This window comes from Pteronotus mesoamericanus, unplaced genomic scaffold (genome assembly GCF_021234165.1).
Source record: "Pteronotus mesoamericanus isolate MK-2021 breed Mesoamerican mustached bat unplaced genomic scaffold, CSHL_Meso_final contig_100, whole genome shotgun sequence".
Lineage (NCBI taxonomy): Eukaryota > Metazoa > Chordata > Mammalia > Chiroptera > Mormoopidae > Pteronotus > Pteronotus mesoamericanus.
The window spans coordinates 3,904,483-3,976,571 of record NW_026554999.1 but is presented as its reverse complement, the minus strand read 5'-3'; the positions used below and the strand labels follow the sequence as shown (position 1 = coordinate 3,976,571).

The 72,089-nt window shown below is 37.4% G+C and overlaps 1 protein-coding gene, 1 non-coding gene and 1 pseudogene across 2 annotated transcripts; 2 read left to right on the top strand and 1 right to left on the bottom strand.

Annotated features, from left to right (window-relative positions):
* Positions 1–28,476: 28,476 nt before the first annotated feature.
* Positions 28,477–28,583, bottom strand: LOC129064344 (U6 spliceosomal RNA). The gene has a single exon (XR_008528443.1). It is a non-coding gene; the product is annotated as a U6 spliceosomal RNA (small nuclear RNA).
* Positions 28,584–29,047: 464 nt separating this feature from the next.
* LOC129072577 (signal recognition particle 9 kDa protein-like) lies at positions 29,048–29,372 on the top strand (annotated as a pseudogene).
* A 14,557-nt stretch (positions 29,373–43,929) lies between these two features.
* On the top strand, positions 43,930–46,178 carry LOC129076927 (heat shock protein HSP 90-beta-like). Its single transcript, XM_054581152.1, is given in 3 exon segments — positions 43,930–44,347; positions 44,350–44,369; positions 44,400–46,178. Coding segments are annotated over 3 exon segments (2,130 nt in total). The 5' UTR covers positions 43,930–44,016.
* Positions 46,179–72,089: the final 25,911 nt, after the last annotated feature.

The window sequence follows — 72,089 nt, the reverse complement described above, 5'->3', positions numbered from 1 at the left end:
GTTGGGTGCATATATTTTTACAAGGGTTATATCCTCTTGTTGGACTACTCCCTGAAATATTATGTAGTGGCCTTGTTGTCTCTTATTATGGCCTTTGTTTTGAAGTCTATTTTCTCTGATACAAGTAAAAATCTGTTACCCCAGATTTTTAATGTCTATTTGCTTGGAATATTTTTCCATCCCTTCACTTTCAGCTTGTGTAAATCTTTTGTTCTTAGATGTGTCTCTATAGACAGCATATATGTGGGTCATATTTTCTCAGCTACCCTATGTCTTTGGATTGGAGCATTTAGGCCATTTGCATTTAAGTTTTTATTGATAGGCACTTATTCATTGCCATTTCTTTTGTACCTATGTTCCTCTCTCTCTCTCTCTCTTCTTCTTTCTTCTTCTTTCTTCTTCTTACAACAGTCACTTAGCCTATCTTTCAGTGCTGGCTTGGTGATGTGCTCTTTTAACTTTTTTTTTTTTTTGTCTCGGAAGCTCTATTTCTCCTTTCATTTTAAATGAGAGCCTTGCTGGATAGAGTATTCTTAGTTGCAGGTCCTTGCTTTTCATTACTTGGAATATTTTGTGCCAATCCCTTTTGGCTTTCAGTGTATCTGTTGGGAAATCAGCTGAGAACCTTATTGGAGCTCCCTTGTATGTTACTAGCTGTTTCTCATTTGCTGCATTTAAGATTCTCTCTTCATCTTTAAATTTTGTCATTTTAATTATGATGCATTTTGGAGTGGGCCTCTTTAGGTTCATCTTGATTGGGACCCTCTTTGCTTCCTGGGCTTACATGAGTTTTTCCCTCATCAAGTTAGGGAAGTTTTCTGTCATTTTTTCAAACAAGATTTCTATCCCTTGCTTCTTTTCTTCTCCTTTTGATATTTTTATGATACAAATATTGTTATGGTTCAGGTTTTCCTGAAGCTCCCTCAGACTATGCTCATTCTTTTTGCCTTTTTTTTCTTTTGTTGCTACGATTCAGTATTTTTTCTACTTTGTCTTCCAGCTCACTGATTCAGTCATCTGCTTCATTTAGTCTGCTTTTGATTCCTTCTAGTGTGTTTTTTTCTTTCAGATATTGTTTTCTTCATTTATTCCTGGTTCTTATTCATAGTTTCTACATCTTTTTTTATACTGCTATCATTCCCAGTAAGTTTCTTGTAGCTTCCATAATGTTCTTTGTAGTTATCACTGAGTTCCTTGAGCATCCATTCTTTTGAATAGCCATTATTTTGAATTCTATGTCTGATAGATTGCTTGCCTCGATATCATTTAGCTCTTTTTCTGGTAATTCATCCTTTCAGTTGGGGGTTATTTCTTTGTCTCCCCATTTAGGTGACTCTTTTGGTTGGTTTTTGCATCTCAGATTGGTCTGCTCTGACTGCCTCTCTTCATAGAGTGGCTTCTGTGGCAGGAGTTCTGTGGAACTCAGTGGTACAGTCTGTTTGATCTCCTGATCTGGATGCTCTAGGAATGGACTTTATTCAGTTTATGTGAGCTCTTATGTTGTAGTTGGCCTTTGATTATTGATAAGTAATTTGTTGGTGTGTTCTCCCCTCCAGCTGGCTGAATGGGAGTCACAACCTCTGCCATGTCTTGTATATGCCTATTGTGAAGTGTTTTCTGTACTTCTTGGCTCAAAACTTCATATCAGCTAAGATTCTTTTGATTGTTCAGGTTATTCATCAGAATATCAACCAAGAATCTGAGTTGGCGGCTAGGGCAAGTAGACTCAGCTTCCACCTACTTGGCCACTATCTTCTTCCCCCTGACACTGGGACACCAGCGTGTTTCTCACTGAGCAGAAGAAATGGAGGTCAGTTGAGAAAAGTTGAAATTTCTGAGGGAGGATCATTTCTCATTTCTCTCAGCTAGGTTTTGAGATGATTGCTTGTGGTGTAGCTGCAAGACCAGTCCAAGTCTGGGAGCATGTGGATGGAGCTTCCAGCTACTCTGCAGCCATTTTGGATCTCCAAAGGTAGTTTCTGAGAGACGGACATTAAAGTGAGAACAGATGCTTGGGATGGGCAGATATAATACATCTTATTTATTATGCCTTTACCTCTTATAACTTGTGGTTTCAAGCAACTTAGAGTAAAAAGAAAATATTCCACATAATAATAGAATGTGGAAGTGTTCTTGAAAAATACACTGGTCAATCTCTTCACCTTACTTTGCTTAAGAATGTTATTATTAAAAGTTACATTTATTGCCCTGGCCGGGAGGCTTAGTTGGTTGGAGCATTGCCTCATATACGAAAAGATAGTGGGTTTGACCCCTGGTGAGGGTACAAACCTAGATTGCAGGTTTCAGCCCCAGTAGGGCAGTGTATGGGAGGCAACCAATCTATATTTCTCTCATATATTAATATTTCTCTCTCTCTCCCCCTTCTTCTCTCTCTAAAATCAATAAACATATCCTCAGGTGAGAATTAAAGATTATATATATATATATATATATATATATATATATATATATATAGTCAAAATTAAACATAGCAATATATGATGTAAAACAGAACTGTCTCCCATTGCCAATAGCAGCCCCCCACATCATCACCCCAATGCTATTTACTAGGTTAAATATTCAGTTATTAGATTGACTTTGTATATCTTCCTTTATATATAACTATCTCTATTTATAAGACAACTATAGCCTATACATTGTGCTAATCAGGATGTTTTTAGCTACAAGTGAGGGAAACCATAATTCAAGCTAGCTTAATTCATGAGGATATTTGTTACCTTAGTAGCAGGAAATCTGAAGGTAGGGTATCTCCAGGCAGAATATGATCAAGGCTCTGGATCAGATTCATTTGATGTGTGTGTGTGTGTGTGTGTGTGTGTGTGTGTGTGTGTTTGTGTGTGTGTGTTTTAAGTTCTGCCTCCTACGTGTGTTGGCTAGCATTCAGATGGCTTCCCTTATGGTGGTCAGATGGATCTCAACAGCATCAACATGTTTCCTCGTTCATGGTCAGAGAGGGAGAAAACTACTTCAATCATAGAAAAAATTAGATCAATTTAAATCTTGTGTTCACCTCTGGATTCATAGCAGTTATGGGGCACTGCCATGTGCTTATTGGTTTGAGCCCAGATTCCTGACCAATCACGGATGAGGGTGTTAGGTTACTATGACCAGTTTAGACTAATCTGCATCTAATCCTGGAGCTGGAATAAAGTCGATTTCTGCTGAGTCACATCATCTATATGGAAGACATGAATATATTGGATTGGCCAAAAAGTTTGTTTGTTTTTTTCCATAAGATGGCTCTAGCAGGGCTTAGTTATCTTTATTTTATTCGAAACAATTTTGTTAGATTGTACTGTGACAGTGTGCATTAAAAAAACATCAAAATTAGTGAGTTTTTTTGTGTAGCTGTTTTAATATTGAAGATGGAAGAAAATACACAACATTTTCAGCATATTATGCTTTGTTATTTCAAGATACATAGAAATGCAACTGAAACACAAAAAATATTTGTGCAGTGTATGGAGAAGGTGCTATCACTGATAGAATGTGTGAAAAGCGGTTTGTGAAGTTTTGTGCTGGAGATTTCTCACTGGACAATGCTCCACATTCAGGTAGACCAGTTGAAGTTGATAGCGATCAAATTGAAGCATTGATTGAGAAGAACAAATGTATAGCACGTGAGAGATAGCTGACATTGAAAATATCAAAATCAATGAAGTTATTGGTGAAAATGAAAAATATGTCTTTTATTTTACAGAAAAAACTACATGACCTTTTTGGCCAACCCAATATATTGAGACTGTGAGAAAGGAGGGACAACTGTGTGTAGGAAACCACCAATGTCATTTATTGTATGCTACTCTCTACTCCCACCATAAGACCATCCTTTATATCTAATTTGATTCATTTCAAGTTGGGAATTATTTTGAAATCTTTGTTTTAAGAATTGAAGATTAGAACTTGTAGATTTATGAGGAATATGGTCATTAGGATGAGTATGAAAAGCAGAGATAAACATTTTCCAGAAACAGTGGCTAGAGGAAGATATTTTAGATTATTAGCAATCAGTAATATCTCATAGGCAGAGTGTTCAAAATGGAGAATATGTGAGGGGAAGAGAGGTTGCTATAGTTGTGCTGCTGCCTAGTTACTTTCAGCCAGTAATTCTCTTATAATCCCTGCTTAGCTACCTCACTGAGTCTTGAAATGGCAACATTTCAGATGGTGGATTATAGTTTGAATCTAGTCATATCATTTTATATTAAGGTTACTGATAATACTGAAAAACTTATCTTCTGTAAATATTGCTGAATATTAGAAACTTGAGTTTCTATAACTTATGTTAGTGAAGTATAATTGATTCCAGATACTTTAGTATATTGTGCAGCTTAGTCATAAGCAAATTGGTACATGTGTCAAAGCTTATAGCACTCCAAATCTGAGGTGGTGATAACTGAACAAGAGCCACAGACAAAATGAAAATGGCAAAGTAGAAGCTAGTTTGGCTCCCACCCACTTTCTCTCCTGCATCATTTCTCCAGCAGTTAGAGTGGAATTTAGTGATCGTCATTCCAAATTCTTCTTTGATGGGTTTGACTTGGAGGTAGATAGATGACAGAGTCATGGGAAACCAGGGAGATTGTACTAGGTCCCATGTGCCTCATGGAGGCAGTGGATTTTCTGTAAGGGTGGAAGAGTATTGGTCTAGAAGAGGTGTATGGAGTGAGAGGTCTCCAGCCCCATTCCCCCAACTCTGAGGGAAGTGGAGTCCTTAGTGGGGAGCAGAAGAAGGTAGTGTTCAGAGAGGCTGTTTCTACATGACTCCTCAAGGAAGGAAGTCTTAGCTGGGTCTCAGCACACTGGGTATTAGGGTGAAGGAAGAGGGTTCTCAAGGCAATCACAGGTATCTGGGCTATTACAGTCTCTGGGCATGAGTGGAGGTGAAAACGAGTAACCACCAAGGCCAGTCCTTGTGAGGATCAACTACAGTTGTCCTCCTTGGACATACCCATTTTAAAATCGCTGTTTGCCAGCTGTGCATCATAATGGAAGTGTTCATTCTCTAAGTGAAGCTGATCCCATCTTTGGGGAAAAAAATGATTCTTGGCTTCTGTCTTTCCCCTTTATTGTCACTCTCCTTCTCTACCATTAACTGTTTGCTTAAAGAAGGGGTCAGCAATTTTGCCATCCCATTCCTGAACTGTTGCCAACCCTTGGTATAGCCACAGCATTGTGGAGAACTCTCAAGGCCCTAATTGCTTTATAAAACCCCAAAATCACTTAGTGATGCTTATAAACAGCTAATATTAATAGATGATGACAAAAACCACAGATATCTTTCTGGAAGCTGACAGCATAAAATCAGTCTGGTCTGGACCACTTTCTTCTTAGTGGATGTTAAAAAATTGTGGACATAAAACAGCATATTTTCCAGCTTTCATTTTGTAAAAGTTTTTCTATATTTTTCAGTACTAAATTACCAGGCCTACCTGTTTAATAATAATAATAACAACTAATGCAATTTGTTGAAATCTATCTGAGGAAAAGAAAACATTAGAAAAATTTCAAAAACTTTTAACAAATTTTCAAACTTAAAACTTCATTTAAAAATGTATTTTATAAGGTGGCCATATGTTGCTAAATGGGCTGCAGAGAATATGAGAGATTATTTGGTTTGTATGGGCACCATCACACCTACATCTTTGAGTCTGAGGACCAACAGTACAGACCCACCAGACCATGCACAGGGCTCCTGATCACTACCCTAGAGGGAACTGAGAGGAGGCATTGCATTATATGTTCATTGCGAACATCATAAGTACTCATAGCCACTTTGGTTTTGGATTTAATTTGAAGTTATGAAGTTTTGGTCAAACAGCGTTTGGTTGTTAAGAATCAAACTCCACAGATATATAGGAGTAAATATTGTATTCTTAGAAGTTTTATGTTTAAATTAAAAATTTACTGACCAGTTATTACAGGCAAAGTTCTTCATTATGGGTTAAATATGGATAGAATATAGATCTAGGCATCAAGGAGCTTAGCATTTAGTAAGATATATGAGATCTGTCCAGAAAAAGTCCAACAATTGTTAATATAATGCGAACAGTTCTTGCAACATCGATGTAACCTGGCAGCCAAGAGGAGTGGACTGGAATGTGCATGTGTAAATAATGATGACTTCACTGTACTAGTGAGTGGGAGTTGTAGACACTATTGAGTGAGCATATGTGGCTGTTGCATTCAAAATGATTGAGCAAGGAGAGCAATGACTCTGGATCAAATTTTGTGTTAAGCTTGAACATTCCTCCATGGAAACTATTCAAATGACTCAGAAGGTCTTAGCTATGGGCAACTAACTGGTGGTTGGTAACTTCATCACAACATTGTGCCCACTCACATATCATGTCTTGTGTAGAGGTTTTTGGTGAAACATCAGATCACCCAGGTGGCTCAACCCTCCTACAACCCAGATTTGGTGCCCTGTGACTTTTGAGTTTTCCCAAAATTAAAATCACCTTTGAAAGGGAAGAGATTTCAGACCATTGATAAGATTCAGGAAAGTACAACAGGGCAGCTAAAGGCTACTGGAAGAACTGTGTGAGGTCCCAAGGTGCCTACTTTGAAGGGGACTGAGGCGTCACTGTCCTATGGACAATGTTTCTTGTATCTTCTTTAATAAATGTCTCTATTTTTCTTATTACATGCTGGGTAATTTCTGGACAGATCTCATATATTTGGAGATATGTATTTATATAAAGTTTTCAAATTTGATTTTTGTTGCATCTGATATACATATATAAACATACATGAACATGAATGTGTGTATAGACTAGCAAAAATATTATCATTTTAAATACCAGAATTATCTTAAGAGGCTGATTACTTTCCCCAAAGAGGAACATACCAGTCTTCTTCTGGGGCGATATAAGCCTGTATTCTCTGAGCTGAGTAAGAGAAAAAGATGAGGTGTCCTACTGTTCAGTATGCAGGTCTCCACTTTATTCCTCTGTTTTATTCACACCTGGGTGCTACCTTTTGTCTGGAGCACAGAGCTCCTCCAGTTCAGCTTCTCCAGGAGTAAACTGGTCTTCCAGGAGTAAACACTCTTCCTGACATCTGTCTTCCTGACATCTCCAGGAGTAAACTGGTCTTCCAGGAGTAAACTGGTCTCCAGGAGTAAACACTCTTCCTGACATCTTTGTGGCATTGCTCCCAGGCTGCTGTATTCCTGGGTCAGACAGGATATTCACATACCTCAGAAGCTTATTATTAAATAGCACCTGCCATATTCCAAGTATATAGTCCATTATGTTGCTCTATGGGGGATCTCTGTGGCATTACATTCCATAGCATCCTTGGTACATTTGCTAAATACTCCAATAGGCAAATTAGTTTCCTAAGTGGAATATCAAGTTTGAATTAGAAAAGCAATTGGCCTTTAAGGAGGCTAGACCCCAGGTACTCTACCGGAGGGAGCTAAGAATGTGCATAAAAATGCTAGGTGCTCTATAGTAGACCCTGAGAAAGTACCTCAGAATTTGGCAGTGGGGGGTGATTAATTGTGACATAAAAGAGAGCAAAATCAGAGATCAGATCAGAGAGAGATATGTCCTGGAAGAGAAAGATAAATAAGAAAGGCATTCCAGGTAAAGGGAAAAGGGTAAAAAAAAAAAAAAAGATTGGAAACATGAACACTTGAGTATTACATTTACTAAATTTCATTGATTTTAAGATGCCTTATGATGAAAAATACTCAACTCTTTTATGTATTATTAGGAAAGAAAACCCCCACTCCCAAGTGATCCATGATACACTATTTTTTCTTCATGAATTTTATTTCATGCTTATTGAGAGAGCTCTTTTTGATTTATGTAGACATGAATTTTATCATATTTTATTCTTGTGCATTTGTTAAAAGGAAAATATAACACAATAAGTTGAGTAAGATACTCTTAATAGGATTGGAAATGTAGGATCTGAATCACTATTCCATGTAGAGGTGATGTTGTCCATGTTCTTCTACACTGTGTTATTCTTGTACCTTCAAGTGCAACAGTGATGTAGCAGCAGTTCTTAACAGAGTGCTCCACTTTTGTCTTTAGAATTTTATTCCAAGCCACCGATGTCTAATCTGCCAGTTTTAATTCTTGTGTCCTCTTGACTTTACTATGAGCCATCAACAGAAAGTGCTTTCTTGATCTTACCAAAAGGTGTTAGCTGAATATTTTCTGATAATGGCCAGGACTCATATTCTTTCTTAAAATGGTCCTTATATAATCTGTTGGCTGAAATGTCAAGGGATTTCACGTTGCCTGGTCAGCCATGAGGAATAATTACTGAGCTCTTGTATGTGTAGGGGATGAGAATTTGCCATGACTGGACTGGCTGGTGGTGGTTATAGATGCCATTGATGAAAGCAAATGTGTTGTTTTTAAGAATGTTAATATTTGAAAAACTGAACATCTTAGAATTGATAAGATGTAGTACTCTGATTTGGAATTAAGAATTTACTTGTGTAATTGAGTAGTTGTCTCTTTCAGCATTCATAAGAGCACAAGTATCTTGTGCACCATTATATGCCCAAAGCCTAGCAAAGCACCTGGCTCAGAGAAGGTGGGCAAAAAATATTTATGGAGTAAGTGAGTAAAGAATGGGAAAGGACAAGCAGGTCTCTTTGTCTAGCACTACTCTGTCCCACATGGTGACCTCTAGCCACATGTTGCTGTTTAAATTTCAATTAATTACATAAAACTCAAAATTTAGATCCTCAGTTTAACCAGCAACATTTCAAGTAATCAGTAGGCACAAGTGGCTAAAGACTACTGTATTGTGTGGTGTAGATACAATACATTTGCTTCATCACTGAAAATTATTTGGACAGGGTTGGTCTAGGACATAGAGAACATGAAGAAGTGTATTGGAAAGGGGTAGAAAGGAATTGTGGGTATTATGGTGATTTTGGGAATCTAGATGACATCATGCTCAAACAATCAATTGGAACATGAAAATACATGCCTGGGATATCCTTAAAATAATGTGACTATTTGTTTTTTCAGCTGAATTTATCAAATGCTGGAGTACTAACAATTTTCCCAGGCTTTTCTTAGATTCTTCTATCTAGCAATAAACAAAACAAGAACAACAGCAAAACACTACTATAACTGCTATGTGGCCAGACAGAATTGTTTGTAAATTACAGCTGCCAACATTTGCTTTTTCCTGTGATTTACTCAAAAGCTTTCAAAACTGCTTGAAGCAGGGATGTATGTATGGTAGAATATTTAGAATCTTATTGCCAAGTTAGAGCAAAGAAGGACAGAGTGGAGATTAGAGGATCTGGAAAATTCAGGAACCAAATATATACTTGTATTAGGAAAGGCACTCAATCTTTCCCTCTTGAGTGGGGAAAAACCCAGTTCACTACCTCCTGTCCTGTGTGTCTCCTTTACTCTAACACTGCTATCACACTCACAGCTCTTCTGACACCAGATGTGTGGGCTTTTCCCACATCAAGCAATTCTGTGACAGAAGCTGGGTGTCCTACAATTTAACTCAATCCTGACACTATCTACCTGTAGACAGTGTCAAATTCCACAAGTTAAGGACTCATTTTCACAAAACTGCCCCCATTTCAGACACCAGTCACAAGTCCTGGTTGTTACCTGTGATTCTGACTGATTGGCTATAAATTGGAGGTTGCCCTGACACCCTCCTTGAGTTTGATTAATTTGCTGGTGTGGCTCATGGAACTCAGGGAAACACGTTTACTAGTTTATTACAGGTTATGATAAAGGATACAAGTGAACAGCCAGATGGAGAGGTACACAGAGTGTGGTCTTAGAGGAGCTTTTGTGGAGTTGGGGTGTATCACCCTCCTAGTGTGGATGTGTTCATTAACTGGCAAGCACACCAAAACACGTGCTGTTGGGATTTTTATGGAGGGTTCTTCACATAGGCATGACCAGTTTTTAACTTCATTTCTAATCCCTCTCCCTTTTCTGGAGAAGTGAGTGTGGGGAGCTAAAAATCCCGTTTTTAATCATGGCTCAGTCTTTCTGGTGACCAGCTCCCATCCAAGAGCAACCCAAGAACCCACCCAGAATCACCTCACGAGAACAAAAGATGCTCCTAGTGCTCTTACCACTTAATAGTTCACAAGGGTTTTAGGTGTCAGGGGCAGGGTCAAAGACAAATATTACAAAGAAGGGATGCTTCTAGTGTTCTTACCACTTAGGAAATTTTAAGGGTTTTAAAACTCTGTGCCAGGAACTGGGGCAGAAAGCAATACACATGCACACACACACACTAAATTGTTCACTGTAAATATATATTCCTATTATCTCACAATATTTCTCTGTGTAGAATTCGGATCTACTTTAAAACTGAACGCTTCTGTGAGTCATTTTTTTGGTGAGTGCTGAGAAAATTTATTATTCAGTGGTTTTTGTTTATGGGTGAAAAATATACTTTTTCTTAATTATTTATAAAATTAGAACCTATCCATAGCTCAGCTAACTCCCTACACTGTGTACTTTGGAAGACTATATCTATTGCATTTAATGAAAATGTTCCTTGTGATAATTTTCATATAGTTCAAGTTATCAGATAAAATGGGACTCTCTCTTTTTTAAAATTCTGTAGGATACAATCGATTATGCTGTTAGTAGTTCATCACTAAATAGAAGTCCTCTGTAAGAGTCTTTAGTGGGGCAGAACATTAGAATGGCCTTGAGGTTAACAGCATAGACCTCAGAGTCAAGTGGCCTGGACCAGCTCCTGGCTGTAGGAGCTGTGTGATGTTGGATAAGTTATATAACCTCTCTGTATTTCAGTTTTATTCTCTGTAAAGAGGGTATGATAACAATAGCGATTCTCTTGAATGATTGTTGTGAAAATTAAATGAACATATTTATGCTCATTAAATTAATGAAGTATACAATAAACAAATAAATAATGTTTAGAGAAGTACCAGGAGCAAAGTAAGCATTATTTAAGCACTTGGGATTATTTTCTGGTATCCTTTCAAATACCTTCCACTAGGCTGTGCTCTGACCCATAGAGCATATGCTCCTGCTTAACAATTAAATATCTTTTAGGCATGTATGACAGTATGATCTGTTCATGGGGATGGCAACAAAGCAAAGTTTTATGTTATAACTACTATCTCTTATATCCTTTGGGGAGAATTCAGCCTAGAAGATAGCAGCTTTTATTTTAAAAGTTTACATACAAGACTATTATGGTTAACAATTTAGCTTCCAGTAGTCCTAGTGGATGGTTTGACATTTGTAAAGTGAAGTACAGGAATACTATTTAAGAGCCCACAAAGTGTTCTTGTTAGAATCTGCCAAACAAAATTCTGGACCACTGGTATCACCATCGAAGGACAGAAACTCATCTTTGTACTTTTATGACATGAATAGCCTTTCCACCTTTCTCACTGAGCATGAGTAGTTACTTACGTCCAGAATATATTGCACTCTGGGTTTATTTTGTGAGTAAAAATGCTAAAAGAAAAAAAGTTGCACCTAATTGTACCATCTCCCTGATTTAGTAAGTCTGTCCATTTTATTTAGTGATTATATAAAAAGAATTGTGAAAATACTTAGAATATCTGGGTAAACTTATAAAACAATTCATTAGTTCTTTATTGAAATAGAAAGCAGTGTTCTAACAAGAACACTTTGTGGGCTCTTAAATAATATTCCTGTACTTCACTTAACAAATGTCAAACCATCCACTAGGACTGCTTCTAGGAGTTCTTTATTGAAATAGAAAGCAGGCAAAGGCCGGGGGTGGGAGAAGAAGGGAGCATGCATTGAGGCGTAACTGCTGAATAGGTACAGGGTTTTATTTTGGGTTATGAAGATGTTTTGTTTGTTGTTTTTTTATCCTCACATGAGGACATTTGTTTTCGTTGTTGGTTTTTTGTTTTTTGTTTTGTGATTTGTTTTAGGGAGAGAGGAAAGAAGTGAGGGGTGGGGGAGAGAGAAACAATGATATGAGAGAAAAACATCCATTGGTTGCGTCCTGTACGTGCCCTGACCAGGCACAGAACCTGAAACCTATTGGTTTATGGGACAATGCTCCAACCAGCTGAGTCACAGCAGCCAGGGCTGAAGATGTTTTGAAACTAGGTGGAAGGTGGTTGCACACATTGTAAATGTACTTAATGCCACTGAATTGTTCACTGTAAAGTAACCAATTTTATGACATGTAAATTTCATCTCAATAGGTTAAATTGGGCAAAAAGCCAAAATAAAACAAACACAAGAAAAACCTTCAAGTCCTGGTTTGCCCAAGCCATGACTTCACAGAAACGTAGGCCATCTACTTATAAACAAAACAAAACAAAAATAGAAGAATAACCTTGTTCTTTAACATTTAAAATTATTAGGCATGTTTATTACTTTTCAAAAATAACATGACATTGAGACTTCATGTTACATTTTTTGCTGACTTAAGAGAGTACCAATAATCTTATTCTCTTATGTTGCCTGTATGGTGTTCATGCACCAGTATGTTATTTGAACTCAATAAAGAATATTTTTTATCTTTATGAGGATAGATTTGATTGTATTACTATGTTCTCTTAACTTTGGTTTGTGGTGACATGGCTTTAGTAACGTTCACTGTGTGTATTCTTTGGTTTACTATTCCTTCCTCTATTTGTCATGTTATGGGTATGATTATGGGTATGAATTTGTTTAAAATGGAAAATGAAATTTAGTATCAATGGCATTCATTCTTTTGTCGTGGTGATCAAAGAGGGACTTCTATAGCAGTAGAGACATTGTGAAGTGACTGCAATATGTAAGCTAACTCGATGGTGGTGATTTATATTGGCTTATATTAAATCTATGGGGAGATATGATAATTCATTAGAAAAGCTTTAGTGACTAACATTTAAAAAAATCTTTTAAAGCCCTGTGGCTCAGGATCCCTGGGCCCATAGTAAGGTGCTATACGGACTAATGGTTTCTGTCATCTAAAAGTCTGTGTTGAATTTGCAATTTATTGCCTGTTTCCTTCCAGTTCAGCTTTAAGTATTCTCAGCTTCTGAAAGAGAAACAGATGTTTTCCTAAAGCCTTTGGCCTATAGCCATAGTCCATCTGAGAAAGGGACTATAAACATTTGAGTCTCAACTTCCTACTCAACTCACAAAACCGAGGTGTAAATCCAGCTCTGTCTCCCTCTGGTTGTGTGATTTTTTTGCATTATTATTATTATTATAAATTTTAAATTTTTAAAATGTATTGGGGTGACATCGGCTAATAAGATTATATGTTTTAAGTGTACAATTCTATACTACATCATCTGTTTTTGCATTGTTTACTTCCCAAAGTATTTGACAAGTTACTTAAACCTAATCCTTAGGTACTCCAGGTCTAAAGTGGGGCTACAGAAGTACCTGAAACATAGTGATATTGCTTAGATTTCATGCTGCAAGTATAAAGTCTTAATGCAAGATTTGATATGCTATTATTATTAGTCCACCTGGAAAGCAGGCCAGTATTCCAGGCCCACCCTGTTAGGCTTTTCCTCATTGGTAAGAATTGTGAGTGTTTTACTCTTGGCTGTGAGCCTTTGGCTCTTACCTAGAGGTCTGTCCCCATTTCCAAATTAAAGAATCTTGAAAGGTGAGGCATTGATAACGAGCTCCTAAATTTCTTATTTATAATGTCATTGCTAATCCAAAGGGAACATTTATTCTAGATTTGCAAATGAAACTACTATAGGCAATAATCATACGCATCAGAATTTAGTCTTACTCTTGTCTGGGAAGAATGGGAGAAAGACCTTTAAAAATTTTTTTTTAAAAAATTTATTTTTAGAGAAAGGGGAAGTGAAGGAGGCAAACATCAATGCACAAGAGGAACATCGCTCAGTTTTTTCTCACACGCAACCCAGTTTGACTGGGAATCAAATCAGCAACGTTTTGGTTCACAGATCAGCATACAATCCATCAATCCATACCAGCTGAGGTGAGACGGACCTTTTAAAAGTTTGGTTTTTGGAGTTACAAGGCTTTTTGTTGTTGTTTTTTTAGCCTTTTATCACTTGATATAACTTGTAGTGGCCATCCTGTGAACTTGAGGAGGAAAGTCAAATGCTAAGGAAGCCTAAGCAAAAATATAGAAGGGTCTGAGTCCTCAATTACACGTTAGCTCCTACCTCCAAGGCTTGTGGCAAGAAATAAGTAAATTCCTCTCAGGTGAGTTAGGTATGTGGTACTTGCAGCTAAAAGCAACCTTAACTGATCAATGCCTCAGCTGACTGCCAGTTGCATTTAACAAAGGCATTTTACAGGTATAATCACTTAATTCTATGGAGCAACTCTAATGGTGGACATATTGAAGAGAAAGTTTAGGGAGGCTTAGTGTTCTTCAGCCTTCACTGTATGGCTGACTGCCAAAGGTTAAAGCAGATTCTCTGTCCAAAATGACCCTGTGATTGCCTCTTAATGTAGTTAGTTACATGTCTATGCTAAAGCTATCTAATGAAACAGATAATCAGTTAAATTATACATTGTCCGGCAGAAGTAACACCTGCTTCAGTGTGGTTGATAGGGTAATAATATGGGTGTAATAATTTATAGTTTTAATTTGAATATTTCACCTAAAATGTAATTTGGTGTGCTTGAGTGTGATATTGTTATGTTATAGAATTACATGCTTATGATTTTGTAATAAAAGATTTTGTAATAAGAAAGGGGCATTCTTTGTGCTGGACCCTGTGTAACAAAAAATACAATATATTTTCCACACAAAAATAATGCTCTTCTGTATTTAAACAAAGTTTTTTTTTTTATTAGTGTAGTTTATTTAAATGTTGAATGAACAAAGAATATCAATAGGCATTAGGAAAACACATTTTAGTTACCAATTACCACACTTCACACCTAAGGAGTGATATTCTTTGTTCATTAAACAAAGTTTTTTTATTGAGATATTTAACTTGGTCTGTAAAAAGTTCACCCCTTTCTAGTTAAAGAAATTACACTTGAGTGTTCTCTTTGTGGCATTCATTTTGTGCCAGTGGATCTGTTTTATCAGCTTTTTCTTTATATTGCCCAGTATCAGGCCACCGTTTTGCTCCAGAGACACTGTTTTCTATGTGACTTCTGTCCCTGGACTGAACCATAACATTGCTGCTTTTGGGGGATATGATAATGTTGCCTTGAAAACATGTATTACCAAAGCATTTCTCTTCTGTGTTTATAAGGCAACAAAATTTTGCTCAGTCCAGCCTCTGTTGGTTTCTGGCAAGGACGCACACTGATCTTAGGCAAGTGAAGCTTTTAGTATCTGGGCATGTTTACGGTAACTCTTTAATCATTTAGTCAAATGATTGGCGAGAGTATTGATTGCACTTCTAGCCTGGAGAAAATTAGAAATCCATTCTCTCAGCATTGTCTACTTTTCTGCATTTTCAGTGTTTTCATTGTTTGCTATTATATTGCTCATTCTTAAAGTGGAGAGTTTTGCTATATATTTTATTAGAATAAAATGAGACTCAACTCTGAATTTCTAATTATTATTATTAAATATTTTTTACTATCTCATGAGATTTTCTTTTTTTCCTAGAGTAATTGCCCTAACTTGTCAAAACTATTGATTCTGTATTAGTGTTTCTTGTTTCTTATTTAAACTTAATGTCTATTCTTTCCTAGTCTCTGACAGCAAATTGGTCCCCTTTTACAAGTTTTGTTGAGCTTACATTTAGATCTTCTCTTTTTTGTTTCTACTTTCTGTTCATCAGTTTAGTGTAGAACTATTGGAAAAAACATAATGAGCTATACTGGGATTCAATTAGAGTCTGTATTTTAATATGACTCCTTATTTTGATGAGTTTCTTAGGTGTGCAACATGGAATTATCATGACACAAATGTACAATATGCAATTTTCATATATTTGAAAAGTTAATTTTTATGCCATAAAAAGTCTCAAGGAAGCTGCATTTAGTAAATATTAAGGCTAATATTGAATGGGTCTCTTTCACATGATAACAAAGTTATAATGTTGTATATTTTAAAACTGTCTCAGAAACAAACAAATTGATGGCTTTTCTTGTGTGTTGTCCATTCAGGACATTTCAGGGTTGCTGTTAAAATCTGCATCCTTTCAACTTGTGTTAATTCTATAGTTTTAATCTTCTTCCTTGGACATCACAGTGGATGAGTCTCTAAGTCCTAGGAGAGAATTAACAATTTAGAGTTTTTTAACCCATTCTGAACATTGGTACTTTTTTTGTGCTGTGTTTATGTAATTTTTGAATTCTATTTTCATACAATTAACTAATATTTGTCATTAATAATAGACCCTTTAAATAACTATTTTAAATATATAAGCAGCATACAATTAAACATACAGACAAGCAAAATGAGGAAAAATAAAATTCATCATAAATCCTGCTACTCAGAGGTAATGATGCATTTATTGTGTATTCTTATATGTAATATAATATTAACTATTCAGATTTTTACAAAGATGTGATCACATTATCCTGTTTTGAACTCTTCTTATTTAAGAGATAATATATATCTAATTAGTCATTATTTTTTAAACTATCATTCCATAAAGGAATTAAAACTTTTATTATTTCCTTAATAAAAATACCTATTGAGTAGAAAAGTAAAAAGATACAGGTGATTCTAATGATAAAATAACTGTTGATATAATCATAGAGAGATGTTTTGATATCATTTTAGTCTATATCATTTTGAACTTTTAAAAATGAATGTATGTATGTAAAAGTATGTGCATATATTTATAAGTAATATATTCTAGATTCTGTTTTGTAATGAATATGCATTTTCATTAAATGGTATCTACACTTTTTATGTCAACAGACATCTAAATCATAATTCATAATGACTGTACAATAATCTTACTATATAATGTACCATCATTTATATACCAAATCCCTTATGTTGAACAGTAGGTAATTTTTATTTTTCACTATTATGCACCTTGCCTCAGTTGACCTTGCTGAGCATGCATGCTTCCGCACTTGTTGATAGAGAGTGCCAAATTTCTCTAGGAAAGCTCGTACCAGCTGGCACTTCTGTCAGCCATCGTTGCCGTCTGTGTTCACACATTTCCTATGCTTCCTATCAACAGATTTTTCACCGAGGGTGCCTTTGATTAGAATTAATGAAAACAAGGAGGTGGTAGCAGTGTGGGTTTAAGATAGCTTGGCTCAAATTTTAATTCTGTCACTCACTAGCTGTGTGACACAGGGCACATTTTCATGTTTCTGGGCTTCCATTTCTTCACCTAAAAATTGCAGATAATATTACTCATCCCTTAGGGTTATTCCAATAATTAAATGAGATGATAGATATAAATCCATTTAAAATAGTCTCTGGCACATAAGAAGCAGTAAATAAACATTAGCTGTTTATTTTTTATATAGTTAAAATGATGTGGTGAGACGTTGGCCAGAGACTGTCATCTTGCTAGTTCCTATATTGTTGCCTCCTAACTCAGTTATAGACAAAGCTTTTTGTATTTGATTCTTGTCATCTTTCCTCCCCAAATCATACAATATATCTATTTTATTTTCTAAATCTTGTAACAGCCCCAAACAATAAAATTCTGACCTAATGTATGAGATGTAACAACACTGTAGAGACTAATCCTGCATACTTCAGAGAATGAACTCCTGAGATTAAACATCCATAGCAAAGCTAATTAATTCAGGCACAGAGGAGCAGCTGGAGAGCATTTCCTTTGTGAAAGTTTAAAAAGCCACAGCACTACTTTATTTGCAGAGCATAAATACAAAATCTATGATCTAACCTATCACTTTAAATATACTGCAGTGCATCTTTGAGCAACAGGAGGTAGCTGCAAACTGCTGAGAGATAGCCACTGGCAGACTCATCAGGCACAGAACTTTAAGTGGGTGGGATGACAATTCTCATAGCGAATGCAGAACTACATCTCCAGCTAAAAATTTCAAAAAGAAGCAAAGAATAACATCATCCTTGGATGTAATACTGGCAGTATAATGTCTGGTTTTGAGATGTCAGACCTCTAGGCACTAGTGCTCTGTCATTAGGAGTGTTGTCTGAGGTGCGGACAAAAAGGAATGCTTCAGAGAAAAGAAGACAAGAGAACTAAGTTCTATCAGTCAAGGAAGAGTAGAAAGAACCTGGGTTGTTCATCTACAAGAACAGACTTATGGGAGTAACAATAATTGACTTAGAAGAGCTGAAGCAAGAGACTTGCCCTATCTCTTTGGGTAAAAGCCAGGCAAATAGAAGTGACAAAGGGGCAGATTTTGGTTATTTAGGTTAATGTAAAGAAAGCTAAATTAGCACTAAACATGTAAATGACTTTAAATATTCTTTAAACAAATCCACACAAATTGTGATGTATGTGTGCATATTTAATACTTATTCTTCTAAAAGGTAATATACTCTGGTTCTAAGGAATTTGTGGGTCAGTAAATTATGGGCCTTTTTATTCATAATTTGAAAGGTAGTCAATTTTCTCATTTGAATGCAGCCTCTTATTTTCCCGAACACACATTAAATCAGATCTTTTCCCTCCCTCCCTCCTTCCTTTCCTCTCTTCCTCCTGATCATAGCTTTGGTGGAGAGATTGGGAGATTCTTTCCTTCCTTCCTTCCTTCCTTCCTTCCTTCCTTCCTTCCTTCCTTCCTTCCTTCCTTCCTTCCTTCCTTCCTTCCTTCCTTGCCTCCCTCCCTCCCCACGCCCTCCCTCTCTTTATTGTTTTTTAAAATCTTCACTTGAGGACATACTCATTGATATTAGAAAGAGGGGAAGAGAGGGAGAGACCACTGATGTGAGAGAGTAACATCGATTGACTGCCTCTCACACATGCCCTGACTGGGACTGAACTTGCGATTCAGGCATGTGCCCTGACTGGGAATGAAACCTGTGACCTTTTGGCTTCTGAGTTGATGTTCCAATCAATTGAGTCACACTGGTCAGGGCTTGGGAGAGATCAATTTAGTCGGGACTCTAGTGACCCTGAAACTAATGCAACTGGCACAAATGTTGCTTGACTCCTGAAACTAATGCAGAAATGTTACCTGACCCAATAGAAAGGTGTATCCCTCCTGGAGTTGGATGGGGAAATCTACTGTCAGCACTGCTTGAGCACACAAGGCTTTAAAATAAAAAAGACTATTCACCAACATTTTTCATTAAAAGTATGTCCTAAGGGAACTAAAGAAACACTTTCGTCTCAGACTGCACCTATGGGCTTAGGCAAGCCCACCATCTAGCACAATGCCCTATAGACAATAAACACTAAAAAATATTTAATGATGAAAGAGAGGGGGCAGAAAGAGAATGATGATTATGATGGCCATGAAAACAATGGGTGGAGGTGGTGATTATATGATAGGGATGATAATAATACTCTTATTTTTGAAAAGTTAAGGAATCACTTTTTATATTTTATGGTAGAATTAGGAACTTTGCTGGATAGCATATTTCTGGAACAGGTTTTTAGTTTTCTTTCAAGCAGTAAATTATTTCTGATAAAGCTCAATTGTAGGTGTTATCTGGTAGAGGTTAGTTTCACCCTCTTTTCTGTAGCTACTGTACCCTTGTCAAAAGGGCTTGGGCATCCAAACTTGGGTGGGACTCAAAAGTTCTGCAGGTGCCCTGACTTTGAAGTTCAAAATTGAAGGATGCAGAGAGGAAATGGAACCAGAATTCTGATAAATGACACATCTCAGCCATCAAAGCAAACAGCATCTAAAGCTCCACCCATTTTCAACATCCAGGGAGTTCATTTGTCCTCACACTCCAAGAGGAACTCAAGGCTAGTTAATTACACTCCTGATATTTTGGTCCCTGCCCAGAATGTAAGCACATTATGTCACCTCTCTGCTTTTTATTCAGGTTTGCTCTTTCTTCCAACACTTTTCACTATGCTCAGAACATTAAATGCTAGTGGGAGCATTAAATATCCTAACCATAATAGAATTTTATATCCAGAAACGGAGTGTGCTATAAAAACATCTAAAATTAAGTAGGTATGTTAGTTTAAGATTAATCAGTGAGAAGTGAGAACTGAGACTGGAGGCTGTAAAATACAGACCTATCTGATATACTTGGTAAAATACTTGGTAAGATAGGTGCCTGCACTAACTTAAAAGACAGATGTATCCAGTGAGCTTACTCACTGGTGGAATAGGCAGAAAGCAGAATGTTGGTAGAGTTAGTAGAGCTAGAATATTGATAACTACTTGGCGCACTTGTCAAAGCGTTAAAAGAAAGAAATGAGCTCAGGTGTGCAAGCAGAAATGAAAGGGCATAGAAGAGAAACTGAGGTTTCTCTATTCACACACAGTTGCAAGGTTCTTGAAATGTTTCTTAATCATCACAAAAACCTTATAAAATTATATTAATAACATTTTACAGATAAGGGAAAAGATACTCAGGAAGTAAACAATTTGTCCAAGCTCCGCTAGTATGTGGAAAAACCTGGAACTGAAGGCTTGCTATTTTTTTCTTTTTTCTTTTTTTCCCCCAAGTCAAGTCTCTGTCTATCACCATTTACCTCCCTCACCCCCAATACCTTCCTCTGCCTCCCCCAATCTTTCCTGAAGACTTGTTATTTGAAATTCAAAGTCTTCTTTTTAACAACGTATTCTGTTAATCTCTAGAATTCATTAAGAACTCTAACAGCTGCATTTCAGTAATCCTTCTACCTCTAAATCCTGTCAATCTGGATATTTTAAATATTTATCTGGGCAATCCATACATCTCCCTAATTTACAGTTTTTTGACATCCTTTATATAATGATTTTTACTCCAAACCCCCTCACTATCTTACTCACAAAGTCTTTCATTAATCTTTCTCTACCTTCAAACAACTAAAAACTATAATCCCATTTTGCACACACAACCACAAAGTTTCCTCCCTCCCTAAATAGCTCATTCCCAATGTTTCTGCTCTTGTCTTTCCACTTTTTCTCTCCATCTATTATTCCCCACCTGGTTTCTTTCCATTAAAGGAAAAAAATCTATCTAGGACCTACCCTATCCAGTGAATAGTTTAACTTTCTCTCTCACCAGAAATTTCAACTCCCTTGCCCTCTGTTGTCTATTGCACCTGCCTATGAAACTTGCAACCCTGGACCAATGTAACCATCTGCCTAGGAAACTCATATACTGGAGGAAATAGATCAATTGTGTCCATTGCAAAACTCCAAGTTATGGATTCCAGTTATACCAGTTGCTAAGATGATCTCTTGGCTACAAATCCACCTTTGCAAACTTTACTTTGAGAGATACAAGTTTCTTTGCTGGAGCTGAGACATTGCAAACTGTATTTTCTCCATCCTGTAGCTGATCCATAATGAACACATTGGAGTTTGGGCATCTGTGAACCTTCGTGATACTTCAACTTCTTTCATGGTAATTTAAAATCTCATCATTCCATTATTTTTGAAAGTTATATGATAGAGTGGTAATGTGGAGTTAAAAAAATCTTAGATGGGAATATTAAAAATCGCACTACGTTTAGATGCATTCTAAATGTAATACATCTAAATGTAATGATCTAAAAGTATTTAGATGTATTTAGTAAGAAATATACACTGTTAAATTGATAAGTTATAGTAAGGTGTTTCAAGAAATAGATAAAAAGTGACATTATCTTGTGTTTGATGTTTAAAATAAAACATATTTAAGTGTAGGTTAATTTTTAAAATTTTGAATAAGTTTTAAACTTTCCTAAGAGTTGTAAAAATGGGACAAGGAACTCTCCCCATTCCAACCATCCAAAAAACAAGCAGCAGATATAATGCCTTATCGCATTATTTGGAGGCATCTAAAATATCAATAGAAGAAAATGTGTGTGTGTGTGTGTGTGTGTGTGCGCTTAAAGAATCTGATGTTTGCAGTTCTTGCGTTTTGTGTTTTAAATGAAAAGCGATTGCTTTATTTTGTATCTTTTTGTGTGTTTCATTTCCATGTGATTAGATACAAGTGTTTTCTGCCTGCTATTTTTGTGAACCCCTCTCTTGTAATGCTTTCCTGGTATGGATAACCTTTATTTCCAATGAATTAAAAAGCCAAATTTAATATAATTGTTACTTTATTTCATCTTCTTTATTTTTAAAGTATTGGAGACAACTTGAGGTGTTATATAAAAAGTCTTATCAGGTGAACACAATTTAGAATTCTGGAAAAGATCATTTTCGAGGTGAAATTTGAGAATTACCAGTTTTATGCTCCTTTTTAATTGGGTGTTAATGTAGATGTTCCTTTAACTGCCTGCGTAAAGTCAACAGTCCATTATGCATGTAAATCAAGCAGTTGAATACTGAAAACCACAGTTACTCTACAACTGTTTAGTGGCCACATGCATTCTGGCAGCTGGCCATAGTCTGCTGTGTGGGAAACTCGATTATGGGTGTGCTCTTTCATCCCTACTACTGTTACCCACAATTACTTGAATCAGACCTGGAGGCTCTCAAAATACTGTTTTAAAGGGGAAATGTTAATTACTTTTATTTATTGATTTTTTAAAGAGTAGAAATCGAAATATGCTATTACTGCTTTCAATGAAATAAACCCTGTGCATCCTTTTTAGAATCTGAGAAAAGCATAACTCTGAAGAAACACAAAGCTTTGCCTAGAACTTTAAGAAGTTCATACACTTTAGGTTACGTCCTTTCCTTAAACTGTTGGTTTTTATGGTTTGTAACTGAAGTTAGAAACTGGCCCAAAATGATTAAGTCCAAACCCGTAAGAGATCAGAGATTCACTTTCGTTTTCAGTTCTCTCTGAGGTGATTTATGGAAACAGACTTACTGCTGAAAACATAGCTTAATTTTTTGTATTTGATCACCTTCAAGAGGTAGAATATTTGATTGAAATGTTTCAACAAATACTATTTTTAAAAAGTGATGTCAAACTGGCCTTCAATTTTTCTGTTAGATAACAAGCTAAGTCTGAAGGAGGGCCAGAATGTTGGGCTGTAGGGACAGCCCGGTGCTGAGTGTCTGGAGAGCTTGCCTCAGTCATGGATTTGTGATGGTGAGCACCCTAGCTTTTAATAGTAATAGGGTGATTTGATGATTATCTGATTTTATATGAAAGTGACTTTCAGATTCTACCTACTAAGCTGATCAATTTGAGATATGCTCAGCAATAGGAGGAAAGTCAGATTTTAGATTTTGTCTAGACTGCCTGGTGGGCTTCTGCTGTGAGCAGAAACTAGTTCCATTTAGTAGTGCTAGTCCAGTTGGAAACCTCAGGAAAGAGACAGATCTCAGCTTAAAAGTCATCGTAGCCAATTACTGAGTTCAAAGAAAGTGAGATAAAAATTAGTTGATTATAAATCAAGTCTTACAGATTTAATAGTTAATTATAAAGAATAAAATAAACTTTTAAAAATATTTAACTTTTCATCACCATTCACCCCGCATGACTTCTTCTACCTCCACCTACACACCTCCTCCCACAATCACCACACTTTTGTTCAGGTTAATAAGTTTTTTCTCTTTTCTTTCCCTTTTTGCTCAATTCCTCCAACCCCCAACATCTCCAGAGCTATCAGCTTGCTCTCTATTTATGAGTCTGTTTCTATTTTGCTTGTTAGTTCAGTTGGTTCATTAGACTCCACATATGAGTAAAATCATATGGTACTTGTCTTTCTGTGACTGGCTTATTTCACTTAGCATAATGTTCTCCAGGTCCATCCATGGTGTTGCAAAGGGTAAAATATTTTTCTTTTTTATGGCAGAGTAGAACTCCATTGTGTTAATGGACCATAGCTGTTTTATCTACTCGTCTACTGATGGACACTTGGACTGCTGAAAATAAACTTCCATAAAAAAGCATATAATTAATTATTTTGCACCTCAATAAGTATTTAAAATATAAAATTAGCTTATTATTAAATAATCAAAATCAGTACTAGATCTAATATGTGCCAAATGTTATTCTAGATTTTTTGCATATATCTTATTTATTTTTATATCTTCTCAGGAAATCATTGGCTTTACCATTTTATAGATGAAGAAACTGAGTCTAATCATTAAAACCACACAGTTGTGAGATGATGAAGCAGAAATTTGAACCCAGGACATGCTGGTGTGACTCCGAAAGCAAGTATTATTTTACTCTCTATGCTGCCTCCCTGTAGGGCCTGAATGGTAAATTCTTGGCACTTGTATTAGAATTGCTCATATTAATATTTTTTTTGCATTGCATTTGTTAGCTTACAAATCTTGGTGGCTTACCAACACAGTAGAACTTTATTCCTCATTTATATAAATCTCAAAGGTGAAAGTGCTTAGGTTGCAGCCATCAGAACCATGTTGATGGTTCTGCCACCATCAACATGTGGCTGGTTCTAAGGTTACTGGAGGTGCTGACATTTGAGCTGCCAGATTTAGCAAATAAAAATACTGGACACTGTTAGAGGAGGTCATTGAGAGGACACGATTGCTAGTGGACCCATGAGCTGGGCCTGGGCATAGAGGTCTCCTCCCTCCCTCCCCTGTCCTTGGAATGTACTGTTCTGGCCACTGTCCTCACAGTGGGAGCTGTTCTCAAGGATGGTGCCTTGAGAGGGCTGTGTGTAGGTGAGCACACCTGGACAGCATACATGACTGAACCCAGTTAATGGCTCTTGATCAACTTGAAGATTCTGGTGGGTGGGTGTAGACATCCACTTGTGGGATGCTAAAGGCAAACCTGGGAAGTTTCCTTGCCTATTAAACCTGCCACTACCAGTCTGGAGTGTTCTGTCTCTTTCTTCAGTATCTTCTTTCTCTTGGTGTACTGGGGCCAGTTTGTGAACTAAAACACAGCAGTTAAATCAGAATTTGAGACAAACTTGTAAATATAAACATGGCCCATGCAATATGAGTATTTGGGACATTCATATTTTCGATGTATTCTATTTGCTAAATCTGGCAATCTGAATATCAATGCCCCTGATTAGTATAAGGTATGTCCCAAATATTGCATGGGATGTATTTACACTAAAACATTATTTGTTGTTTTTCTGAAATTCAAGTTTAACCCAATGTCATGCATTTTATCTGACCACCCTAATGGAATCAAATGGAAGATGGGATGGCAGCCGAGCAGGGCAGATCTCTGGGGAGGTTTTTATGGCCAGATCTGATATCAGTTCTGCGCACATTGCCTTGGTAACAACCTGTCTTTATTATAGCCTCACTTAGATGTGAGGTGGTGGGACGGGGCGGGGGTGGTGATTAAAAATGTAGTCCTTGTGTAGGCAATTACCAATATCAACACTTTGCATTGAACGGTGGCAGCTAACTATCTCTGCCTCAGCACATGAGCAGGTAGAACATGCCAGTTTTCAGGCGAGCCTGTGTCTGCACAGAAGCAACATAGTAATTGAGCATTTTGTCCTGATAAATCTAGACTTAAACTATAGGCCAGTTTCTAACTAGTTATGTGGCCTGAGCAAATGAGTTTCTCTCTCTGAGCCTCTGTTTCTTCATTGATCAAATGGAGATAATATAGAGTATCCTTAGTTTTTATGAGTATTAGTTCAGATTATCTATGTGCAGGACTTTGCACAGTGTCTGAAAGCACATCATGTTAGCTACTTCTTCTATGAGTCTTAGAGTAGAAGTATTTGTCAGTATATTTGCTTTGTCTTTTTCTGTTCCTAATGTTTTCTCATGGCTAGAAGAACTAAAAATTACTTTTAAAACTGACACTGTGAAACTGGTAAGGCTTGGTTTGAGGTACTTGTTTTGTGAATTGTGGCAGAGAACTTATAATAATAATTAAAAAATAAATATAATAGTAGTAAAAGTTACTATGCCTTGTATTGGTAATAATTAAAGATATAGAGAAGCTGAATATTTGTTGCATAAAAAATCATTTTCAGAGCAGAAATCTATTAAAATAAATGATAAATAATGAGTATGCATTATTTATCCGATGTAAATATTTACCTAAACAGTCTACTCACACGCACAGATTATTACTCTGACTTCTCTTTACACTGCCTTATAACTTTTTCTGAGCACGCTTAGTGCTTGGAACTAAAATTATGTCATTCTTCAGAATGATGCGTCTTATGAAGACTTATCTGTCAAGTAGCCAGCTGTGTTATGGCAGGTCATGCAGATTTTTTCTCCTCTCAGTTTAATTTACTTTCGGAGAGATGGCTGGCAAGGTTTAAGGAAGCATGATAAAGACTAATTAAAGAGTTGTTCCTCAAATCTCCTTGAAATTAGAGGTTGATTCACTGAAATAATTCATATTTCATGACCCAGAATAAGCAAAACTTTGAATCTTAGCAAGGAAATTGAAGAACTATATGGATTACCCAATTCTTTGCTGTGGAATTGTGCAGTTGAATTTAGAATATAATGGAATTTGTGTTTCCAATTAAACCGACTGAGAACAGCTTCATATCATACCACTAAATTAGACCATAACTCCCTCTAATTAGTTTGGATAGTAATATTTTTTTGTACTTAATCATACCTTTTAGTCAAGAATTCTGAAATTCCTAGAGTAAAGTCTACTGTCCTACATCTTTGGGGGTAGTTTTGAGAGGGAGAAATTTACAGATGCAATAACAAAAGAGATGATCTGTCAAGGGGTTTTTAAAATTTTTTATTTTCTTTTAAAAATTATTATTATTTATTTTATTTTATATTTTTATTGTTCAAATACATTTGTCTTCACCTTCCTGCCAGTACTTTCCCCTGGATCCCTCCCCAAACTCCCTCCCTCAATCCTTTCCCACTTTGGCTTTGTCCATGGGTCCTTTATACATGTTCCTTGACTTGACCCTTCCCTTCCCTTTCCCAGCCTCCCCTCCCTCCTCCCCTCTTGATTCTGTTGGTTTCTTTTTTCTTTCAGTGTTGCTGGTTATATTTTCCTTGCTTGTTTGTTTTGTTGGTTAGGTTCCACTTATTGGTGAGATCATGTGGTATTTGTCTTTTGCTCCCTGGCTTATTTCATTTAGCATAATGCTCTCCTGTTCCATCCATGCTGTCATGAAGGGTAGTAGCTCTTTTTTTCTTTCTGCTGTGTGGTATTCCATTGTGTAAATGTACCAGTTTATTGATCCACTCATTTCCTGATGGGCACTTAGGTTGCTTCCAGCACTTGGCTGTTGTAAATTGTGTTGCTATGAACATTGGGGTGCCAAGGTTCTTTTGAATTGGTGTTTTGGGATTCTTAGTGTATAATCCCAGCAGTGGAACCACTGGGTCAAAAGGCAGTTCCATATTTAGCTTTTTGAGGAAGTTCCAAACTGTTTCCATGGTGGCTGCACCAGCCTGCATTCCCACCAACAATGCACTAGGGTTCCCTTTTCTCCACAGCCTCGCCAGCACCTTTTGTTTACTGATCTGTTAATGATGGCCATTCTGATCAGTATGAAGTGGTATCTCCTTGTGGTTTTAATTTGCATTTCTCTGATGGCTAGTGATGCTGAGCAACCTTTCATATGTCTCTGGGGCTTATGTATCTCTTCCTTGGAGAAATGTCTGTACAGGTCCTTTGCCCATTTTTTAATTGGATTGTTTGTCTTTCTGGAATGGAGTCATGTGAGTTCTTTATATATTTTGGAGATCAAACCCCTATTGGATGTATCATTGGCCTATATATTTTCCCATACAGTTTGTTCCCTTTTCATTTTGCTGATGTTTTCTTTAGCCGTGCAGAAGCTTCTTATTTTGATGAGGCCCCACTTGTTTATTTTTTCCTTTATGTCACTTGCTTTAGGGGACATATTAGTGAAAATATTGCTGCATGGGATATCTGAGAATTTCCTGACTATGGTCTCCTCCAGGACTTTTATGGTGTCATGACTTATATTTAAGTCTTTTATTCCTCTTGAGATAGACACCATTTTTGTGTATACGGTGTCAGTGGTGATCAAATTTCAATTTTTTGCATGTAGCTGTCCAGCTCTCCCAACACCATTTGTTGAAGAGGCTATATTTACTCCAATTTATGCTTCTGCCCCCTTTGTCAAATATAGAGACATGGGTTTATTTCTGGGCTTTCTATTCTGTTCCACTGATCTATGTGTCTGTTCTTGTGCTAGTACTAGAGTATTTTGATTACAGTGGCCTTGTAATATAGTTTGATATCCGATATTGTGATCCCTCCTGCTTTGTTTTTCTTTCTCAAAATTGCTGTGGCTATTCGGGATCATTTATGGTTCCATATAAATTTTTGAAATGTCTGTCCTATGTCTGTGAAATACATCATTGGTATTTTAATAGGGATTGCATTGAATCTATAAATTGCTTTGGGTAGTATGGACATTTTGATGATGTTAATTCTTCCAATCCATGAACATGATACATACTTCCATTTATTTGTGTCTTCCTTGATTTCTTCAGTGTTGTATAGTTTTCTGCATATAGGTCTTATACCTCTTTGGTTAAATTTATTCCTAGGTACTTTATTTTTCTTGTTGCTAGAGCAAATGGGATTTTTTTCCTGATTTCTGCTTCTGATATTTCAATGTTGGTATACAAAAATGCCTTCGATAAAAATATGGAATGCTTCAAGAATTTGCGTGTCATCCTTGTTCAAGGGCCATCTTAATCTTCTTTGTATCATTCCAATTTTAGTATGTGTGCTCACAAAGCAAGCACTGTAGAGTGTTTTTTAAAATTGTTGGGGAGGCATTGGAGCTACTTTGTAACTGCTATGTTTAGATTTTTCCACGTTTTATTGGAGCTACCTTGTCAGATTATTCTAGGGTGCAGAAACAAGAGGGAACACTGCCCAAAGGGATCCAAAGAGATATAAACTAGGCAGAACTGGGTGGTACAACTACAAGGATCCCCTGAACTGCATTCACGGTCCTCTAACTACTGCTAGGACACAATTGCATGAATACCTCTTTTATTTCCATGAAATGGACCAGAAAATTGATGCTGGAGAACCAAAAGAAGTGGTGAAGAGATGAGACTACACAGAATTACCAGAATTGAGGCAGGTGGATTTAGCACAAATTTCTCAGCTGGCTGCATCAAACTTCCATTTAATTTTTCAGAACCTAATTTGTGAGCTTTTTAAAATTGAAAGCTTTGGGTGGTAGGTAGGTAGGTGAGCCATGTTGGGCCATCTTGGTCCAGCCTTTCCTCCCACTTTCATTCTCGTGGGGGTGGGGCCCATGATCCTGCAGTACCAGACCTGGGAGAAATTCAGTCTTGGAGCCGAGAAGCTCTACCCCACCAACCCTATGAAGGCTCGAGTGGTTCACAAATATAGGCCTTCTAATGAGAGTTTACATATTAAAGTTAACAGATGATTTAATTTCTTTGGTGTACAGAACAGACAAGGCTCAAGATATAAAGAAGACTGAGAAATTCAATGGTCAAGTGATGCAACTTAGCATAGTCAAGGAATCCTGCAGTGTTGCTGTGGAAATGGACTGACTGGCTTTGAAATGGAGACACTTGCAATGTTCTTTTTTTTAAACATCATTTTTCTTTTTCAATTAAACATACATTATTATATTAGTTTCAGGTGTACATCCCAGTGAATAGACATTATATAACTTACTAAGTGATCATTCTGATAAATCTTGCACTCATCTGACACCATACAAAGTTATTAGAATATTATTGACTATATTCCCTATAATGTACTTTATATCCCCATGACTATTTGGTAGCTACTGATTTACACTTCTTAATCCCTTTACATTTTTCACCCATCCCTTTACCCCTCTCCCATCTGGAAAATTCCAAAATGTTTTCTGTATCTATGAGTCTGTTTCTGTTCTGCCTTTTCATTTATTTTGATTTTTAGATTCAATAGTTGATAGAGACATGTATTTATTGCCATTTTATTGTTCAAATTTTTGATCTTATCCTTTCCTCTTCTTCTTAAGAAGACCCTTTAACATTTCATATAATACTGGTTTGGTGGTGATGATCTTTGCTTTTTCTCATCTGGAAAGCTCTTTACCTATCCTTTGCTTCTAAGTGATAGCTTTGCTGGGTCTTGGTTGTAGGTCCTTGCTTTTAATCACATATTTCTTGCCAAAACCTTCTGTTCCGCAAAGTTTCTGCTGAGAAATCAGCTGACAGTTTTATGGGAACTTCCCTGTGGATAACTAACTGCTTCTCTATTGTTGCTTTTAAGATTCTACCTTTGTCTTTAACCTTTGGCATTTTACTTGTCATTGTCTTGGTGTGAGCCTCTGTGGGTTCCTCTTGTTTTGGAATCTTTGTGCATCCTGGACTTGTATGTCTATTTCCTTCATCAAGTTAGGAATGCTTACTGTCATTTTTTTTTCTAATAGGTTTCCAGTTTCTTGTGCCCTCTCTTCTTCTAGCACCCCCATTATGCCAATGTTGTTACACTTGAAGTTGTCCCAGAGGCTCCTTACACTATCCTCATTTTTTTTTTAAATTCATTTTTTTGTGCTGTTCTGATTGGGTGTATTTTGCTTATTTATATTCCAAATTGCTGATTTGATTCTCAGCTCTATCTATTCTACTATTAACTCCCTGTAAATTATTCTTAATTTCAGTTAGTGTATCCTTCATTTCTGACTGATATTTTTTTTTATGCTGTTGAGGTTCTAACTTCATTGAGCATCCTTATAACCAGAGTTTTGAACTCTGCTTCTAGTAGATTGCTTACCTCCATTTTGTTTAGTTCATTTTCTGGAGTTTCATTCTAGTCCCTCATTTGGGACATGTTTCTTTGTTTCCTCATTTTGGCACCTCCCTGTGTTTGTTTATGTATTAAGTAGAGCTGCTGCATCTCCCAGGCTTGATAGCATGTCCTTTATGTAGTGAGTGTTCTATAGAGTCCAGTGGCACAACCTCCCTGATCACCCAAGCTAGGCGTTCAAAGTGAGTCCCCCCATTGTGGTTGTGTACACCCTCCTTTTGTAGTTGAGCCTTGATTGTTGTTGGCATGTGACTGGGAGGGATTCATCTCTAGGCCAGTAAACTAAAGGCTGGCTGTGACCACCAACCACTGACCCCCAATCACCATGTGTGATCAGCTGTGCAAGGGCCCATCCTTGCACAGAGTAGGACTTACTTCTGTGGGGCTCTGCTGCCCACTGATTTTGCTCCTTGACTGTGTCTCTTGTGGACATGGTTGTGTAGTGCTTCGACATGGTCTGAAGTTGTCCACTGGAGGTTCTGGCTCTAGGGCCTCCCAGGAGGTGCAGACCAAGGTCAGCTACCACCTTTGTTCTGCCCAGGACCACATGGAATGAACTACAAAGTGATCTGTAGATGGGGGCTTCTTGTGTTGGGCATGGAGGTGCCCAGGAGAGGTCAACCTGTGAACCAAGGCTGGCTGCTTCTAGTTCCAGGCCTGGGGCCACTTAATGAGACATAAGGCCATGCCAAAGTCAGATAATGTTTAATTTGAGAGATTTTATGAAAATCTGAAGCTTGAGCCTAGACAGTCCATTTGTATGGAAAAGCCACTGGAAACACCTTGGGTAAAACTGAAAGTTGGGTGGAACAGAGCCTCAGGGAATCACCAGGGTGGGGCAAACAGGATGGACCAGGTTGATGGAGTCTCAGATATGGCACTCACAGGCCAGATCTGTGTGGGGGAGGGCTCATCAAAGGAACAACGACCTCTGCCAATGCTTTTGTCTGGGATAATGCTGCCCTCCCCAACTCTTTCTGATGCCAGACAATTCAACTCCTCCCCATATGTCTCTGCTGCCTTTCAAGTTTGTGCTCCAACACTGGAGCTCAGAGGGAGTGAGTCAGATAAGCCTGTGCATGGGCTCTTTAAAAGGAACTGCCTGGAATCCCAGTGGCTTTCTGTCTCTATCAGCCTCAATCCCCACTGGTTTTTACAGTCAGAAGTTATGGAGACTTCTTTTCCTGGCACTGGAATCCTGAGCTGGGGGGCCTGGTCTGGGGTCGGGAACCCCTTGCTCACCAGTGGGGACCTCTTACAGCTAAGATATTTGTTCCAATTTTTATCTGCCATACATGGGTGTGGGACCATCCTTTTCTATGTCTCCACCCCTCCTACCAGTCTTGATTTGGCTCCTTCTTTAATTTCCTAGTTGTAGGACTTCTGTTCAGCCAGATTTTGGGTTATTCTAAATGATGATTGTTCTGTAGGTTAGTTATAATTTTGATGTGATTGTGGGAGGAGGCGAGTATCATGTTTACCTATGTTACCATCTTGACTGGAAGTCTTTTGACATGTTTTTATGAAGTAAATATTTTTTGAATTTAAGAAAGTGTTGGGACAGAATATACTTTATGTAACTAAGTGGGCTATTCAGAAGCTGAGAGATTATTTTTTGTACTTTGTGAAGCATTTATTTCATTTTGGAAATTGAACAAGAAATGTGGCTATCTTGGAAATTTTCTGCAGATTATTTGATGTGGAGCAAAATATATAATTATTTCTTTTGGTAAGTTTGTATCAATAATTCAAAAATGAGATATCAAGAAAAGCTTATTCTTCCTTTAGTTTGTCTTTAAAAGAAATTAAATGTAACTATTTTGCTGGATTGATATGATTTCTTTTGGGGCATAAAATCTGCCCAGTTGATAACCAATAAATATAAAATATGATAACTAGAATTAACTCTGCATAGTGGTATACCTGATTACCACTATAGTATAATCTCAATTTTATCTAAAAGTAATTATGAAAACCAATATGCTTTACCTTGAACTTTCTAAATTTAAACTACACTTTTGAATATAAGGAGTTTGTAGTAGTAATAGTTCATGGAACAGACCTTGAATGTAGCTTTCAGTGCTGAAAACACATGAACTGAATGATCACTGATCGATTGAGGCCACCATAATACAGAACATTTGTCACATATTTCCCAAGTACAGTTTCTCAGAAGGGCTAAGGATTATGTGAATTGTTAACACTTTGCATACCTCTTTGACACCCCAGCCCATTCCTCCCTTAATACCACGTTGTTAACACCAAGATGTTCAGCATGGCTGTCACAACCGCTGTGTTTTCTATTAAACCGGAAGTACGATGTTATTTAATATTTATCTTATATTTGTCACCCGAATTTTACCACCTAAACATAATGTTCATATCTTAATTCCTACATTAAAATATTTTTGGTTAAAAAATAAAATAAAATTGAGAACAGATGTGATATGACTTCTCATACATATTCTGAAGTATGTTTCATGGTAAAATATGATTATGATTAAGTATTTCATTTCCTGGAAATTTCATTTTGGTTATTGGGTATGAATTGTAAAGTTGCACAGATATCTTATGGTGGTGATAGACATTTGTGGGGGAAAAACCCTTCTCTCAGATGATTTATTTTCTTTTTTTTAAATTAATTAATTTTTTTCCAGGTGATTTATTTTCTGTATTCACTCTCCCCTTCTGAAGAATCAGTCAGCATTTACAGATCAATTCTTTATGGTGTGTAGAATCCCTTATTACTTTATTTTTTTTTATAGTCTTCAACTCTGTCTTGCCTTGATACCTGCTCTCTTTTAGACTGAGAAGAAAAGGCATTATTAGAATATCATTGAGGTTTCCTTGCAGCACTTTCGAAAGCAGTGAGATGTGGAGATGGTGAGGTGATTGGAGCATCCTCGGGGAGATACTTAGATGAAATCTCTGAGAATATGATTCAAATCAAGGAAAAATGTGACAGAAATTATTCTTTGATTTCTGTTCAGCTTAAATCTGAGGACAAACTTATTGAAAGCAGGTTGCTTACTTTGCAGTTAAAGGTCTGAGCAAAACAGTGGAATTTAAATCTTCTCAGCAGTGACATTTTCATCGATGACATTAAGAATTTATTGAACACCTGAGGGAACATAAGAATAAAATTAGGAAAGAGGGGAAGGGAATGTATCTGTGGGACAGGGTGAGGTATATTTGGAGGATAGGAACAGCTTGGAGCGGTGGGGTCAGGCGTTCTCCGAAGAGTGGCAATGATCCATATAGATCTATATGGAGTAAAAAGAGATTGTAAAAATTAAGCAGGAAGGCATATTTGTCCCTATTGTCCTAAATGAGTTTTATCTTTCATATATATTTGAACAGTAGGTAGCCATGTTGAAAAAGGAGAAGCCCTGGCTGATAAATGTACTTAAGTCTTTTCTATTTTGTTGCCATTGAAAGGTTGAATTAAAACATGGACTCTGGGCATACCATTTTAGCATGATTAAAAACTTTCATTACATTTTTCTTCTAAAAGCAGCTTCCCTAAAGCACAAAAAATGTTAAAAATGCTTCCCTTAAGCACAAAACAATGTTAAAAATGCATTCATATTAAAGTTGTATTCTCTTTCTAAATTGGAAAACATGAAAGCACATTAATTTTTTCCCAATGGACAGTCATTAGAGTAATAAGAAATGTACTGGTAATAAATGTCTAAAGGAAACATGACTGTACCTCATTTTCTAGTTTTTTTTTTTATAAAAACGACATTTGAGGATAACCTATCATGCTTGCAATAGAAAGTTTATAGAAAGTAAAATCCATGGACATTGAAGTTGATAACTCCACAATCCTACATTTCATAAAAGGGAGAAGAAACTTTTAAGTATATGATTACTTAGACTTTGTCTATGAGTTATTGGTTTCACCTGCATGTTTGCATGTCTTTGTTTTGTTTATTTTTTTGTACCATTTTCTTTCTTGGCATCACCTTGCAAGAAATTATTTAAATAAAGAAAGGCAACATGTAAATTAGCTAATTTTACAATAGCTTTTAAAAGTTCTGGTTCAAGTTTTAAGATGGGTAAAGGTTGAAGCTATTAGCTAAAATAAAATTTTGACCTACTTCTAGTCTATTCAGCCATCATTAGCATGGCACACTTATTATCATTAGTAAACATTTTTAGAATACTATTACATGTTATTGTGTAGAGCAACTTTTTAGTAACAAAATTGAGGAAGGTATGATTACAGTCCTAACACAATTTAGTTAGGTCCAGATGTTTACTTGTGGATTTATAGAGACCGTTAGTTAAATAACAGCTTGTAAAGAACAAAACCCTGAAGTTAGTGGGTTAAAACAATACTAGTTTTTCTCTCATTCATGTGAAGTCCAAAATACTTCTGTGGTAGATGAAGTAATGCCCTTAAACCCTTTGAGGATGAAGGCAAAAAAATAATAAATAAATAATAAAACATACATTCATGCCTCTAATGGTAAAATAACTTGACTGATATGGGCCAGGAAACCTGGTGTGGAAGTGGAAAAATTTAAATAATTAAGTCCATGATCTTTATGAAAACTAATTTTGCCTTAATTTTTCAGCACTACTGATGAGCTATGCTGAGCCATGAGCATCAGCTCTGCTTACTGCTTTCTTCAGTGTAGAGGAAGTTAACACCATAGGGAACATTTGAGTAGATGTTGTGAGCCTTGAAATATTACTTTGCTACATTTCACCAGATGAGTTTGGAATACCAGATGGTGCTACCTCATTTGTATTTTTACAAATATACAATTCTTTTACTTTTTAAAAGAATAATAGGGATCATTTTCATTCCAGAAAAAAATGTAAAAATTACTTTATTTTTCTGCAGTCTTGCCTCAACCTGCTATCTTATATAAGCCTTATTAACAACTTATGTATATAAAGATTTTTAATAGTGTTTTGTTGAAAATAGCCCTAATTTTCATGTTATAAAATAATATATATTTATACCAAAACATTCAGAATATATAGAAAAGTAAATAGATCACCACACTGACTTAGAAAATGTTAACTCTTTGGTGCATATCTTCCTATAAATATATTGATACATCCTTTGTAAGAGCTGAACTTTTAAAATATTCTTACCTATACCCAAGATTCTATATTAAACAAAAGTTTTTAGATTTTATGATATTGTCAAACCCTTATTTCCATCTCATAATAGGATACTCCTGGGCATGCAGTTGTTCTTGCTAGAGATCTGGTAGTCGTTTTTGGTACCTCCGTGTCCCTCACCTCCCACATTCAATCTGTTACCAAGTTCCATTGAGTCTACCTATCTTTATCCATTTTTCTTCATGTCCACTGCTGCCACCTGCTTACTGGTCCATGCATGTATTTCTTTTCACTTGCAATACTTTCTTTTCTCCACATTCCTACAATTTACATTCCCAAGAATACTTTCTTGCTCATAATGTCCTAATAATTTGCTCTTTAGATTTCATTTTTGGGTATCATTTTTTTTTTCTAGGAAAACTTTTCCAGTAAACCCATTCAGACTGGGTTTGGCATTCCTTTTGTATGCTTTCTTAGCATCATCTGCAAATCGCTATTATACTAGTTATCACTACAATACTGCATCCTATTTAATTGTCTGTATTCTTCCCTGTGTTCCTAGTACATAGAAAATGGCTGCCCTTGCAGGTGACTGATACACATTATTGAATGGATGAGTGAGCATGGTAGGAAATTAGGTTAAATGGATAAATGAGATCTGTATTGGCCTCTGAGGACCATATTGATTTTTGAGAAAAGGAGTGATACACAAATACAACTTTAGAACTTGTAGCATTAAGGAACACAAATTGAAAATAAATGAGGTAAACTAAAGAGTACTGCCAGGAGATTGTTTCTTGATCTAAGGGTGAAGTGATGAGGACATGACTCTTGCTATTGGGACTAGGAAGGTCGAAATATGAGGACCTCAAGTAAATAAGCAAAGACCTGGTCCTGGTCATGCCGGCATTAGAAAATACCAATAGACCTGTCAGAGATCCATCCCAAATAGCTCAGAGAGATAATTTGAAGAGAAGAAATGATGGCCAAAGGCTGGAGAGCCACTTTAAGCAAAACGGGTGGATGATCACTAAAGCTAGCCCCTTTGCGTCCCAACACCAGCAATGGGTTCACTTAGCCGAACTGTTCCTGACATAGTTATGCAACTTTTTCCCAGGGGAAGGGGATCTCACTGCCCCTTTGGGCAGTGTTTCTATTCTCCCAAGAGCTGTGCTTTGGTTTGCTTAGTTTGCATTTTAGCACGGACTAGTTGCAATAGTAATATAAAGAACGGCATATAACACTATCTGTCATCTAAAACATTGAAAAATAGAGCCAGGAGGTTAATTTCTGGTGTTTGCAAATACTGAGAGAACAGTTCAAAAACAACGTATGTATTTGTATGTAGGTCATACAATGGATCATAATTCTAAACAATAATATTTTTGAGTAGAAAGAAAATATCAACATGGAATCATAATTAATGAGCAAGCATTTAAAGTCTACTTGTATTTAATATATTACTATGTTTAAGTAATATATTACAAATTCATGTAATATACTGAATGTAAATTTATATATTCAATATATTAATATATTATATGTGTGGTATGTACATGCCAGGAGTATAAAAATTAGCTTGTGATCTCAGGGAGCTTATGCTTTGGGTTATCAGGAGATAAGCCATAGATAAATAAAATTACAAGAGTAACTAATTTAATATAAGGGTAAATTATTACTTAAGGCTTCGTGTTTTAGATAACAAGTCAATGCAAGAATTAAACAAGCCAAGGGAATTCATTAAAAGGAGATGAGAGCATATCACAAGAGTAGGAATGCAGTCGGGACTGAAAAGGAGCTACAAAGCCTGGACAGCTAGCACCTCCCTTCTCTGTTCCTCCCCTGAGCCCAGCCCCACCACTGACTCATTTTCTGAGGTGCTCCTGAATGCCCAGGTTGGTGGGTTACTGACTAGCTGCTTGATTTCAGTTCCAAATTTTTCTTTTTCTTTTTTTTACTTTTGATTTCTTTTTTTTTTAACACTTTTTTTTTTGTTTATTTTTTCAAATACATTTGTCTCTGCCTACCCCCCACCACTTTCCCTTGCCCCCTCTCTCCCTCAACTCTTCCCCTTTGGTTTTGTCCATGAGTCCTTGCTCTATGCTCCTTGACTTTCCCCTTCCCTTCCTTTTCCCCCGCCCCCACTCCCTCCTTCCCTCTTGTCTCTGTTGGTTTCTTTTCCTTTCAGTGTTGCTGGTCTTATTTTCCTTGCATCTTTGTATTGTTAGTTAGGTTCCACTTATAGGTGAGATCACATGGTATTTGTCTTTCGCCCTCTGGCTTATTTCGCTTAAGATAATGCTCTTGAGTTCCATCCATGCTGTTGCGAAGTTTAGTAGTTCTTTTTTTCTTTCTGCTGCGTAGTATTCCATTGTGTAAATGTACCACAATTTTTTGATCCAATCGTCTACTGATGGGCATTTAGGTTGCTTCCAACACTTGGCTATTGTCAATTGTGCTGCTATGAACATTGGGGTGCATAGGTTCTTTTGAATTGGTGTTTTGGGATTCTTAGGGTATAGTCCCAGCAGGGGAATCCCTGGATCAAAAGGCAGTTCCATTTTCAGCTTTTTGAGGAAATTCCACACTGCTTTCCATAGTGGCTGCACCAGTCTGCATTCCCACCAACAGTGTACTAGGGTTCCCTTTTCTCCACAGCCTCGCCAGTACCTGTTGTTTGTGGATCTGTTTATGATGGCCATTCTGACTGCTGTGAGGTGGTACCTCAGTTGAAGAAATTTGATTATGCTAATTGGGTTGAGCATCCATCCTTCATCCAACCAATTATGATTTGCACAATTGAAATAGAACTGTCAGGGTTCAGACAGGCCATTTTCAGAGAAGATCTGAAATAACAGTGTAAATATTTTGTTTAGGGGTACCTATACAGTAGGTGTGGCTGAACCATTAGATTCCAACTGGATAACAGTCTCTGGGCTTATAAAAGTAATGAGGACTTGGTATAAAAACTCATAATTTGATCTGACTTTCTATTTGGTGCTATAGAGATTTTTCTATTGAATGGATGTTTTCACATACATTAATCACAGCTTTGCTTGTTTGGAATGTCACTCTGTCATCTGTTATATATAACTAATAGTCACACTTTTCTTTCCTTTATTTAAAAGTTTCCTTTGGGAGAAAAGTCTTTGTGGGGGTGTATAGGATTATATCTTTGTTAATAAATTAGTTTTTATTAAGTGTAACATAGATAAACCCAGTATTGAGGACAGGTCTGTAAATGCTCATTAGAGCACTGAAATTATATTACTTATGTGTGGTTCTCTCGCAATTTTTTTATTTTTTAAAGTATTTTATTTATTTTTAGAGAAGGGAAAGGACAGAGAGAGAGAGGGAGAGAAACACCAATGTGTGGTTGCTTTTTGCGCACTCCCTACTGGGGACCTGGCCTGCAACCTAGCGACTGGGAATCAAACCAGTGATTCTTTGGTTCACAGGTCAGCACTCAATCTACTGAGCCACACCAGCCAGGGTCCCCCAAATTTTTAAATTACTTGCATTCATTCTTCCTTGCATTCAGTTTATTTTTATCTATCTACATCTATCATCTATCTATCTATCATCTCTCTATTATCTATCATCTATCTATCATCTATCTATATCTATCATCTATCTATCATCTATCTATCTACCTACCTACCTATCTATCTATCTATCGATCATCTATCTTAATCCTCACCTGAGGACATCCTTATTGATTCTAGAGAGAGGAGAAAGAGGGAGAGATATATAGAGAGAAATAGAGATAGAGATAAAAAGAGAAAGAGAGAGAGAGCGAGGGAGAGAGAGATAAGAGAGAGAGAGGAATATCGATGTGAGAGAGAAACATCAATTGGCTGCCTCTTGTATACACACTGACTGGGGACTGAACTTGCAACCCAGGCATGTGCCTGGACTGGGGATTGAACCCTCAACCTTTTGGTTTATGGAATGACTTTCCAACCAACTGAACCACCCGGCCAGGGCATATTTAGCTTATTGTAATGTGCTGTGCTTGTGAGGAAAACATCTGAAAACTGTGGTTCTTCTGAAACATATTATGTAACATGAGACAAAGTGAATGCCATGGCAGTACAGCCGAGAATATGGAATTATATGCTACAGTTAAAATGGCTTGAACTGATCTCTGAGAAGATTTTGGATGGTTTTTGAAACTATCTAAAAACCTACTATTACTATTGATATTACAAGATACTATTGCTAAGGACGTAATGTGTGCATTTGTTAAAACTAGTTTTTGAGAAGGATTCGGTTATTGATATTATATTAGTTCTCTAATCTTGTTGCTAGTTTATTACTTAAATAAACACAGCCAAACTTTTTATTGAGGAGAACATGTGAGAAATACTGGATATAGTTTCATGTAAAGTACAAAAAGCTACAGTGATTCTTTAGTATTAGGTTTAAAAATGGAAAGGATAAGTTAAAATCAAAGAAATTTTTGAAACTTCCAACAGGGAATTAAAAGAATAGAGATGGCTTTTATGTGTACATGTTAGAAATAAAGTCAAGCTAGTTTTTCTCAGCTTTAAATGAAATTTCAAATTAATAAAAAGCTGTTAACTATAGGATTTGAAGTGGAACCTAACGAACAATACAACAATGCAAGGAAAATAAGACCAGCAACACTGAAAGGAAATCAACAGAGACAAGAGGGAAGGAGGGAGGGGGAGCAGGGAAAAGGAAGGGAAGGGGAAAGTCAAGGAACATATAGCAAGGACTCATGGACAAAACCAAAGGGGAAGAGCTGAGGGAGGGAAGGAGTGAGGGGGCAAGGGAAAGTGGTGGGGGGGAGGCAGAGACAAATGTATTTGAAAAAATAAAATTAAATTAAAAAAAAAGAAAAACATTTTATATTATTGAAGTCCAGGGATATATGTTGTATACAAAATATTTGTTTCTGGGTGGAATGCTTATTTACTCATTTATTTTTGGCCTGGCTCTGGATGTTCCAGATGCTATGATCTCATAATAGGACAATGAGAGAAGTGGGATTACAATGAGATTTCTAGAGTAAGGGAGCATTTCTTTCCTACAATGGCTGTTAAGTGGGTGAACCTGGTGGGTCCTGAGCTGGGACTCCGCTATAAAATTAAGCCCTCAGTTTACCATGGCCTCAATGGCTTCTTTTTGATGGGCTGATATGGATGTATGTTGTGTGGCATGTGTGGTATGTTTTGGATCATTGGGAAGACTCAGTGGAGCTGGAGGAACAATGATGCTCTGGCTCCATGTGAAAATTGATGCCTAGGGTGGTGGGTGGGAGGGGTGGAGGAAGGCAAACAGGGAAAAATTGGGACAACTGTAATAGGATAAAAATTAAAAAAAGAAAGAGAAAATCAATGCCTGGAGCCTGAGCCATGCAGCTCAGTGCCTTTCTGGTATCACTGGGCTACTTGATAGCATCCTTTGTTCATTCACACATTACATTATAATAAGAATCTAGCCGTGGCTCAATACATATGTATCAAGTAAGCTGGATGTGTGCATTGATTTGGGATTCTGACTATAAATTCAATCACAAAAAAAGCTACCTAAAACAGGTAAAAAGTCAATCAGAAGCCTTTGAATGGGCTTCTAAATCTCAAAAATTTATTATTTTGTTGTCTAGATTTTAGAGTTTAGATCAGAACCTAATTTGTCTTGGTTACCTTATACGAAGGCTTTGCCTCAGTTGACTACTTTGAGAAGCATGTTAAATGTTCTATTATTAAAACATTTATGGGGTAGTTATGCTTGAATTATAATTTACCCAGTGCACTGAATACATACTATGTGTAAATTATTTTGTTATATTCTCTAAGGAAAAAACAATGAATTTAATATAAGGTAATTGTCTTGGAATTTGTGGTCTAATTGGGAAATTGAGATGTATAAGAATACAGTAATACCTGGAAGAATGCAATGAATGCATATACAGTTGACCCTTTAACAATATGATTTTGGACTGCAATGGTCCACTTATACATAGAATTTTCCAATAAATGCTGTAAATGTATTTTCTCTTCTTTATGATTAAAAAATTTTTTATTGTTCTTTTACAGTTGACCCAATTTTCTCCTGTTGCTCTCCCCTGACCCACTCACCCCTGCTCCCATAATCAGTTCTCATCCTGTTGTCCTAGTCCATGGGTCATTTATCCCTGTTGTTGATTAGACCCTTCCCATTCTTCCCCATTTATTCCCCTCCCCTAACTTCTCGGGTCCCTCTAAGTCTATTCCTTATTTCCATGCCTCTGGTTATATTTTGCAGGATTGTGTTCTTTATTCATTAGGTTCCTCTTATAGGTGAGATTGTATGGTATTTGTCTTTCACTGCTTGGCTTATTTCACTTAGTATAATACTTGCCAGTTCCATCCATGCTGTTGCAAAGGGTAGGAGTTCTTTCTTTCCACTGTGTAGTATTCTATTGTGTAAATGTGCCACAGTTTTTTGATCCACTCATTTACTGTTAGGCATTTAGGTTGTTTCCAGCACTTCGCTACTGTAAATTGTGCCGCTATGAACATAGGGGTGCATAGGTTCTTTTGAATCAGTGTTTCAGGATTCTTAGGGTATATTCCTGGCAGTGGAATAATATTTACAATACAATGTTGAAAAATAATTATGAAAGCAGACATCCTTGTCTTGTTCCTGATTTTAGGGGGAAAAGCTTTTAGCTTTTGCCCATGAATGTGGTGTTGGCTGTAGATTATTTCTTCTTCTCTTCCTCCACCTTCCTCCTCCTCCTCCTCTTCTTCTTCTCTTCTTCTTTCTTCTCCCCTTCCCTCTCCTTCTCCTCCTCCTCCTCCTTCTTCTTTGTTGTAGATTTCTTGTATATGGCTTTTGTTATGTTGAGCTGTGCTCCCTCTATTCCCACTTTGCTGAGTGTTTTTTTTTTTATCATAAGTCAGTGCTCTACTTCATCAAATGCTTCTTCTGCATCTATTGATATGATCACATGGTTTTTGTCTTTCATTTTGTTTATGCAGTATATTACATTTATTGATTTGCAAATATTATATCATCCTTGCATCCCTGAGATGAATCCCACTTGATCATGGTGGATGATCCTTTTAATGTATTGCTAGATGCAGTTTGCCAATATATTGGTGAAGGTTTTAGTGTCTATGTTTGTCAGTGATAATGGCCTGTAGTATTCTTTCTTTGTTGTGTCTTTACCTGGTTTTGGAATTAGCGTAATACTGGCTTCATAAAACAAGTTGGGGAGTCTACTCTCTTCTTGAATATTTTGGACTAGTTTGAAAAGAATAAGAGTTAGCTCTACCCTAACTTTTGGTAAAATTCACCTGTGAAGCTGTCCAGTCTAGGGCTTTGGTATGCGGTCAGTTTTTTGATTACTTCTTCAATTTCATCAGCTGTTATAGGTATGGTTGGGTTTTCTGCTCCTTTTTTATTCAATTTTATAAGCTTATATGTTTTTAGAAATTTGTCCATTTCACCCAGGTTGTCAAATTTCTTGGAATATGGTTGTTCAAAGTAATTTCTTAATATCCTTTGTATTTCTGTGGTATCAGTTGTAGTATCTTCTCCTTCATTTCTGACTTTATTTATTTGGGTCTTCTCTCTTTTTTGCTTGATGAGTCTGGTTAAAGGCTTGTAAATTTTGTTTATCTTTTCAAAGAACCAGGTTCTGGACTTATTGATCCATTGGATTGTTCTTTTAGTCACTACATTATCTAATTCTGCTCTGATTTTGATTATTTTTTTCCTTTTACTTGCTGTGGCCTTTATTTGTTGTTGTTCCTCTAATTCTTGTAGTTATTGGGCTATATTGTTTATTTGAAATTTTTCTATATTTTTTAGGTAGGGCTATATAGCTATGAACTTTCCTCTCAGGGCTGCCTTTGCTGTGTCCCATAGGTTTTGGGTTGTTTTGTGTTCATTTTCATTTGTTTCCTGAAACTTTTTGACTTCTTCCTTAATCTCATTGTGAACCCATTCATTAATTAATAGTGTGTTGTTCAGTCTCCATGAGTTTAAATGTTTTTGAACTTATACCTTAAGGTCGGTTTCTAGTTTCATGCCATTGTGATCCAAGAAGATGCTTGATATGATTGCAGTTTTCTTGAATTTGTTGAAGCTCGTTTTGTGTCCTACCATGTGGTCTACCTTTGAAAATGTTCCATGTACATTTGAAAGAATGTATATTTTGCTTCTTTGGGGTGAAAGCTTCTGTATATATCAAAAAGTCCAATTGGGTCTCTTGAGTCAACCCTGTGCACGCAGTTTGCTGTGTGTGAGCCAAAAATAGTCCCTGCTCTCTAGTACTTGCATTTCTTCACCTTCAAGATGCCTGAGGAAGTACACCATGGAGAGGAGGAGGTGGAGACTTTTGCTTTCCAGGCAGAAATTGCCCAACTCATGTCTCTCATCATCAATACCTTCTACTCTAACAAGGAAATTTTCCTTCGGGAGTTGATCAATAATGCTTCTGATGCCTTGGACAAGATATGCTATGAGAGCCTGACTGACCCTTCCGAGTTGGACAGTGGTAAAGAGCTGAAAATTGACATCATCCCCAACCCTCAGGAACACACTTTGACTCTGGTAGACACAGGCATTGGCATGACCAAAACTGATCTTGTAAATAATCTGGGAACCATTGCCAAGTCTGGTACAAAGCATTTATGGAAGCTCTTCAGGTGGGTGCAGACATCTCCATGATTGGACAGTTTGGTGTTGGCTTTTATTCTGCCTACCTGGTGGCAGAGAAAGTAGTTGTGATCACAAAGCACAATGATGATGAGCAGTATGCCTGGGAGTCTTCTGCTGGGGGTTCCTTCACTGTGCGAGCTGACCATGGTGAGCCCATTGGCCGGGGTACCAAAGTGACCCTTCACCTTAAAGAAGACCAGACAGGGTACTTAGAGGAGAGGTGGGTCAAAGAAGTGGTGAAGAAGCACTCACAGTTCATAGGTTATCCCATCACCCTTTGTTTGGAGAAGGAACAAGAGAAAGAAATCAGTGATGATGAAGCAGAGGAAGAGAAAGGGGAGAAAGAAGAGGAAGATAAAGATGATGAGGAGAAACCCAAGACTGAAGATGTGGGCTCAGATGAGGAGGATGATAGTGCTAAGGATAAGAAAAAGAAGACAAAGATTAAGGAGAAATACATCAATCATGAAGAACTGAACAAGATCAAGCCCATTTGGACCAGGAACCCTGATGACATCACCCAGGAGGAATATGGAGAGTTCTATAAGAGCCTTACCAATGACTGGGAAGACCACTTGGCAGTCAAGCACTTCTCTGTAGAAAGTCAGTTGGAATTCAGGGCATTGCGGTTCATTCCCCGTCGCGCTCCCTTTGACCTCTTTGAGAACAAGAAGAAGAAGAACAATATCAAACTGTATGTCCGTCGTGTATTCATCATGGACAGCTGTGATGAGTTGATACCAGAGTATCTCAACTTCATCCGTGGTGTGGTTGACTCTGAGGACCTGCCCCTGAACATCTCCCGAGAAATGCTTCAGCAGAGTAAAATCTTGAAGGTCATTCGTAAAAACATTGTTAAGAAGTGCCTTGAGCTCTTCTCTGAGCTGGCAGAAGACAAGGAGAACTATAAGAAATTCTATGAGGCATTCTCTAAAAACCTAAAGTTTGGGATCCATGAGGACTCAACTAATCGCCGACGCCTCTCCGAGCTTCTGTGCTATCACACCTCCCAGTCTGGAGATGAAATGACTTCTCTTTCGGAATATGTCTCTCCCATGAAGGAGACCCAGAATTCTATCTATTATATCACTGGTGAGAGCAAAGAGCAGGTTGCCAACTCTGCTTTTGTGGAGCGAGTACGGAAGCGGGGCTTTGAGGTAGTGTATATGACGGAATTTATCTATGAGTACTGTGTGCAGCAGCTCAAGGAGTTTGATGGGAAGAGTTTGGTCTCAGTTACAAAGGAGGGCCTGGAGCTACCTGAGGATGAAGAGGAGAAGAAAATGGAAGAGAGCAAGGCCAAGTTTGAGAATCTCTGCACACTCCTGAAAGAGATCTTGGATAAGAAGGTTGAGAAGGTGACAATCTCCAGTAGGCTCGTGTCTTCACCCTGCTGCATTGTGACTAGCACCTATGGCTGGACAGCTATCATGGAGTGTATCATGAAAGCCCAGGTGCTTCATGATAACTCCACAATGGGCTACATGATGGCCAAAAAGCACCTAGAGATCAACCCTGACCAGCCCATGGTGGAGACTCTACAGCAGAAGGCAGAGGCAGACAAGAATGACAAGGCTGTCAAGGACCTTGTAGTGTTGCTGTTTGAAACTGCACTGCTCTCTTCTGGCTGCTCACTTGAAGATCCCCAGACCCACTCCAACAGCATCTATCTCATGATCAAGCTAGGTCTAAGCATTGATGAAGATGAAGTAACAGCAGAAGAACTCAGTGCTGCCGTTCCTGATGAGATCCCCCGCCTTGAGGGTGATGAGGATGCCTCTCGCATGGAAGACTAGAGTCTTCCTCCTATGTTGACTGAGTGTATATTTACAGGGGTTATATCTTCTTGATGGATCATTCACTTAGGTACTATGAAGTGTATTTTTTTTTGGTCTCTTTCTATGGCCTTTGTTTTGAAATTTATTTTGTCTTTTTATAAGTATTGCTACCCCAGATTTCTTTTAAATCTATTTGCTTGGAACACTTTTTCCACCCCTTCACTTTCAGTCTGTGTAGATCTTTTATTCTGAGGTGGGTCTCTTGTAGACAGTATAAAAGCAGGTCGTGTTTTCTTATGCATTCAGCTACCTTATGTCTTTTGTTTAGAGCACTTAATCCTTTTATATTTAAGGTTATTATTGACAGGTACTTAGTCATTGCCATTTTTCCCCCCTTGGTCCCTGTACTCCTCTCTCTCTCTTTCTCTCTCTTTTTTCCTTCATTTTCTTAAAGCAGTAACTTTAACATCTATTATAATGCTTGTTTGGTGGAGATGTATTTTTTTGTTGTTGTTCAAATACATTGTCTCCGTTTTCCCACCACCACTTTCCCCCCGCCCCAAACACCCTGACCTCCTACCTCCAATCCTTCCCCACTCTGGCTTTCTCCATGGGTCTTTTATACACATTCCTTGACTTGACCCTTCCCCTTCTTTTCCCTCTTACACCCCTCCCTCCTTCCCTCTCATTACTGTCGGTTTGTTTTTTCTTTCAGTGTTGCTGGTTATATTTTTCTTGCTTGTTAGTTTTGTTGATTAGGTTCCACTTATAAGTGAGATCATATGGTACTTGTCTTTCACCCTCTGGCTTATTTTGCTTAGCATAATGCTCTCCAGTTCCATCCATGCTGTTGTGAATGGTAGTAGCTCTTTCTTTCTGTTGAGTAGAGTTCCATTGTGTAAATGTACCACAGTTTTTTGATCCACTTATTTCCTGATGGGCACTTAGGCTGCCTCCAGCACTTGGCTATTGTAAATTGTGCTGCTGTGGACATTGGGGCATATAGGTTCTTTTGAATTGGTGTTTTGGGATTCTTAGGGTGTAATCCCAGCACCACTGCTGGGTCAAAAGGCAGTTCCATTTTTAGCTCTTTGAGGAAATTCCAAACTGTTTTCCACAGTGGCTGCACCAGTCTGCATTCCCACCAACAGTGCACTGGGGTTCCCCTTTCTCCACAACCTTGCCAGCACCTGTTCTTTGTTGATTTATTTATGATGGAAATTCTGACTGGTGTTAAATGTTATCTCACTGTGGTTTTAATTTGCATTTCTCTGATGGCTAGTGATGCTGAGCAACCTTTCATATGTCTCTGGGCCTTATGTATCTCTTTCTTGGAGAAATGTCTGTCCAGGCCCTTTGCCCATTTTTTTAATTGGATTGTTTGTCTTTCTGGAGTGGAGTCATGTGAGTTCTTTATATATTTTGGAGATCAAACTTCTGTTTGAGGTATCATTGGCCAATATATTTTCCCATACTGTTGGTTCTCTTTTCATTTTGCTGATGTTTTCTTTATCCATGCAGACTTCTTTTTTTTTTTTTTTGAAAATTAATCCATGCCTTTATTTACATGTTAGCAAATGAGAATTTGGTCTTTCAGTCACCTCTATACATAGAAGATTACAGTTTATAGCTGATAACCTAGGCCACGACTGGAAAATCTTAGCAGAGATGGTTGGAAATGTTCAGTGAGTGTTATGGAAAGTGATTCCACAGTCCAACTGCAGATTTTTGGGCTTTGTAGATGAAAAGAGCTGCAATAAAACACAAGGATAAGTACTACTGCATAATTAAATATAAAATCTATGCTATTATCTAACAAAACATCTGGAAATTAGTCAATCAACAGAATTTTCTCTTTGAAGCCTTGTTGAGTATGTTGGAGACAGTTTTCATGATTGTCATAGGTGTGGAATTTATAATAGGAATTGTAGGGAATGGATTCATTGGACTCACAAATTGCATTGCCTAGATTAGAAATCAGAAGTTATGCTTGGTTGACTACATTCTCACCAGTTTGGCCTTTGCCAGAATCAGTGATTTGTCGCTAACAATTGGCAATTTGTTTTTAGTGCTGGACTATCGGAAAAACCTTGATACTATGGAAAGATACATTCTTTCTAATATCTGGATACTGGCCAACCACCTAAGCACTTGGTTAGCTACTTGTCTTGCTATCCATGCAGACTTCTTATTTTGTTGAGCTCCCATTTGTTTATTCTTTCCTTTTTGCCCCTGGCTCTAGGGGACTTATCAGTGAAAATATTGCTGTGTGGAGTATTTGAGTTTCCTGCCTATGTTCTCCTCTAGGACTTTTATGGTGTCGTGACTTATATTTAAGTCTTTTATCCATCTTGAGTTTATTTTTGTGTATGGTGTAAGCTGGTGGTTGAATTTCAATCTTTTGCATGTAGCTGTCCAGTTCTCCCAATACCATTTGTTGAAGAGGCTATTTTTACTCCATTTTGTGTTTTTCACTCTTTGTTGAATATTAATTTGACCATAGAGACATGTGTTTATTTCTGGGCTCTCTGTTTGATCTATGTGTCTGTTCTTATGCCGGTACCTGGCTGTTTCGATTACAGTGGCCTTGTAATGTAGTTTGATATCAGGTATTGTGATTCCTCCTACTTTGTTCTCAAAATTGCTGCAGCAATTCAGGTTTGTTTATGATTCTATATACATTTTTGAAATGTTTGTTCTATATCTGTGAAGTACATCATTGGTATTTTAATAGGGATTGCATTGAATCTATAAATTGCTTAGGGTAGTATGGACATTTTGATGATGTTATTCTTGCAATCCATGAAGAGGGTCTGTGCTTCCATTTATTCTGTCTTCCTTAATTTCTTCTTTCAGTATTGTGTAGTTTTCTGAAAGTTAACTGAAAGTCATATCAGTTATGTCCATTTGATCTAGCGTATTGTTCAGTTACACTATATTCTTAATATTTTGCTTGGAAGATTTATCCATTGTTAACAGCGGGATGTTAAAATCCCCTGCTATCAGTGTGTTGCTGTCTATATCTTTCTTGAAGTCCTCCAAGATCCTCCTTACATTTTTGGATGCTCCTATGTTGGGTGCCTATAGGTTTACAATGTTTATGCTTGGAATATTTTTTCCCATCCCTTTACTTTCAGTCTCTGTAGGTCCTTTGTTCTGAGGTGGGTCTCCTGTAGGCAGCATATGTGTGGGTCATGTTTTCTTATCCATTCAGCCGCCCTATGTCTTTTGATTGGAGCCCTTAATCCATTTACATTTAAAGTAATTACTGATAGGTAGTTATTAATTTTTTTCCTTTGTACCACTGTTCCTCTCTTTCCCACTCTTTTTCTTCCTCTTCTTAAAGCAGTCCCTTTAGCACATCTTGCAGTACTGGTTTAGTGGAGGTGTATTCTTTTAGCCTTATTTTGCCTGGGAAACTCCTTATTTCACCTTCCATTTTAATTGAGAGCCTTGCTGGGTAGAGCAGTCTTGGTTGCAGGCCTTTGCTTTTCATGACTTGGAATATTTCCTGCCATTCCCTTCTGGCTTGTAGTGTTTCTGTTGAGAAGTCAGCTTATAGTCGTATCGGGGCTCCCTTGTATGTTACTACCTTTTTCTCCCTTGTTGCCTTTAGGATTCTCTGTTTGTTTTTGCTATTTGTCATTTTTATTATGGATGTGTCATAATAGTGTCTTGGAGTGGGCCTCATTGAGTTCCTCTTGCATTGGACCCTCTGTGCTTCCTGGACTCGTGTGACTTTTTCTCCCTCAAATTAGGGAAGTTTTCCCTCATTCCTTTTTCAAACAGGTTCTCTAATCCTTGCCCCTCTTCTCCTTCTGGCATCCCTATTATATACATATTTATGTTTCAGGTTGTCCTGCATTTCCCTAAACACATCTTCATTTCTTTTGAGTCTTTTTTTCATTTTCTTGCTCTTTCTGGGAGCTTTTTTCCATGTTATCCTCCAGCTTACTGATTCAATCCTCTGCTTCATCTAGCCTGTTTTTGATTCCTTCTACTGGGTTGGTCAATTCAGAAATTGTATTCTTCATTTCCTCTTGTTTCTTATTGATAGTTTTTATGTCCTTTTTCATGCTGATATAGTTTGCAGTAAGTTCCTTATAGTTTCCTGTAGTTTTTTGTAATTCTCTCTGAGCTCACAGAGCTCACTGAGCTTCCTTAGAACCATTGTTTTGACTTCAATATCTGATAGTTTACTTGCCTCTATTCCGTTAGATCTCTTTCTGGGGTTTCTTCCTTTCCCTTTAACTGAGGGGTGTTTCTTTGTCTTCCCATTATTTCTGAGACTCCTCTTTTTGCTTCTGCTTCTTAAATTGATCTGTTGATTTCCTGACTTTGTGGTGCGAACTTTTATGGTAGGAGACTGATGTCTTTTCTTTCTGGATCTGCCTTTGATGATGTTAGCTGTTGACTCCATCTGACCTTAGGCAGTCTGTTCAGGACTTCCAGGAATCTAGTCTGTGGCTGTCTCCTTTAGTTGTTAATCTAGTCAATCTACACTCAGCAGTCAGGCTTAGGCACTACAGGGCAGGACAGAGTCCCACCTTGGGGTGGGGCTATTATATCCTCTCACGCTGCTGCTGCTCAGGGAAGTAGTCTGCCTGAGTAAGATGGCTGCTGCCATATGGGGGAGGAGTCAGCACCAGGATCCCACTGACTACTCTCTCAGTTCTCTTCATGGAAATGTATTCTTTTAGCCCTTTTTCTTTTCATCTGGAAATCTCCTTATTTCACCTTCCATTTTCTTTATTTTTTAAATTATACTATATTGATTATGTTATTAAAGTTGTCCTGATTTTACTCCCTAAGCCCCCCTCCACCCAGTACCACTCACTCTCTCATGCAATACTTCCCCCATTGTTCATGTCCATGGGTCATGTGTATAAGTTCTTTGGCTACTCCATTCCTTATATTGTACTTTACAACCCGATGACTACATTGTAACTACCTATTTGTACTTCATAATCCCCTCACCTCTTCACCCACTCTGTCCCCACCATCTGGCAACTTTCTGTTAACTAACTTCTTTTGCTTTTAAGAATTTCTCTTTATCTTTAGCGTTTGGCTTTTTAATAATGATGTGTCTCGGAGTGGGCCTCTTTGCATCCATCGTATTGGGACTCTCTGTGTTTCCTGGACTTGCATGTCTATTTCCTTCATCAAATTAAGGAAGTTTCCTCTCATTATTCTTTCAGATAGATTTCCAATTTCTTATTCTTTCTTTTCTCCTTCTGGTACCCCTTTAGGTGAATGCTGGACCTCTTAAAGCTGCCTCAGAGGCTGTTTATATTATCCTCATTTTTTTTTTTTTGGTATTCTTTTTTCTTCTTCTTGTTCTGCATGGTTGTTTTTTGGTTCTTTATATTCCAAATCATTGATTTGATTCTTGGCTTTTCCATTCTATGGTTGTTTCCCTGTAAATTGTTCTTTATGTCAGTTAGTGTATACTTCATCTCTGACTGGGTCTTTTTTATGCTGCTGGGGTCTTCACTAAGTTCTTTGATCATCCTTATAAGCAGTGTTTTGAACTCTGCAGCTGATAGATTGCTTACCTCTATTTCATTTAGTTCTTTTTCTGGAGTTTTGATCTGTTCTTTCATTCGGACTCCATGTCTTGGTAGTGTGGCCTAATGTATTAGCTGTCTTGTCAGTTCCAGTGGTACAGTCCCCCTGTCACCGAACCTGGGTATTTGAGGTGTGCCCTTTGTGTAGGCTGAGTACACCCTTCTCTTGTTGTTGAACCTTGATTACTGTTGGTAGATCAATAGGAGGGATTTACCCAGACCAGTCAGCTTCAAGGACTGGCTATAATCACTCACCATCAACCTCTGCCCACTGTGGAGGATCAGCTGTGCAGGGCACCATGGTGGTACACCAACATCGTCTGTTGCTGTTCACTGGATGCATCAGCCCTCGGGTTTGCTGGGTGGTTCAGGCCAAGGCCAGACCCTCTTATGTTTTGCCTGGAGCACCTTGCCTGAGCTAGAAAGCAATCTGAAACAGTTGCTACTTATGCTGAGCTTGGAGATTCCCAGGAAAAGCTAAATTGTAACTCTAATCTGACTGTCACTAGGGCTCACTGAAGCCAGCTGTTGCTTGTTTGATAGGATTTAGGAGCCAAGACTAACTATTCATATGGGAAAGCAGCTTGGGTGGGCCCGTACATTGGGTGGGGTAGAGTGTCTGTGGATCTCCAAGGTGGGTTACACTGTGTTGGCCAGGTTGATGGAGATCAGATAAGGCACCAGCCTACCGGTTTTGTTGGGGGGAGAACTCAGCACAGGGACAATGGCCTCTGCTCACCCTGATGCCAGACACTTCAATTTCTCCTCATATCCACTGGTGACCTTCAAGCTGCCACCCTGGTGCTGGGGCTCAGAGGGAGCAAGCCTGAGTAGGTGACTCTGTGTGTGGGTTCTTTAAGAGAAACTGCTTGGGGCTCCAGCAACCTCCTCCACCAACTCAATCTCCACTGGTTTTCACAGTTATAAATTGTGGGGACTTATCTTTTTGGTATTGGAATCCTGGGCTGGGGGCCTAGTGTGCGTCTGGGACTCCTTGCTCCTGAGATATCCCTCCCCAATTTTTATCAACCTGGGTGTGGGGCTGGCCTGTTCCTTGTCCTCATCCCTCCTACCAGTCTGGATGGATGTAGTTTCTTTAATTCCATAGTTGTCAGATTTTCATTCAGCTCAATTTCTGACATTACTGAGTGATGGTTTTGCTATATTTTAGTTTTAATTTCAATGTGGTTGTGTGAAGAGGTGAGCCATGTCTGCCTATATCGCCATCTTGACCCAAAGCTCACCTTCCATTTTAAATGAGAACTTTGTTGATTGGAGGTCTTTGCTTTATATTACTTGGCATATTTCTTGCTATTCTGTTCTGACTTGTAGTATTTCTGATGAGGAATCAGCTTATATGCTTATTGTGCCTCCCTTGTATGTTACTAGGTTTCTCCCTTACTGCCTTTCAAGTTCTCTGTTTTTAAATTTAGCCATTTTAATTGTGATGTGTCTTGGAGTGCACATCTTTGGGTTCATCTTGATTGGGAACTTCTGTGCTTCCTGGACTTGCATGAGTTTTTCTCTCATCTGGTTAGGGATGACTTTTTCAAATAGGTTTTCTATCCCTTGCTTCTTTTCTTTTCCTTCTGGTATCCCTATGATATAGATATTATTATGTTTCATGTCATCCTGAAGCTCCCTAAAACCTTTTTGTTCTTTCAGAGTCTTTTTCTTGTTTTTTGTTCTGTCTGTGAATTTTTTTCTACCTTGTCCTCCAGCTTGTTGGTTTGATCCTCTGCTTTATTTAACCTGCTTTTAATTCTTTCTACTGTGTTCTTCATTTCATATAGTGTATTCTTCATTTCCTCCTGGCTCTTATTGATAGTTTCTGTGCCATTTTTTTTATGCCAGTGTAGTTTTCAGTAAGTTCCTTGTAGCTTCCCTGAAGTTCTTTGTAGTTCTCACTGAGCTCCTTGAGCACCCTTATAACTATTGTCTTGAACTCAATGTCTGATAGTTTGCTTGCTTCAATTTCATGTAGCACTCTTTGTGGGGACTCCTTCTTTCCTTTTGATTGCAGGTTGTTTCCTTGTCTCCCCATTTTAGGTGACTCTTTTGGCTTGTTTCTGCTTCTTAGATTGATCTTCTTTGATTCCCTGTCTTTGTGGTGTGAACATCTGTGGTAGGAGACCTCTGGGATTCAGTGGTGCAGTCTCCTTGATCTCCTGAACTTGATGCTCTTGGGATGACCTTTATGCCATTTATATGGGCTCTCTGGTTGTAATTGAGTTTTGGTTGTTGGGTCATTCTTTGGCGGGTTCTGTCTTTTGGCTGGCTGGCTGAGAGTCACTCTGCCCATATGTCTTGCATGCTGTTATACAGATGTGTTTTCTCTTTCTGGACCCATCTCTGGTGACATCAGATGATGTCATAATCTGGCCCTAGGCAGCCTGATAGAGGCTACCAGTGATCCACAGCCTGTGGCTGACTCCTTCTGTTGTTGATCTAGTCAATTGGTCACGTCGTGGTGTAGTGGATTTTCCTTTTGTCTGTGGTTATAAGGCTTCACTCCAACTATTGTTCCATTGGTTATTCCAGATGATTTCTCTACAATTTAGTTGTAATTCCAGATTGGTCCTGGGAGGAAGTTAGTCTAGCTTCTACTTCTTCTTCTGCCATCTTGGATCTGCTGGTTTTCCTAATAACATTTTCTTTCCTGTAGCTTACTTTATTGTAAGAATACAGTGTACACTACATATGACATGCAAAGTGAATATTAATTGACTGTTTATGTTAGCCATGAGGCTTCTGGTCAATAGGAGGCTCTTAGTTACATTTTGGGAGAATCAAAGGTTGTACATGGATTTTTCACTATGTGAGGGGTCGGCACTGCTAAGTCCCAATTTGTTCAAGGGTCAACTGTATAACAAAATTAAATTTAGCTATGTGAGTTTATAGTTCCATTAATAAAGCTGTTACAAATGTCATTTCTGGAATGATTTAAAATTTTCCTGATTATTTTTTGATGTAAGCTATAAGGAGAGAGCCCATGTGCATACACATGAGTGTGTTTTAACACTGGTGTGCAGGTGCAAGCACATTGCTGTGTCCACTTGCCTGGCTGGTTGCTGTGTGTGATGTAATAAAGTCAGAAGATCTTTCTCTCTCTTTACCTTTCTGTGTGATATTGGGCTTATTACCAAATATCTGAGCATTGTCTCAGATATGTTGAGGATATAGATACCTCTCCTGGGTAAACGATTGTTCTCTAGCTTAAATGAATGATCAGAAAAAGTATTTTGCAAGTGATAAAGCTACAAACACTAAATCTTAGGGGTTACTTTTCTTTGGCTTAAGGTATTCTAATTCTTATGTGAGCATTTAAATATTATGAAGATTAGTTGCTTTATGAAGATAAAATGTTATAGTTTGCTTTGTACAGATTAAAAAGCCATACGTGTTTTTAATTGCTCTTAATTCTCCATGGCATATTCATTTGCATTCTTAATGGCTCCACATGGCTTAAAATTAATTTGCATACTTACCCAATGTCATATTGTGGCTCTTTGATAACTTGCAAAAATTCTTTTACAAAGCTTATGATGCACAAAGATTTTCTTTATGTGCATATTAATAACTGATTACCAGTATGATCCAAAGTTTATAATCTTTATGCCCTGCCTCATCCCCAAAGGATAATCATATATAGCTTTAACATAATAGCTAAAACACTAGACTGAATTGAAATGAAATTAATTTTTATAAGTGAAAAGATTGATAAAATCCAGGTCAAGGACAACTACTTCTTAGTAACTCTCCATTTAATTCCTAGATGTGATTTAACACAAAGTTCTGTTAGGTGAACACACACTACGTGATACGTGGTTCCCTTTGCGCTGTAATCTGACTCTTTGTGATTCTGGGGAAATGAGCTGACTTATCAAGGTTTTGGTACACTTCTTTGCAGGGCTTCGTTTTGAAGTTGTTACATAGATACTATAATTTTAGACTGTGTAGAGAAGAAAAATAATTTCTCTTCTTTAAGAAGCCACAGAGACTTAAAAAGAGGCTTGGTTTTAAAATGAAGTCAGAGGTTAACTGGGAGGGGAAATGAGTAGGTGATTTTGGAGCTGGCTGGTTCCTTCTGGGCCTCAGACCTGACTAGGGAGATAGAATACAAACAGGCAAGAGAGAACTATTGAGTCTGTCAAACTCTGGAATAAATTAAAAGCACCGGTACTTAGTAGGCGCCATTAATTTAGGAAAGGAGCAATTAGATGGGACCAGTAACATATGAAGAAAGCAGTTCCTCCCTCTTATCTGTGAGTCAAACCAGAGCAGGGGAAAAGAGATGGCAGACTAAGCAGTTAGGAATTGTTCAGGGGCTGCTCTGCAGGGTAAAAAAATATACTACTCTGCTTTTAAAGAAGAGGTTTCCAAGCTTTTTATCAACAAACTGTTTTTCCAAGTGAAATCTTATAAAACTTCCCACATCCCCTCAGCTTCCCCTTCATTTGAGAAACAGGTAAAGCAGAGCAGCTGCAGTTTAAAGCAGAGATGGGAGTCAAGCCTCATTTGATTGTCATCCCCTCTGCGGCCCCTCAGGTGACCTGTTGGAGCTTGAGGGTCCATAGACTGCAGTTTGAAAATTACTACAAGTTATAAAGGAAATGAATATTCAGACTAGTGGAATTACTAAGTACATAGCTTTGTTCAATTCACTTAATGTTCCTGAATCTCAGTTTACTTACCTGTAAACTGAGAAGAATAATATCTATTTCAAATGGTTGTTGTGAGAATTAAGTTAAATGAGCTAATGGATGTTAAGTGCTTAATAACATGTTTGACACATTGTAATTATTCGGTAAATGGTAGCATCTATGACTCAATTCAACCTCATCTATCAAAATGCGCTTCTTCCTCCCAGTTGGAATAAGCCATTTTGTATCAGTTATTAAGCTATTGTCACACCATCAGCCCTCTCATTGTTCTATAACTTATGCTGGGGTGCTGAGGCCAGGACTCTAAACCATGTTCCTGCCTGGTCAGCAGTCTCCGTGTTGGGCTCTGCCAACAGGGCTTGCCAGGGAACCAGTACAGCTGGTGGAGGGAGAAGGGACTTGGATCTTTTCAGTTAGGTTCATGCAGGCTTCCTAATTTTGTCAGGGTCGCCTTGTCTCACTTTGCCCTAGCAGAGTCAATTGAGGCCAATAGAAACAGTCAAATCCAGTTTGAAGTTTCTCTAAAGTGGCAGGATCAGCTTTATTCAACCCTTGGACACACCAGCATGAAGCAAGAAGCACCTGTTCCTCAGAGGTCTGGGTTCCAAGCATACCAGGGCTCTCCTCCAAGCTTCTAAATTTTCACAATCTCTACCTCTTCCTTTTGTTTCCCCAACTCTGGGGGCAGTGGTGGTTTTCTACAGTTGTTCCTTATGTGATAACTTGGACTTCTCTGTCTTCCCAGCCATTCGATATACAGTTAACAATGATCTATAGTAAATTCTCTCTAGTAAAAATAGCTGATCCGCTTCTATGTTCTACCTGGACCCTGACAGATTCTGACACCTACTCCCTACTCAAATTTGCTTTTGTGTCCTAAGTGATTTCCTTCATAGTTAACTGGTGCATGATAAGAATCTTTAAAAGTGAATAATCAGAAGAGATGTATTTGACTGGAAATTAGGAAAGCAAATCCTATTTATTTTAGTTCACACTATTTTTTATGATTCATTAGTTTTTTACTTTCTCCACCAATAAAATGGTGTTACAAGCAATGACTCCATATATGTCAGAGATATTTAATATGCACATGAACATACACATTTAGGTAACATATCTGCAAGCTATTAGAGTTTTAAAAAATTAGAAGCAAACATTATGCTAAATTTAACATGTTTTGAAGACTCCCCTATCCAATCTAATTATAACAGATGGGCTCGAAGTAGCATCTATACAAGAAACTTAAGCTATGTCGAAAATTTTAGATTATTTCACTTAACATGAAAAATTTTGTTTCACCAAATTAATAATATTAACTGAAAGTTGGGAGAGTTTGAATTACAGTTATTAAATGATTATTTAACATACTTGTATTTTTTCAGAAGATATTCCTGTCTTGTATAACCGTGTTTGAAAAAAGGGGTCTTAGTGTAGAGAATGATAAGGTAACTCAATTTTACTGACATAGAATTTGGGTGTATGAAGAGTTACTTTATTTCTAACATTGCATCACTGAAGAAACAGATCAAGTAATGAATTTTAAATTATTTCAGTTTGCATGCTGGGTCAATGTTTTCTATCACTGAAATTTTTCTTGAGTAATTTTAGTTTTGAGAAAATTAGAACTGATTTACTTGTAATGTAGAATTCAAAATAGAAACAACTAGAAGCTATGCTGAATAATAAACTAAAATATGGATTTCTCATTCCAATATTTAAAAGACATAATTTTTGAAGAAAAAAGTGAACTATGATTAACCCAATTTTTTATCTGTGTGGATATGCATGATATCTATAGTGTAGCAAGAAAAACTTGATACCTATAATATGCAGAGACAGAATTAAAAATTCAGTAAAACTCCAATGAAATGTCAGATAATTTTATACTTAAGGTATACTTAGGAATTAAAATACCATCAAATGAATTCAATTCTACATGCAGCGAACCAGTTATTCTTATTGGAGAAACAAATAAACAACTGTATAAATACCTTCTTTGAGCAAATGGGCAGTTGAATTTTGATGATATAATTGGCCTTCTCCTCAATTATAAATGTTATGGAGTATAATTTTAAGGAAATCCTAAAAAAATAATAAAAATCCATTCACAACAGACTCAAGCAGTCCCTTTTGGATAATAAGATGTTTTGTTTTCTTTACTGAAGTTTTTCAGTGTAGACTTCATCTGAATTCTCATTCTTTGGCCTCTTGAAGTTTTCTAAAGTATAAGGATTTCTCTCTGGCTGGGTAGGTCAGCTGGTTAGAGCATCATCCCCATATGCCAAGATTATGGGTTCAATCCCTGATCAAGGCGGATGCAAGAATCAACAAATGAAAGCATCAATAAGTGGAACAAAAAACCAATCTCTCTCTCTGTCTCTCTCTCCCCACCTTCCTTTCTTTCTCTAAAATTAATAAAAAAAGTATAAGGATTTTTAAGGAAAAAAATATATATATTCCACACCACATATTTAGCAATAAAGAAATGTTGATCATCTGACAAGCTCTTATGAGATTTACTGTGTCCTGTAAACTGTCCTAGGTTCTGGATGGGCTTGGGTTGAGAAGATAGGGGAGGAGATGGAGAGATGAATGCCACCCCAATCAGATTGCATTTGCTTTGAAGTGTGGGAATCCTAGCATTTCATAGCTTGTCATTGTTCTTAGGGGAAAAGTAAAAAAATTGAGACAATTTTAGTAGGAGTTTATTATTTTCCATGTTGGCCACATTCTGGCTATAGTCCTATTGATTTTGTATCAGTCAATCAGAATGCCCCCAGAAGCCATAACTTAGAACAGTGTGTATGAACTTATCCATATGCTATGACACATAAGTAGCAAAGAGATCATCAATTCTTCTGTCCTTTTGGACTAAACCTTATGGAAACAATTGATGTCATCTATGATATCTACAACCTTGTAGATGTGGAGCGGGTCTTACTGTAATAGGCATTTTGATAGGCATGATCAGAACAGGAATGATGGGTCCAGTGAAAAAGGTCACCACGGTAGTACAGAGGGTTTACCAGGGTGGAGAGCCCTGGGTACCTAACCACAGGCAAAACTACAAGTCCTTGCACAACAGTTCCCTTAAGCATTAACCTCTGGAGATGGTATTTAGGTCTCAGCTGTGTTTCAGCTCCAGGCCCAGAAAAGCAGTAAAATCAGATGGAGTAATGCCATGGCCAATATCAGGATCAGCTGCCATGACTAGGGGCCCCCTTCTCTGGTGCTGACCAAACTCCAATTTAGAGGATGTCATAGGAGAGATTATTAGAAATAATTTGAATGGGAGAGGTTTGTTGTCTCTGTAATCAGGATGTGGACCTCTTTACTGAGCTCCCCATTCCTGTTTTTGAAGCACATATTCATGTTAACTCCTAACTGGTTCTTCTGACCTTAAGGTCATTACATCTCACCTGTAGGGTAAAATGGGGCAGGCTTACCTTCTATCCATTTGTTTCTCTTTAAGGCACAGAAGAAGGAGTCTAATTGCTCAAGGAGAAAGAGTTTGGTTATCAAAACTTTATATTTTGTCAGTTGTTGTTCATTATTTCAGTGTTATCAGATTCACAAAACATCAACATCTTTTTTTTCTTTCTCAAAACAAGTGATATTAATAGTATACAGTGAGAAAATTTCCAAAATATAGACTGACATTTTGCTTTCCCTTCCTCACCTAAAGATGAATGAGATCATTATTCAGTAACACTTTTAAGAAAAACTTAAAAGAGACTGAAGCACACCTGCTACGGTCTGAATGTTTGTGTCCTTCCTCCAATTCATATGTCAAAATTATATCCTCCAAAGGTGATATTATTAGTAGGTGGTGCATTTAAGAGGTGATTATGTCATGAGAGTGGAGCCCTCATGAATGAGATTAGTGTTTTTATAAAAGAGACCCAGAGATCACCCTTGAACCTTTCATCATGTGAGGATACAACTAAAAATCTGCATCCTTCAAGGAGGGCTTTGACATGACCATGCTGGCCCCTTGATCTCAGGTTTCTAACCTCCAGAACTGTGAAGAATAAATTTCTCACCTGTAAGTTAAGATAGTTTGTTATAGAAGCCTGAATGGACTAAAATAACATCTCTATTATGAGTAACCAGATAATATTCTAGAATATATGCCTTTATTAAAGTCCTTATTTCTCAGTATTGCAGAATCTGTCACTTTCCTTTTACTCTATACACTCTAAGCATCATGAGGGCAGAGACTATGTCCTATTGATCTACATATTCCCAGTTCCTGGTATGTCTAGCACATGATGGGGCTCAATAAATATCTGGTGGACAAATATTTGTTAAGCAAAAGAGTGGATGGATATTTAAAAAAATTATGTTGCTATAATGAAATTCCATTATATAATCTTTGATATACAATTGAAAACAAGTCACTTCTTGTCTGAAAGATCTAATAACATCGTTTTATAATCTTTTGATTAAATCAGATATATTGGCATTTCCTTTCAAATATATCATCTTATCATTCTTGTGGTTCAGTTGTCTCTCTCTAGGTAAGGAGGAGCTCTGAACTCAGGGACAGAAGTGCCACATAATTAAGAGTTATTATACTCAAAGCAAAGTTTCTTTTCAGGTGAAAATTATACTGCATTTTTAAAAATCACGTTAAAGTTAACATTGCATTCACAGGAGAGTTTTTGTTTCCATTACATGTCTTTGACTTTCATTTATTGGTGATTTTTTTTTATAACATAAAGAAGATGATGCCCCTTCTCAATGAGTAATTGAGGAAAAGGATGCAATGAGGGATACATGAAACCAGTTAATACTGATGGAGCAAGTGAGGTAGTTATGATAGTAATATTATCATATAAATCCCTTTCAACATAATGATCTGAGGTGATTTATTAGTATTGATGATATTTACTCACCTATAACCTGCTAATAAACATAGGGTGGTGAGTCATCACTACCAATGTGTGAGTTTCCTTAGAGAATTTTATTTAAATGGCCATAGAAGTTTACTATGTTTAGATAAGGTTGTTCATAAGATTTGGAATAATTTGCTGTAATAACTTGTAAAATAATAAACTTTTTCAGGGGATTGCAATGGGTAAATCAAGTTAACTGAATTAGGCACTTGGTACTTGTGTCATAGATTAATTTTTTGTGTATGCGATTATTAGGTTTAAAAGTTAGTCCCCAAATTTTATAATGATACTCATTTTGGAAAATTTCCTTAAGTGAGGAGAGCTTAAGAAACTTTTGGACAACATGAAATGTAACAACATCCACATCATGGGAATACCAGGAAAAGAGAGTGAGCAAGGGATTGAGAACCTATTTGAAGAAATAATGACTGAAAATTTCCCTGATCTGGTGAAGGAAAAAGACATACAAGCCCAGGAAGCTCAGAGAGTCCCCAAAAAGTTGGACCCAGAGCGGCCTAAACCAAGACACATCATAGTTAAAATGTCAAGGCTTAAAGACAAGGAAGAATCCTAAAAGTCCTAAGAGAAAACCAGGTAGTTACATAAGAGAAAACCAGGAATCATCAATTAGACTGTCATCTGACTTCTCAACAGAAACATTTCACACCTGAAGGGACTAGTGGGAAATATTCAAAGTGATGAAAAACAAGGACCTACAACCAAGGCTAGTTTACCAAGCAAGGCCATTATTTAAAATCGAAGGAGAAATAAGTTTTCCAGACAAGGAAAATCTAAAAGAGTTTATTAATACCAAACCAGTACTGCAACAAATGTTAAAGGGCTTACTTGGAGAGGAAGAAGAATAAGAAAAAGAAGAAGAAAAAGGAGAAAGAGGAAGAAAAAACACAGAGGAAAATAGTCTAACAATAAGATGGCACTAAATATGTATCAATAATAACCTTAAATGGAAACAGCTTAACTACTTCAACTAAAAGACATAGGTCAGCTGAATGGATAAGAAAATAAGACCCACATATATGCTGCCTCGAAGAAATCCACCTCAGATTGAAAGATAAACACAGACTATAAGTAAAAGTTTGAAAAAATATATTTTAGGCAACTGGAAAGGAAAAAATGACTATAGTAGCTATACTTATATCTGAGAAAAATGGACTTTAAAACAAAGGCTCCAGTAAGAGACAAAGAAGAACACTACACAATGATAAAGTGAAGAATTAAAAAAAGAGCATATAACTAGCAAACATTTACATACCTAGCATAGGAGCACCTAAATATGTGAAGCAAATCTTGATTGACATAAAAGGAGAGATCAACAGAAACACAATCATAGTCAAGGATTTTAATACCTCATTGATGTCAGTGGTTAGATCTTCCAGATAAAAAATCAACAAGAAGGCAGCAGCCTTAAATGATACACTAGATCAAGTGGATTTCTTGGATATCTTCAGAGCATTTTACCCCAAAGCACCAGAATATACGTACTTTTCAAGCACACATTGAACATTTTCTAGGGCAGACCACATGTTAGGACACAAAAAAAAGTCTCAATAATTTAAGAAGACTGAAATCACATCAAGCAGGAGTTTCAAGATGGTGGAGGAATGAATGGAAGTCACATAGACCTCCTCCCAGACCAATCTGGAAACACAACTAAATTGTGGAGAAATCACCTAGAACAAACAACTGAACAATAGTGAGAGAGAAGACTTGTAACCTTGGACAGACAGAAGAATCATCTTTAGCACAACTTCACTGGTAAGGAGTGTGATAGAGACTCGAGAAGGCTGGCCAGATCAACATGGGTGGAAACGCAATATGGATATTTAAATTGCCAGGTCCCCTGAGAAGAATGGGGTCTAAACTATAAGTGGGGACCCAAAGCCTACAGCACCAGAGCCCAAAAAGTAAACAGATAAGGGCCTGCTCTCTGCCAGGGATGGGTGGCTTAAGATGCAAAGAGCCATTTAAAGGGCCAACACATAGTTTTTGTTTACAGCCGCTTACCCTGGGCTTTGGAAAAATTAGGGGCAGAGTGGGCTAGAGACACCTGAGGAGAAATTTGGGGTGGAACCTTGGGGAGAGAACTGAGAGAGTAGCCAGCAGAGTCCTGGTGCTGACTCATCCCCCATACCAGAGCAGCCATCTTGCTCAGGCAGACCACTCCCCTGAGTGGCAGCAGCGTTAGAGGACACAATAACCCCACCTCCAGAAGGCTCTGCCCTAGCCTGGTGGTGCTAAAAGCTGACTGCTGAGTACAGAGTTGCAGCTACAGATAGTAGATATCTGGATAAAGAGGGCACAGAGTGGTATAGACACTTGAGGAGAGACTGGAGATGGAGGCTTTGGGGAGAGAACTTAGAGAGTACCCAGCAGGATCCCAGTGCTGACTCCTCCCTCATATGGCAGCATTCCTCATGCTCAGGTAGACCACTCCTCCTAAGCAGCAGCAGTGTAAAATGACACAAAAACCCCATCCCCAGGAGAGGTTCTATCCCACCCTGCAGTGCCTAAGCCTGACTGCTGAGTGTGGAGTGACTAGATTAACAACTAAAGGAGATATCCATAGACAGTAGATTTCTGGAAGTCCTAAAAAAACTGCTTAAGGCCAGATGGGGGGCAGCATCTGACATCATCAGAGGCAGATCCAAAAAGTAAAAACAGTGGTCTTCAACCATAGAAGTTCACACCACAAAGTCAGGATTTCAAGACAGATAAACTTAAAAAGAAGAAGCAAAAAAGAAGAGTCTCAGAAATAAAGGGAAGACAAAGAAACACCCCCCTAATCAAAGGGAAAAGAAGCAAGAGAACTAAATGAAATAGAGGCAAGTAAACTATCAGATATTGAGTTCCAAACAACAGTTCTAAGGAAGATCAATGAGCTCAGTGAGCGCAGAGAGAATTACCAAAAACTACAGGGAAACTACGAAGAACTCACTGCAAACTATATCAGCATGAAAAAGACATAGAAACTATCAATAAGAGACAACAGGTAATGAAGAATACAATTTCTGAATTGACCAACCCAGTAGAAGGAATCAAAAGCAGACAAGATGAAGCTGAGGACTGAATCAGCGAGCTGGAGAACAAGGTAGAAAAAAGCTCCTAGAAAGAGCAAGAAAATGAAAAGAAACTCAAAAAGAAAAGAATAAAGAGGTATTGAGGGAAATGCAGGACAAACTGAAATGCAATAATATCCCTATAATAGGGATACCAGAGGGAGAGGAGAATGAGGAAGGGATAGAGAACCTGTTTGGAAAAGTAATGATGGAAAACTTCCCTAATTGGAGGAGAGAAAAATTCACACAAGTCCAGGAAGCACAGAGGGTCCCATACAGGCCCAATGAGGCCCACTCCAAGACACATCATCATTAAAAGGGCAAATAGCAAAGATGAGGAGAGAATCCTAAAGGCAGCAAGGGAGAAAGAGGTAGTAATATACAAGGGAGCCCCGATATGACTATCAGCTCACTTCTCAACAGAAATATTCCAAGCCAGAAGGGAATGGCAGGAAATATTCCAAGTCATGAAAAGCAAAGGCCTGCAACCAAGACTGCTCTACTCAGCAAGGCTCTCAGTGAAAATGGAAGGCAAAATAAGGAGTTTCCCAGACAAAAGAATGCTAAAAGAATATACCTCCACCAAACCAGTACTGCAAGATGTGCTAAAGGGACTGCTTTAAGAAGAGGAAGAAAAAGAGTGGGAAAGAGAGGAACAGTGGTACAAAGAAAAAAAATTAATAACTACCTATCAGTAATAACTTTAAATGTAAATGGATTAAGTGCCCCAATCAAAAGACATAGGGTGGCTGAATGGATAAGAAAACATGACCCACACATATGCTGCCTACAGGAGACCCACCTCAGAACAAAGGACCTACAGAGACTGAAAGCAAAGGGATGGGAAAAAAATATTCCAAGCAAATGGACAGGAAAAAAAGCAGGGGTTGCAATACTTATATCAGACAAAATAGATTTCAAAATGAAGGCCATAAAAAGAGACCCAGAAGGACATTTCCAAATACTCAAAGGAAGAATCTGTCAAGAAGAAATGAACATTGTAAACTTATAGGCACCCAACATAGGAGCACCGAGAAATATTAGGAGAATCTTGGAGAAAGTCAAGAAAGAGATAGATAGCAACATACTGATAGTAGGGGATTTTAACACCCCACTTTCAACAATGGATAGATCTTCATAACAAAATATTAAGAAGAATATAGTGTAACCGAATGATGCACATGGTACACTTTCAAAGATAGACCCCATGATAGGACAAAAACATGCCTCCACAAGTTCAAAAAAAACTGAAATTATAACAAGCATTTTCTCAGACTAGAAGGGCTTGAAATTAGAAACCAACCTCAAGGACAAAAAGTCAAAAACATTCATACTCATGTAGACTAAATAGCGTGCTATTAAACAATGAATGGGTCAGTAACAACATCAAAGAAGAAATCAAAAAGTTTCTGGAAACAAATGAACACACAACAGTCCCAATCCCATGGGACACAGCAAAGGCAGACCTGACATGGAAGTTCAAAGCCATACAGGCCTACATAAAAAAGACAGAAACATTTCAAATAAATTACCTAACCATACAGCTTCAAGAACTGGAGAAACAATAACAAAGCCCAGAGTGAGTAGAAGGAAGGAAATAATCATGATCAGAGAAGAACCAAATGATACAGATATTAAAAGAACAATTCAAAGCATGAGTAAATCCAGGAGCTGGTTTTTTGAAAAGATAAATAAAATCAACAAGCCTTTAAACAGACTCATCAAGAAAAAAAGGGAGAGGACCCAAATAAATAATATCAGAAATGAAAGAGGAGAAGTAACAACTGATACCACAGAAAAACAAATAATTGTAAGAAATCACTATGAACAATTATATGCCAAGAAATTGGAAATCCTGGGTGAAATGGACAAATTTCTAGAAAAATTTAATCTTCCAACACTGAATAAAGAAGAAGTAGAAAGCCTGAACAGACTGATAACAGCTGGTGAAATTGAAACAGTAATCTGAAAACTCCCAGTGCACAAAAGCCCTGGACTGGGTGGTTTCACAGGAGAATTTTACAAAACATTTAAGAAAGAACTAACCCCTGTCCTCCTCAGACTATTCCAAAAAATCCAAGAAGAGGGGAGTCTCCCAAACTCTTTTTATGAGGCCAGCATCATCTAATCCCAAAAGTAGATAAAGACACTACCAAGAAAGAAAACTACAGGCCAGTATCACTGATGAACATAAATGCTAAAATCCTAAGCAAAATATCGGCAAACCACATCCAGCAATACATTAAAAAGATCATCCATCATGATCAAGTGGGATTCATCCCAGGGATTCAAGGATGGTTCAATATTTGCAAATCAAAATGTAATACATCCCATAAACAAAATGAAACACAAAAACCACATTATCATATCAATAGATTTGATAAGGTACAGCACCCATTTATGATAAAAACAGTCAACAAAGTGGGGAAAAAGGAGGAATACCTCAACATAATAAAGGCCAAATATGAAAAACCTATAGCCAACATCATACTCAATGGGCAAAAACTAAAGGCTTTCCCACTAAGATCGGGAACAAGACAAGGTTGTCCACTTTCACCACTTCTATTCAACTAATATTGGAAGTATTAGAAGAGAACATAGGCAGGAAACTCCCCGATATTCCACACAGCAATATTTTCACTGATATGTCCCCTGGAGCAAGGGACATAAAGGAAAGAATAAACACATGGGACTTCATCAAAATAAGATTCTGCATGGCTAAAAAAGCACCAGCAAAATGAAAAGGGAACCAAATGTATTGGAAACTATATTTGCCAATGATACCTCAGACAAGGGTCTGATCTCCAAAAGGAGTCACATGACTCTACTCCAGGAAGACTAACAGTCCAATCAAAAAATGGGCAAAGGCCCTGAACAGACATTTCTCCAAGGAGAATATAAACAGGGCCCAGAGACATATGAAAAGATGCTCAGCATCACTAGCCATCAAAGAAATGCAAATTAAAACTGCAAAGAGATAACACTTCACACTGGTCAGAGTGGCCATCATAAACAAATCAACAGACAACAAGTGCTGGCAAGGTTGTGGACGAAAGGGAACCCTAGTGCACTGTTGGTGGGAATGCAGACTGGTGTAGTCACTGTGTAAAACAGTTTGGAATTTCCCCAAAAAACTAAAAATGGAACTGCCTTTTGATCCAGCTATTCCACTGCTGGGGTTATATCCTAAGAATCCCAAAACACCAATTCAAAAGAACTTCTGCACCCCAATGTTCATAGCAGTACAATTTACCATAACCAAGTGCTGGAACCAAAATAAGTGCCCATCAGGAAATGAACGGATCGAAAAACTATGGTACATTTATATAATGGAATACTATGCAGCAGAAAGAAAGAAAGAGCTCTTGCCCTTTGTGATAGCATGGATGGAAATGGAGAGCATTATGCTAAGCAAAATAAACCAGGGGGTGAAAGATAAATACCATGTGATCTCACATATAAGTGGAATTTAATCAACAAAACAAACATGCAAGGAAATACAACATTGAAAGAAAACACAAAGCAACATTAAGGAGAGGAGCGGGGGGCAACAGGGAAAAGAAGAAGAAGGGTCAAGTCAAGGAACATGTATAAAGGACCCATGGGGGAAGCCAAAGTGGGGAAGGATTGAGGGTGGGAGGTGGGAGTGGGTTGGGCAGGGGGACGTGGTGATGGGATAATGGATACAAATGTATCTGAACAATAAAAAAATGAAAAAAAATCACATCAAACATCTTCTCTGACTACAATGCTATGAAAGTAGATAAATCACAAGGAGAACACTGAAATATATGGAAGCTAAATAACAAGTTATTAAACACTGAATGGATCAACAATGAGGTTAAGGAAGAAATCAAAAGATACCTTGAAACAAATGAAAATGAGAACACAGCAATCCAAAATCTATGGGACACTGGGAAAGCAACCCTAAGAGGGAAATTCATAACATTACAGGCCTATCTCAAAAAAACAGGAAAAAGCTCAAATAAAAAACCTAACTTTACACTTAAAGGAACTTGAAAAAGAACAAACAAAGCCCAAAGTTAGTAGAGGGAAGGAAATAATAGAGATCAGAGAAGAAGTAGATGAAATAGATTATAAGAAATGATACAAAAGATCGATGAATCCAAGACCTGGTTCTTTGAAAAGATAAACAAAGTTGACAAACCTTTAACCAGACTTATTACAAAAAAACAAAAAAACAAAACAAAACAAAAAAACCAAGAGAGAAAGAGAGGACCCAAATAGATAAAATCTGAAATGAAAAAGGAGAAATAACAACTGACACCAAAGAAATACAAGGTATTGTTAGAAAATAGTATGATCAACTATATGCCCACACTTTGGACAACCTGGAAGAAATGGATAAATTGCTAGAACTGTACAACCTTCCAAAACTAAATCATGAAGAATCAGAGAATCTGACTAGACAGGTTACACCTAGTGGAATTGAAGCAGTAATCGAAGCACTCTCAACAAACAAAAACCCTGGACTGGATGGCTTCACAAATGAATTTTACCAAACATTCTGAGAAGTAATACCTCTGCTATTCAAACTACATCAAGAAATTCAAGAGGAGGGAAGGCTCCCAAGCTCATTTTATGGGGCCAGCATTATCCTAGTTTCAAAACCAGATAAAGACACTACAAAGAAATAAGACAGTCTTGGCCAATATCTCTGATATTGAACATACATGCTAAAATCCTCAACAAAATATTAGCAAACCCAATGCAACAATGCATCAAAAGATCATACCCCATTATGAAGTGCTATATATTCTGGGAATGCAAGGTTGGTACAACATTTTCAAATCAATAAATGTGATTCACCACATAAACAAAATGAAGAATAAAAACACATGACCATATTAATAGATACAGAAAAGGCTTTTGAAAAAAATCCAGAACCCACTTATGATAAAAACTCTCAGAAAAGTAGGAATAGAGGGAACATAGCTAAACATAATAAAGGTCACATACGACAAACTCACTGCCAGCGTCATACTCAATGGGCAAAAACTACAAACTTTCCTAAATATCAGGAACAAGACAGGGTTGTCCGTTTTCACCTCTCTTATTCAACATGGTCCTTGAAGTCCTAGCCACAGCAATCAGACAAGAAGAATAAATAAAAGGCATCCAAGTTGGAAGGGAAGAAGTAAAACTGTATATATTTGCAGATGATATGTCACTGTGCATACAGAATTCCAAAGATTCTGCCAGAAAATGACTAGAACTGATAAATGAATTCAGCAAAGTAGCAGGATTCAAGATTAATATCCAGACATCAGTTGCATTTTTATATACCAATAATGAACTAACAGAAATGGAAATTAAAAAAAAAACTCATCTACAATTGCTTCAAAAAGAATAAAATACCTAGGAATACATCTAACCAAGGACATAAAAGACCTGTACTTAGTAAATTATAAGACACTGAAGAAAGAAATTGAAGATGATACAGATAAGTGGAAACACATATCATGTTCGTGGATAGGAAGAAATAATATTATTAAAATATCCATATCATCCAAAGCAATCTGTAGATTGAGTGCAATTCCTATCAAGATTCCAATGACGTATTTCACAGAACTAGAGCAAAATTTTAAAAATTTATATGGAACCACAATAGGTCCTGCATAGCAACACCAATCCTGAGAAAGAAAGAAGTTGGAGGAATCATGCTACCCTATGTTACTATAGCCTACTCTAAGGCTATAGTAATCAAAACAGCATGGTACTGGCATAAAAACACATACATTAATAGAACAGAATAGAGAACCCAGAAATAAACCCACAACTTCATAGTCAATTAATAGTCAACAGAGCAAGTAAGCACATACAATGGTCTAAAGATAGTTTATTCAATAAATGGTGTTGGGAAAATTGGACAGGTATGTGCAGAAAAATGAAACTAGACCACCTGCTTCTACAACATATAAGAATAAATTCAAAGTAGATTAAATACTTAAATGTTATACCCCAAACCATAAAAATCATAGAAGAAAACATAGGCAGTGAAGTCTTGGAAATAGCTTATAGCAATATTTTATCAGATATAAACTCCCCAGGCAAGGGAAACAAAAGAAAAAGTTAACAAATGGGACTACATCAAACTAAAAAGTTTTTGCACAGCAAATGAAATCATCATCAACAAAATAAAAAGACAACCCACAGAATGGGAGAACATATTCACAGGTACTTCTGAAAAGTGATTAATATCCAAAATTTACAAAGTACTTTACTTATAAAACTCAACAACAACAACAAAAAAATAAACAACCCAGTTAAAAAATGAGCAAAGGATCTGAATAGACACTTCTCCAAGGAGCACATACAGATGGTCAATAGATACATGAAAAGATTCTCAAGGTCATTAATCATCAGAGAAATGCAAATTAAAATCACAATAAGATGTCATCTCACAGCTCTCAGAATGGCAATCATCGATAAATCGAAAAACAAGTGCTGGTGAGGATTTGGAGAAAGGGGAACCCTTTTGCACTTTTGGTGGGAATGCAGACTGGAGCAGCCACTGTGGAAAGCAGTATGGAGATACCTTAAAAAATTAAAAATGGACTTGTCTTTTGACCCAGAGATCCCACTTCTGAGAATATATCCAAAGAAATCCAAAACACGAATTGGAAAGAACACTGGCACCCTTATGTTTACTGTAGTGTTATTTACAATTGCCAAAATATGGAAGCAGCCCAAGAGTCCCTCAGTAGATGAGTGGATAAAATGACTGTGGGACATTTACACAATGGAATACTACTTGGCTATAAATAAGAAGAAAATTTTTCCATTTGTTACAGTACAGGTGGGCCTGGGGAACATTATGCTAAGTGAAATAGGCCAGGCAGAGGACGACAAATTCTGTATCATTTTACTCATATGTGGATTCTAATGAGCAAACTGAATTAATAAGCAAAACAGAGAAGGCAGGATAACAGGTTAGTTGGGTTGGAGGTTGAAGATGGGGGAGTTAAACAAAAAGGAAAAACACTCATGTACATGGACAACAGTGTGGTGATTGTGGGTGTGGGTATAAAGGAATTAAATGGTAATGAAAACAATACAATAAAAATTATTAAAATAAAATAAAAATTTCCTTGATTTAAAAATATACTTTTCAAGTCATCACAGTGTATATTTCATAAACCTCGACGTTTTTGTAAGGTGACTGGCCATTTCTTTTCTTAAGGCTTCATAGAAAATTAGGCAATTTGTAACTCATTCAATGCCTAAGGATAAAAACTGCCATCCACTTTAGATTTGTTCTTCTGTAATTATGTTTGTATCTCTAATCTAATGACTAGACATCCCAGAAGTGAGTTGCCTCCACCCTGGAGTGGAGAATTATGCTTGGGAGGAGAGAAAGAGGGAAGAGTGGGAATGCTGAATCTGTATTGAGCTAAAGTCTTGCTTCCCATTTCTTTTTTAGAACATAATAGGTAATACTGGAATAAAAATAATTCTCTAGGAAAGTAAGCATTTTAATAAAAATGTAAATTACTTTAGCTTTAGTATGAAATTTCAGATTAGTATGTATGGCAGTGATTGATGAAAATTTTGAATACTGGTAAAATGTTAGTAATAGAAGAATTTTTTTCAACTTGTTTTTGAGACAGCAATACATTATTACCTAAACCTCATTTCATGAAAGGTAAATATTTATTTTATTGTCAAGAGTCATACTTCATATGAAGTCAAAGCTGAAAAT